Source organism: Abramis brama (assembly GCF_963993115.1).
Source record: "Abramis brama genome assembly, chromosome: 22".
In the NCBI taxonomy this organism is placed as follows: domain Eukaryota; kingdom Metazoa; phylum Chordata; class Actinopteri; order Cypriniformes; family Leuciscidae; genus Abramis; species Abramis brama.
In genome coordinates, this window is record NC_139984.1 from 21,175,366 (window position 1) to 21,234,107 (window position 58,742).

The window sequence follows — 58,742 nt, forward strand, 5'->3', positions numbered from 1 at the left end:
ATTGGGGCATGTTGTCACAAAAGATCAACGTGTTGCCAAGACTGTACGTTTGTAGAAATTGATTGTAGGCTAATAATAAACCGACCCTGTCAGAAATAGCCAATTTATTTATATAGTCCCAGTCTTCCCTGTTTCTCAGTTCAAGGAGAGACAAGCCTATGCTGTTAAATACACAGCACAGGAAAGTAAAACTTTGCACTCATTGCAATTCATTGCAATGACTTCACAACTGCATGACTGGAAACGCGCGCAAGGAGGCGTGTGCGCTACTGTCCCGGAGCGCGCGCAGGAAGGGAGGGCGATTTGTCCGGTCACAAATACTCAATGGTCCGAGCGCAACGCTTAAAAGCGGGAGCAAACACATGTTGGTCCAGAGTCAGAGCCCTCATACAGTAAAGGGATGAAATTATGCTTGAGCGCGACTATGAGGCAGGACAAACAGAGACACGCGCTGTGAACATTATTGCAGAACACGCTGCTTCGCGCGGAGCTGTCCAAGGTGGGGTAGGATGATGGGATGAAGCACCTGTTGCTATGCCAATATCTACAAACGAGAACGAGGATGTGATCAAACCATCTCAGCTTGGAATACTGAAAATTGGCTATATAAATTTGACCTGCATGTGTAAGCTCATTGAGAGCTATTTTATGCAAATTATATGGAAAGTTCTTCAGTGTTAAACACTCCATGTCTGGATGTCGGATGCATTGATGTTAAGGTCTAAATAATCAGTTTAATCTGGAAGCCATTACACTTTGGTCAATGATTCACGAGCCTAATCCCAACGAGTGCCCATTTTAATTCAACACCGTGATATGGACATGGAAAAAGTCAGTTGTGTTAACGAAATGCCACGAGGTGCTGGGAGAGACGCTCGCGCTGCAGGGTTCGCGGCTCGCTGATCTCCTGGCACACTTCACGCGCGTCAATGACGTTGACTCCTTGGTTAAGGCTGGCAAGGCTCGGCCTGCTGACTGCGTGTCTTTATTCATGGCTGGCGGTTGACGGATGCGGGCCGGGTCCCGGTTACGGCAGTCGCCCTAGGCAACGCAAGTTAACTCCAATGTCTTACAAGCAGTACGTGCCCGGTGTCTCTGAGAACAACCTGGGAGCGAGCGGAAGAGCGGAGGGCAGGATAACGAGGGATTCGGAAGGCTTCAATAAGCTCGTGTGCAACTACAACCCTGACGTTGTCTTCAAAGACGAGGAACATACCAAAGCCGATCGGTTAATGACCAAGGTAAAGGAAACCCGTGTGTAACGGTTAATATAATCAACCGCGTCATATTTTTTGCAGACTGGTTACTGTACGGTGCTTTTTGTGTCTCTCATTAACAAGTGTAAACAATGACTAAACATTCTTTTTTTAGACTTTCTTCATGGCTTTTTATGTGATAGGCCTATATATTTGTGTGTAGGCTATATTAAAACAGTAGATCTATACATTGCCTATTAAAATATCTTTAGAAAAAAATAAAAAATAAATAAATTATAGGCTATTTTAATATGTTTCCCTATAGGCTATGTTAGAATACCCTTTGAATTTTTAAAGCATTTTTACTCGATATTTATTAAAATTATTATTTACGAATAATTACGAATATGTCATTATGACATCATAGTTGTCACTTTATCTTACATTAGGTAGTCAATAAGGAAAGTTTTTAGTCAGTACTTCTTACTGTGGTTTTGTACAGTAAACAGTTTATTATAGAAATATATATATATATAATCAGCATTAAATTGTCTTTCGTATTTAAACAGAAGCGTAGGATACCAACACGCCATCCACAAATCCACAAATTGTCTTTTGTAGAATCATAATCTTGAGGACAAGGCTATAATGGCTAAATCAACTGTAAAACTGTCAACTTTGTTACTGTCAACCCTGTTAAAGGCATAGCTGTATCCTAATGTATTGCATTTTTAAAATGTATACAATTAAAAAGCACAATTAAATTTATTAATACCTAAAGGCATTCTTTGTCTCATATAATGTTTAAAATCTAATTTAAAATCAAAATGGAGAATTAAGGCACAGATTTCGTGGAATGACCCAGATGCATGTCCATTCAACTCTCTCAGCCATCCATGACATACTTCATGCACAGTTAAACAGTACTTGAAAATACAGGGGTTTTGAGATTCCTGTAATTCAGATGTGTTTCATTGTCATAGTTTTCTAGTTGCAAATTGATGCAAATAACTATTATGATACACAGTGACAGAAGGTGATTTTTTCAGAACAGGCCCTGCTAAATTAATTACCTTAAATTAAAGAAATCTTAACAAAGAATTATTTTAATGTTTAGATTTGTGCAGCTGAAACTCTGATGTTGATAGCATGTTTACCCATTTTCCCATGTTCCCTAGGCAATGTAAAAAAACAACAAAAAAACATGACAATAGGACTGTCTGGACTGCCACTGCACCATTTAATCTTTAACCAAGTTCTTCATTAGAGCCATAAAATGATCACTACACCTCTACTTCCTTATAGCCTGGGAGTGTGTGTGCGTGTGTTCTCTTGTATAAACATGAAGGTAGGTAAGGCAGATAACATTGTGAAGAACACAGACTATACACTAAATATTATTTTTAAACCTTAAATACATACAAGTCACAATATGAGACATTCAAAACTTGTTACTTTAAGGCAATATGATGCAAATTTCAGTTAAATAAGTTGTCCTAATTAGGCATGTCCTAATCTGTAATGGTATCATAGGTCGTTTGGAGATATTACTGATAAGTTTGATATCACTGATAATAAGTTTGACTAGATTGGCATCTAGTGAGTACTCTTATGAAAGTGCTTTGCGTTGGTGTATGTGTACGTATGCATGTGCCCTCTTGTTGCCCAACTCTGAAAGCTATCCTTTGTGCATCTTTTCAAGCCTCTGCGGGGTCGCCTGTGCAGAATTCTCGCCTGTTGAAGTAATGGCACCATTGGAAAAGCCTCTATTGTAGTTTCCACAATGAATCGCCTCTGTCCAACAGCATTGCGAGAAAAATCTCCCTGGTTTGTTGTCTTCCCCTCTTGATTTCTCACTCTTGCTGTCACATTCCCAAGAACACGTCTAAACATTCCATCCATCTGCCCTCTCGCTCGGACTGGTTCTTGCTTTCTTCTCGCTTGCCTTGGCTTTTCAACCCTGTTTTGCTCTCTCACCTTTTCCCATACCCTCTCAATCACGACCCTATAGGTCACGTTATATTATTTTCACAGACAAATAATACTACCTTCTCACAGATTCCCCATCACGTGAGGTGTAGAGAGACACAACATTTTGAAAATTTGTGGAGGAAGTCTAAATGCTTTAGTACAAAGTCTCAAGGTTAACACTGGGGTCGTTCAAAAGACTGTGTGAAAATGTTCCCATCGTGTGAAGAAAAAAAAAAGGGAATTGACCTTGACTTCTCTCTGTGACCATGCTGAAGTGTCCGAAGAATGCTGGAAATGAGTTAAAGTAGCTTTGTTCTTGTTAGATGTTAAGGGGGTGGAAATGGCCTTTTGCAGAGCTGAGTAAGCTGGACAAAAAAATCGCTGATGTCTACCAACACCAATTTTTGCCAAAGGATTGTGAAAATAGTTAAATGTCATGGTATTTGCATATGCTTTCAAAATTAGCACACTTTTGGTTTGAAACATTAGTAAGAAGGGAGACAGTCTGGAATGGTTCAAGTGAAAATTCACCCAAAAATGAATATTATTCCTTTCTTTTTCCGTGGAACACAAAAGAAGATATTTTGATAAATGTGGAAGAAAGAATGAATGTCATACAGGTTTAGAATGACATAGGGGTGAGTAAATGGTGAAAGACTTTTAAACTAAGAAAACTATCCCTTTACATGGAATGTTTTGTCCTTCTGTTTGTGTCACCTGTATGATGGTTTCATTACTTTTCCCACTGCATAGCGCTGTAAGGACTGCCTCAATAAACTGGCAATAGCAGTAATGAACCAATGGTTTGGGGTCCGACTGCGAGTGACCGAGGCCTGGGATGAGGACGGCCATCACCCTGATGGTTCTTTACATTATGAGGGCCGTGCTGTCGACATCACCACCTCAGACCGAGACACAGAAAAATATGGACTACTTGCCCAGTTGGCAGTTGAGGCTGGATTTGACTGGGTGCACTATGAATCCAGGTATCATGTACACTGCTCAGTCAAAGCCGGTAAGCTGCTAAATCTTTCCTTTTCAATGTTATTCCTCATTCAGATCGTGTAACTCTTAAAGGAAAATTTCACCCCAAAATTGAAATGCTGTCCTTATTTACTCACCCTCGAAACTGTATGAGGAACAAAAAAGAAGATATTTTAAAAAATGTCCATACAATGAAAGTCATTGGGGTCCAGTGTTGATTTGGACCCCATTGACTTACAGTGTATGGACAAATGATAGTGAGTAAATGATAACAGCATTTCGATTTTTGGGTGAACTATCCATTTAACTTAGTTCCACCTCTATATTTTTTTTCCAGATCACTCTGTAGCCGTGGAGAAAGGTGGCTGCTTTTCAGGATTGGGACTTGTGACAATGGCCGATGGTGTTCAAAAGCCTATTTCGAGTTTGTGGCCTGGGGAACAGGTGCTTTCCTTGTCTGGGTCAGGTGAAATTGTTCTCAGTCGGGTACTTCTCTTTCTACATCTGAATAGAGAGAGCAGAGCCACTTTCTTTATTTTTGGCACAGAAAATGGTAAACAAATGGCACTAACTCCCAATCACCTCATCTTTGCGGCTCACAATCTCGAACTGCACCACCATGAGTATGAAGCTATTTTTGCCAAAGAAGTTAGGATTGGGGACTATATACTTACTACTGGAGACAATAGAGGAATTCAGCCATCTAAAGTGGTCTCGATTTCACTGGAGGAGAGGATGGGGGTTTATGCTCCTTTGACAGAACATGGGAACTTATTTGTGGATGACGTGCTGGTATCCAGCTACGCTTCTGTTGAAGATCACAGACTCGCACACTTGGCGTTTTGGCCTGTCCGTGTCCTGTTTGGCTTTTTCCAGACAGAAATGGAAGAAAACTTACAAAGAGTGGGGGTTAAAAATAGTGCCATGATCCCTAATATCTGTTCCACAAATCAGACCATGCACAACAGTTCTTCCAGCACATGCTGCAAATTCCAAGATGCCAAAGTGGAAATGGAAAATGAACACAGTTTTTTGCCGCAAAAGGAGGTTTACTGGTATGCAAGGATTTTGCACACATTAGGACGGATATTTCTTGACCCTAGGAAGTTTTACTGATGGTCAAGACAAAGAATATGCAAACATAATATAAAACTGATTTTTGAACTGACCAAAAAAAGAAAATGCATTAGGCACTATAATTACTCACCACATAACATCCAGTTATAATTACTTTATTAATTGAGAATATGTAAATGTGTTGCCGTTATACATATACTGTATGTGAAATATTCAGTGTAACTTAAAGAAATCATATTTTTCAGATAATACTTGCCATATTGAATAATCACCATATGGACAATAACGGGATTTGAAATGTAAACTTGTATTTTTATGTTTGTTTTACAAGAAAATATTTCAGAGAGTAATAAATATTTATTTTTATACATCTGGATTCATAATATATATTTCATGTAGTTCAAATTATGGCTTGAGGCCCTTTGTTATACCAAACAGACACTGATACAATCTTTTTTTTTTTTACTTACTGTAGTTTATAGTGTTTATAGACATTATTCACACAAAACACAGAGTTGTACTGAGTACAATATCATGTCAGTTCCCAATTTGTTGAAAAATCAGCATATTACATTACATCCTGTAGTTAGTCATTTAAGTTCTAAACAGAAATGAGTTGCCAATCAAATATTGTGTTAACACTGTTTAACCATGTCTGACTAATTGAGATCAATTTCCAGTGTCTGAAATGATGGTGCTAAACAGGAATTAACAGTGCATCACACCCCCTTGTGGACACCAAAGAATACACCACTGTATCTTCTGATGTGCTTTAGTATGATTTATAAATTATCTGTTCTGAAAAACAGCTTCCTGAAATTAATAAAAATTAATGAAGTAATAAATTATTGTTTGTGATATTTTTAAGTTGTTCTCTATTACTTTTCTTGTTTTAAAAAAATGTGTGCATCAGCATTAATGGCAAAAATGACTGGGGAAGCTTCTTTTGTTTAATTTTAATAAATGCAATACAAATAATAACAAAAATCATATTGGGTGTGTAATGTGCATATATTTAAAAACTGAAACAAAATGTACAATTATAGTGCACTATGCTAATCCATTACAGCCAGACAATGTAAAAGATTTAGCATTGTAATGCTTAAGCTTTTGAGACTGTTGGTTTTTAGAAAGTGCATGTTTTTTCCTCTATTTATTTTTTCTCAGCTGTGAAGGTATAGAAGAGGATTATCTTGCTCATGGAGGGGGCAGATGGACACACACCCCCACTGGAGAGGAGCTGTACTAAACTCCATCTGGATCAGGCCAATGGCAAACTCTGTAATGTAGACCCACCCAACCATTATCTTTGGTGAACCAATCAGATTTTTAAGATAAGCTTATTCAGGCTTCATCCAAACCTTTCCTGTTCAAATTAATCCCAGTGAAAGCTGGGAAGAAGTTATTAATCTTGTCAATGGGTTAGTTTGATCAGACAATTTGTTTAATATGCCACATTATGTTCTGTAGAGATCAATATACCAGTTTGTGTTTTAAAAGACACTGTGCACAGAATATGCCTGTACTGTGCAACAGAATCTTGCAATATCAGAATTTCTGACTTAAACGTGACCTAATACAGCATGATTGAGTCATATATTAGAAAGAACATGATTGCATTGTAGTAGATGTTGGTAGTGCATTTCATAAATAGACATCGTTTCATTCTTCTCCAGTATGCAAATGAAACATTGGGTGTGTTGAGTGATGTATTTACTGCCTGTGATCCAAACTATGCCACATTGATGGCTTGTCAGTTCAAAGAACAACACATCTAAACCTGCCTGGTTTCTTCACAAGATAAATAATAGTTTATTCAACAATCCTCTGTAGATTGAAATAAGATTATATTTAATAAGAAATAGCCATGTATTACAGGCATACATAATAGAGACATTTTATTTCAAATTGTGCAGCTTATGCATTTACACAGGATCAATAAAGTCGGTCTCTTTATAAATCTATACTAGTCTAAGAATAGACATTAGTTAACCTTTGATCGGGCAATATTTTGTGGTCTCATTTACTCATTTTAAATGTTTTGGTTACAATTGATTTTCATTGAGCTAATAGTGTGCTGATTTTGAAAGCAAAGATGAACTGACATTTATTATGACCAAATGTATCTGTACTGAGAGTGCTGCCTGTGAGCATTGCGGCCAGATAATAAATGGGCCACTTAAAATGTCTACCTTTTTAAGGCAATGAATAAACAGAATGAATCATTTAATTATTTAATTGTGTACTTGTAGGCTATAGACAGCAGAGGTGGATAGTAACACAGTACATTTACTTGAGTACTGCACTTAAGTATACTTTTTGAGTATCTGTACTTTACTTGAGTATTATTTTTTCTGGAAACTTTTTACTTTAACTTACGACAAATATCGTACTTTTTACTCCACTACATTTCTGTCAAGGTCCTTGAGTAGAAAGTGGTAACGTCAGTCAGGGGATGATTTTGGTTGCAGGGGTTGGATTTTGGTTGGAAAATAAAGTCGGTTGACGTCAGAACCCGACGTCGTTTTGACGTCAACATCCAACGTCGGACAGACGTTGGATCTTGGTTGGAAAATAAAGTCGGTTTGATGTCAGAACCCGATGCCGGATTGACGTCAGAACCCGACGTCAGATTGACATTGGATTTTGGTTGGAAATGAAAGTCGGGTTTACGTCAGAACCCGACTGATGTTGGTTTCTGACGTTAACCCGATTTTCATTTTCAACCACAATACAACGTCTGTCCAACGTTGGAGATTAACGTCAATCTGACGTTGGATTCTGACATCAACCTGATTTTCATTTTCAGCGTTGGGTTTGGTCTTCTAAATGCGAATTTTGTCATTGTTTTGGAGCACACTAGCTTATAGATAACAGTAAGGCTAACATATTCATGCTAAAAGCAAAACTTTAAATAGGGCACTATTTGAGGGAACAGCCATTTGGAAGTCCGAAACCATTGTGGACGTTATTGAGTGCACTTATTCAATCTCACATTCAATCCCACTACTGGAACTGTGTTCTAGAAATACATTTGATATTGATATGAGGGTAGGTGTAGGTAGGCATAGATTCAGATGCATAAGGTACTGTAAGTATTACATACAACAATGCAACAATAAAAAAACAATGCATTGACATTTAGCCTACCTTTTACTTTTGATACTCAAGTACTTTTAAAAACAAGTACTGATAGACAGACAGACAGACAGACAGACAGACAGATAGACAGATAGATAGATAGATAGATAGATAGATAGATAGATAGATAGATAGATAGATGTGTATTCTAATAATACAATTAATAATAATAAAAACAAACAAACAAAAACAACAGTTATTAGTTATAGTCCATTACAGCATAGCATCTCTCCAGCACTACAAGAGATAAAACGGGAGAAACACTCTCTAACTAACTTAACCATGACCCAAAGTAGTGCACCCCTGTTTGTCCTCTCAAAAGTAGGGGTCGCCGTTGAACTGAGCATAGGTGTAAAAAACATTGTAATCTGCAGCCTGCACTCGCACAGGCAGAAAGCTGGTGCCGACTTCAAACTGTTACATGAAGCAAGTTTATCAAACAAGCTTGCTAGATTTCTCCAGATTGAAGATCTGGGTGTGGGGGTTAGCCAAAGCTACTCAGTCTGGATGAAAGCAGCAAACATGAGAGTCCAGCATGAACTCATTTGATTCACTGGTATTGGCCAACCAAAATCTTAATATCAGGTAGTTTTGCAAACGTTTGCTCGTCCGACAGCACTTCCCCCATCAACAACAAACTAGTAAACCCTGCCTAGCCAAAGCTAGCTTAATGAAATGAAACGGACCCCAGCGATTATTATCCGGAGGATTGTTCCGATCATGTACGAGGACGTTAGCAGCGCATTGTAGGTGAGTGTTAAAAGACGTATTTAATTTTTAAATGAATATATATACTTGCTGATTAATCACCCTAGCAATACTCGGGCCCCCCTTCTACGTCCATTTAGCGAAGTGAGTGCGAATCTGTCGGCCAAAATGAATGTGCTGCTAGCTTCATACGTAACTTACCATTGCGTTTCCTAAACTCAAGGTTAAAAACACCAGCGTTAGAAATGTTATGTTATTTTGCAGGCCGTTTAGGTTCTTTTACGATAGTTCGTTGTGGTTTTTAGTTTAGCTTGGTGCATGAGTGTTTATGTCCTTGGTAAATGGGTAAGCCATATTTTTAGCCAGCACCAGTCCATGAACGTTCCGTCATTAAGACCTTATGAACACGGAAACCACTAAATCTTAAGAGTTATTATTGTCAGTATTACAATATTGTTGCTTATTGTCAGATATACATTATCATGTTATCAATCATGTTATCAATCTAAGTCAATAAACTGCTCTACTTGTTTTTGCTGGAAAGAGCAACAGCATTTTGGAGTATTAAAGTGTCTGGCTAGCAAGAGTTAGCAGATGTGAAACTGGGTGATTTGTTTTATTTATTTATTTATTTATTTTGGCAAAAGTGAGGCTGATAATAAAATCTGATCAAAATGGGTGATTATTCGAATATATTTCGTTTTATAGCAGTGGTTGTAGTTTTATACCACATAGAGACGCTACTTGCAGCCTGTTAGCATGCACTGCTTTACAGGCAATACGTTTGGTTCCTTTTTAATATTTTCCTCGGTATAAAACAATTGAAAATGTTATAACAGAGGCAAATAGTTAAAAATGGATTTTGTTAAAGGACTGTGCTGTCTGTAGCATGTGTGAATGTGATCGTCAGTTAGCGTGTTAGGACTTAAAACTGCTTGGGAAACATGTCAACAAATTAGTGTGAAAGGATTTAGCTTGCCAGTTTATTCCGAGTTAAAGGGTCAGGGATTGTTAAAGTGGCGTTGTAACGTTAGCCTATATATTTTAGGCATCGGGTGTTTTCAAATAATTTTATTCAGCTAGACGATAATAAATAATGTCAATAAAACACCAGTGTGAATGACACCAATGTCCCATATTTTTGTAATTAGCTACGCAGTTGAAAGTTAAAATGGGGAAGCAGTGCGTACAGGATTACACAGTTCCTTATGCGAACATCTTAGTAAAAACAATTTGATCAAACTGAGGAAAGAAATTAGGGTATAAACGTTTAAAGATTTTTATTTATTTATAGAAAAACACGGTCACAGTAAGAGCAAGCTTAGATTGAGTTTCCTGAATAACCAGAATATCAACACAATGCGAAATGTATGCATTCCTCCATAAATCATATTACTTTTTACCTCTCTATAAATTTATTTAAGGATTAATATGATCTGTAATTCCAATTTGCTTTTATTATATGCAAACATTCACTTAATTAAAGGTCATGCTTAGCCTAAAAAGTGTCTTGACCGAATAATTTTGTGTTACTAGTTTAGGCTTTAGATTAGGATGTCCACCAGTCACTTTAAAAGTCTTTAAAAGTCTAACTGGTAATTTTGTGTTTTTTCCATCTGTACAGTGAAATTTCTTTAAATATTCATTCAAAGCCAGTAAACATGTCACTACAATATAAGTGATAAAATGAAACATTAAATAATAAAAACACTTTAATTTATTACCTATTATTGTTTTCTAAATAAAATGTTAAACTGTTACATTCTGCTGATTTCATCTCTTGCAAAACTGTTTACACACACACACACACACACACACACACACATACATATATATATATATATATATATATATATATATATATATATATATATACACAATTTTTATTATTTTTTTTTTTAAATGAGAGGAAACAGGCATATAAATCAAGAGATGTGCGTGCAGGAGTCCTGACAAGGACAGGACATTGTATTTCAGTTTGAGTTTCGTTTTTTCCCCTTTTTTTCCTTTTATACATGAAATCTTGAGCACATTATGGAACCTTGAAACTGAATTGCATTTCCGTTTTAACTAGCAACATGAAGTGACACCAGGCATAGATAGATAGATAGATAGATAGATAGATAGATAGATAGATAGATAGATAGATAGATAGATACAACAGGAACTGCAAGAACATGAGTGTAAGAAGAGAAAGACGTAATTACATAAATGTTTCCTCAAATACGCTGCAAATCGAGTGATTGTTGTCAGTGTGATCATATTTGAGTTTATAAACGTGCACTCTATAACAGGCGGAACAAAATAACGTTGCCCATGTTTTAGCCCGACCTCGTTTTGTGTGTCACAGGAAGCGCGCTACACGGAAGTTGTATTTTCTTTGTGTTTCTCCCTTTAGCGTCGTTTTACATAAAGAAAGTAACACGTTATCTTAGTTATGCACGAATTTGTAGAGTTTTATTGACCGCGGGTCATCACTAAGCAGAGGAGCTGTGTATACGTGTCTGTATATACCTGGTTTGATGATGGGCGAATGGATTATTTTGCATAGAGTTTGTTAACCCCGGCCAGAATGCTAGCGTGTTAGCAGCTTCTAGGCACTACTGTAAGCTGAGCAGAACGACGCAGCTGCAGGATCAGACAAATTTAACAAACCCACTAACCGTTGTTTATCTACCAGCGCTAACCAAAACGGAGAAAATGCACCGAACACGCGAATCCACCTCATGGTTTGTATTTAATCAGCTGATTTTTGTTTTCCTATATACACTAATGTTTGCGTAGTTAGGTGTGGAGTAATTTGAACTTTGCTGGATTATGTACGTTAAGTACGCGTTTGCCGAATGACTAGACATTCCCAAATGCAGTTGATCGGATGGTGTGCATTATCAAGAGAGAGGTTGACCAGTCCAACTTTTTCGTTACCGCCTTTGAGAGGCTTTAATAAAATGGCACAGTGGTTTTGTGGTTGTAGATCATTGCAAAACTTGGATTTGTACATGCATGCTGCTCTACTTTGGTGGCACGATCATTTTGTTTTTAAACCATCTAACTGTCCTCCCTGTTTCAGATCTCTGCAATAGAGATCTTCTTCAGGAGTAGGAATGGACGAGCAGAAATCAAACTGCGAAGAAAATGATTCAGAAACTGCAGGTTAGTAATCATCAGGAAAACATGCACCGGAGAAAAAAGATGATTTCTTTAGCCATAAGTGTGTCTGAAGTTCACAAGTGTCTTTTTACTGTTTTAAAGGGCATTTAAACCCTTTTATAAGTGCATGTTTATTAACTACATTATTTTTATTCACGCACAGTTTTGTGGATGCATTACTGTCGATAGCTTAACAAAGCATATAAAAAATAATCTTAAATCTTGCACCAGAATGATATCTTTAAATGGTGATCCTCTCTAGCATGTGACCTTTTCTTGAATTCCCTGTGAGGGAGCAGTGTTACCTATCTGGGATTTTTAAAGGGCACATTTATATTTGCTCCATCTTAACTTACGGCTACCGTGTTTCTCTCAGCTGATGATGGGACCCCTGCAAAGGAGAGCGTCCAAGTTGAGGGGGAACTGAGTGTCCCTGTTGCTGCAGAGGACATCTCAGGCACTACTGTGGACACTTCCTGCTCATCATTGTAAGGCCTTCTATAAATATTGCAGTTTGTGCTGCTTTGCATAAAATGTAGGTCATGCTTGAATAGCTCAGTTTATATGAAAAGGCTAATCTTCATTAAATAGAACATGAGATTATGTAGACAAAATAGTCACTCGTTTAGAGCCTTAGATCTACCAGCCAAGGTCAAATGACACACAGAATTTGAATATTAATGCATCCCATTTGATTGCACTGAGCAGTTTTGTTGAAGTAATGTATTCGGAGTTGCTGATCATCTTTTTTGTGTTGGTGTTTTTATTTTTAGGGAGACTGTCAGGGCCTGTGCTCTGTGTAACTGTGTGGAGCGTAGTCTGCATGGTCAACGGGAGCTCCGGTGTTTTGGACCCTCTTCTGATCGGCCCAGCTTGGAGCCCTCTGTCTCCTCTCTGCCAGCAGCTGGAAACGATGACCTGTCTTCCATTGGATTCTCTGAATCCACCTGTCTGGCATCTTTCTTTGATGACACAGGTATACTTAGGAAATCAAATGGTTTGAATCATAGTGATATCGCTGTCATGTTCGGATGCTGCACTGAGACACTTTAAGACACAGTAGTTTCTTCACAATTTGTAACTTTTCTCAATGTTTGAGTGAAATATCATAGTTTCTAAATATATATATAAAAAAAAAATATTTGTGACTATTTTGGACAATACAGAGCTCAACGATTAAAAATAAAATAAATTACATTCTTACGCCTTACCCCCACTATCATTCAAAAGTTTGGGGTCAGTATGATTTTTCCCTAATGTTTTTGAAAGGAGTTTCTTATGCTCACAAAGGCTACATTTCTTTGATCAAAAATGCAGTAAAACACTGATATTGTGAAATATTATTACAATTAAAATAACCGTCTTCTATTTTTACTTTTTTTTTTTAGGGATGCACCAATATGAAAATTTTGGTTGGTACCAATAATCGATAATTCTTTATATTTGAAAGCTGATAACCGATATATTGGCGATAAATCTAAATCCAATTTTAAGAGCCTGATTTCAAAAACAAAAGTCTCACCATTAAAATCCATGTCCCAAGCACACAATTATAATGTTCTCATTATAATTTTATGTAGCCTATATGACAGACTTGCACTGCACATGTTGCACTTAACTGTGTTTTCCTTATTGAAGTGATTCCAATCATATTTCAAGCAATTGAAAACCATCATGGCCAAATTTCGGGCCGATAACGGTTAACATTAAAAATGAACATATATCGGGCGATACCGATATGTTGGCTGATATATTGTGCATCCCTACTTTTTAATGTATTTTATTCCTATGATGGCAAAGCTAAATATACTGATTTTCTGATTTGGTGCACATTGCATAAGAAGCTTATCTGATTATTATCAATATTGAAGACAGTTTTGTGGAAGCAGTAATTTCCCCCCAAAAAGAACAGCATTTATTTGAAATAGAGATCTTCTGTATCATTATAAATGTCTTTAATGTCGCTTTTGATCCATTTTATGCATCCTTGCTGAATAAAACGATTAATCTCTTTTTAAAAAGCATACTGACTTTTGAACGGTAGTGTATGTTTACGTAACAGGTGTTTAAGAAATATTTTTAATTTAAATTAAATACAAATACAACAACAAATAATTAAGTGTCATATTAGTTTGAAATTATTAATTTATAGTTTAACCCATTCTAACTGATACTTCTAACATAATTTCATTATTTATAAAGTATAAAGTATTATTTATAAATAATATAATAAAAATAAATTATAAAAATGTAAATTCAAGATTATTATATAATCAAGATCAAAATTGGAATAAGAAAAAACCTCATAAACCTTGTCCATAATTTTATTTATTTATTTATTTTTTTTCAGTTGTGTTATAATTGTAAATCCTCTCTTTTGAAACAGGGAGCTGCTGGGTTCACCACTGGTGTGCCGTGTGGTCAGAGGGAGTGGAACAGACTGAGGGTGAGGTGCTGATAAACGTGGATAAGGCAGTCATCTCAGGGATACAGCGGGTAGGCTAAAAGCTTCCTTAATCAAAGCATTAAACATCATAAATATTGCTTTATGGCTGACAAATTAACTTTCCCATCTTTTACTTTGCTTTTCTATCTCTGCTTCAGCCATGTGATTATTGTAAAAGGATGGGCGCTACCATCCAATGCCGGGCCGAAGGCTGCTCACGGTTCTACCACTTCCCCTGCTCGGCTGCGAGTGGATCATTCCAGTCCATGAAGCAGCTGGCGCTCCTCTGTCCAGAGCACATAGACAAGGCAGAGGAGATTGGTACGGAATTGCAGCGGAAGAGATGCGATATCATCCGTAAATAACGTTTGCAGTTTTTGAGATGACAAACTCTTGTGTTTGTTTTGCAGCCGGAGAGGAGGCACGGTGTGCAGTGTGCGACTCTGTTGGGGACCTGTCGGGTTTGCTATACTGTACGGGCTGTGGGCAGCACTATCATGACGCCTGTCTAGAAATCAGTGCTACACCACTTCAGCGGTCAGGCTGGCAGTGTCCCGAGTGCAAAGTTTGCCAGACCTGCAGGTACGTTTAAATGCTTCTTGCATCTTTATCTAAAGTTGATGTCATAAAACTATATTTATATCAGTGTTCGCACAGACTTTGTGGTTAAGTGTATTTTTTTTAATGACGTACAGGCAACCAGGAGAGGATTCGAAGATGCTGGTTTGCGATGCTTGTGACAAGGGCTACCATACCTTCTGTCTACTGCCAGCCATGGACTCTGTGCCCCCTGATTCATGGAAGTGCAAAGTAAGCTTATACTCATGACTCACTCTTACATGCCCTTAATCTATCACCATTTAAGGTAGAAATTAGACCTGTGCAGTTTATTTACATAGTTGCTCTGCTCTTTTCTCATACCCAAAATTGGGTGGAGAAACCACTTGAATTCCCCACCAAGGTTCTCCTAAAAGTGAAAATCGCTGTCATTTAACTCGCCACCATATCGTTGAAACACAAAAGTTTATTCAGTTCAAATAAAATGTCATCTAAGCACTTTTAAGAGGCCGTTCACACAGAACAAATTTTTGTTTGTCATCCCACTGTGCTGTTTCCATAGTTTTTCTATGTAAACGTGCTAGATGGACACCTTTGACCATTGCCGTCACGTCTGGTATCCTTTGCAACGTCTTACGGTTGATACGCCTTTCTAAAAACACAGTGCTCAAGTTAAAAAGTTCAACTTAAAAACAAAAAACAAATCTCTAGTCCGTTTTTATGGCATGCAAATCTTTTTTAGTTTCACTACCCTGCGTCTCGCATTTTAGGATTGGCCTCTAAGGAGGTTCAAAATGTGTGCCATTCCTTTTATAATGTCCCTTTGAGTGATTGTGGCGTGTGATGGTGATATCAGTTTGAACAGATGTTTGGCAAATAGGAAAATGTGATTTTTGTGAGTGAAATATCACTCTATTGGTTTGGCTGACCTAATTTGCATGTCTGTTGCAGCGGTGCCGTGTGTGTATTGACTGTGGCATGCGAGGGCTGAAGCTTCCTGGCTCTGAACAGTGGTTTGAGAGCTACACAGTATGCGATGGCTGCCAGCGCAGGCGCACCTCTGTCTGCGGTGTGTGCAGTAAAGCTGTGGAGCCCTCGGCCTCCCTCCAACATCGCTGTGCCATCTGCCACAGGTTAGTTTTTTGTACCTTCTGCTATAAAGCACAGGCAGGTGAGCTGCTTCCTTGTCTAGAGCAGAGCGTTTGGTGCTGTACAAAGCAGTTTACTAAAATGGAGGTGACCTTTTAAAAATTCTCTATTGTGAAGCCATGTTTGCTATGAAGTAACAAACAAACTGACTTTCAGTTGTCTCTCTGCATATTTATAACTTGTTTGATGTCGTCCGCAGATGGGTTCACAGAGATTGTGCCTCTCTGTCAGGACCTCCTGAGGAGAAATGCATCTGTGTGCTCTGCAAAGAAATCCCAGATGAGGTTCCAATCGAGTCTGAGGTGTCATCCACAAATGTAGATGAGAAAGCGGTTTCGGAGGTGCCGATGGAATTGGGTATGTTCTTTAATACACTGTTTTTAACTATTTTAAAGGGCTCTTTAAAACGAGTATCGTGATGAGGACTAAATAGGGTCCAAGATGTACTTATGAATGGGTTTTTTTCAAACTACATTCAGATGTCAGAATTACCTGTATTCCTGTAAATCATCCATTAGGTTTTACATTTTTCTGGTTATCCTATCAATTTAATGCATCCTTGCTGTTTTAAAGTATTAATTTCTTTTAAAAAATGGTACTGACCCCAAAATATGGAACAGTAGTGTACCTGATGAATGCAAATTTTAAAATTCGGGCAAAATGGAATTTAAAATGCTTCTTTTAATTCAGTTCTGAATGCTCTATTGCAGTCAGTGTTTTCTCTGTATAGCAATGTGTATGTGGTATCATGGGTTAGTTGGTGAGACCCAGCCCTAGTTTCTGTTCTCTGTGTATTATTGACTGATATTAGATGTGGATATTGAGCTGATGTTTCATTTTAGGGACAGAGCTTGAGGTGGTTGGAATGGCAGAAGTGAAAGGAAGCATTATAGAGGAGGAACTACGGCCAGAAGGTGCTGAGGGCTCCACAGAGACTAATGTGCACAGTGAGGTCTCTACAGAGCAGCAGGCGTCTTTAGCTACGGTTTCAGGTAAATTTCGAAACCCACCATAGTTCAGGTTTTTACTTGCAAACACTTACACTGGCCCTGCCACAAAAATAGGCAATATGCTTATTTTTTTTATGTAATCTGATGGGTCATTTTATTTTAATGGCAGCATAGTTCAATGTTTATATTTTTGATGGGGAATGTAATTTATAAACTACACATATTTTATACATTTTTTTAAATTAATGTTTTCAATTAAGTTTTATTTGCAAACAAGCTGCAAATATTAGGTTTTTATTTGCAATAATAGCTGCAATATGAAACTACAACACTATGATTTTTTCGTTGTTGTTGCAAAATTACTTTTTTTTTTTTTTTTTTTAATCCTTCCAAAACTATCACAAAACATTCCTTGCAGTTCCCACAAATCCTCCGTGCTACAGACTATTAGGTACTTAAGAGATTTTTTTGATGTTTGTATTTCTTAAGCTTGTTGTCTTCTATAGATATGGATGAAAAACAAAAAGAGGAGGAGAGTACCAGTGAAACAGTGGTTACAGAGGCAGTTGAGGAAAAATCAAAGGACACTCAGGACCCTCCTATGAAGGATAGCCCAGACAGCCCTGTCCCTGACACTATAGAGGAAGCCCAACCTGATGTATCCCAGATTCCTATAGAAAGGCAGGAGTCGCAAGGGCAAGACAAGCCTCCTCAAACAGAGACAGAGGTGGACATTACAGTGGATTCCACTGAAACAAAGCCTCCGTCAAGCCTGTGTTCTCAATCTTCTCAAATCACACTCCCTGTTTTGGAAGAAGCAGAGCCAGTTGCGATGGACTTGGAGGACATGGGATCTGAGACGCGGCAAGGGTCAATAGACAGGACTCCTCCACATGCTCCTCAGACAGAAATGCCCCTTGCATCTGACACCGATGACAGAATGGGCCAGTCTGAGGAAGAGGAGGATGAGCAGGGGTTGGAGGAATCCTTAGATGAGTCTCTCCTCAAAGATGAGAGTCAGGGAGAAGATGATCAATCCAGGAAAGAGATGCAAGAAGATATGAAGCCCGAGCTGGTCCTCGATGAGACATCAAACATTAGCCATGGTGACGAGAGCAGCAGCGGTTTCCTTGGCTCGCCGGCTGAGGCAGACTCTCAGATGCTGTCCATGGAACTCAGCCTGGTGCCAGCTGGTAGGACCCGTTCTGATTCGCTTCTCACCGAAACAGAGGACTCGTTGCCATTTGATCCGCTGAAGCCCGATGGGGAGAAAGTGAAGCGTAGGGGTTCTCCTGGACGCTCACGGGTAAAGCAGGTGGATGTCAGTCTCTAAACTTTTTCTGCATGAAATTTAATTCTGATGGATTTTGGTTCTCCAATAGTCCAAGAGCAGTTAAGTTAAGTTTGATGCTCATAAATGTATTTCCTGACCCTTCAGGGCAGAGGCAGTGGTTTCCCAGGGAAACGGCGGCCACGAGGTGGCGGTGGCGGCGGCGGCAGCGGTGGTGGCAGAGGGCGTGGGCGGTCACGTCTCAAAGCAATGGCCTCCTGTATTGACGCCTTTATAGTAAGCTCTTCACTTCATCTGCAATCCCTTCGTTTTTTCTTTTACTAGTGTTTTAAGGCATTTTAATGTAAACCTATGTTGTTCATTAGAATTGTACATTAACATTTTAGTGCCATGGTTAAAATGAAGTATTTTGTTTTAGCAATATGAATTATTCTAAAACCATTACAACCAGAGTTACTAAATAATCTATTAAAAATATTTTTTATTAATGGAAATAGAAATACAAAATAAAATATAAATATTAAACTAAAAACTAAAGATTTTTGCCATGGCAATTATCTGAAATGAGTTTAAATAATGAAATGCTAAAGTTACTAAAGCTGAAATAACTTTATTTAAGCTTATAATTAAAAATGAAAATGACAAAAGCTCATAGCAAAATTATTATAACTTAAGCGAAAATTTAAAAAACTGAAAGCTAATTCAAAATGTTTATAGTAATAAATAGTTAGTTAGTTAGTTGGCATTAAAACACAATCATAGAATTTTGATTTAGCCTTATAGCCTTTTTTTTTTGTAACAGTTTAATAGTGCTCAGGTTATGTCAGAATTCCCATAAATAGGAGATGTTGACTTGTGAAAGGTACACCGTAAACCTTTGAAACAGCCTTTACCTCTTGTGCTAAACAATTTTTTTTTATTAAATGCATCTATGATATTTACAGCTAAGCATGACTGCAGACACTGGACTTAGCAAAGAAGAAGATGAGGAGGAAGATGACACCATGCAAAATACTGTGGTACTTTTCTCCAACACTGATAAGTTTGTCCTGCAGCAGGTACGACTAACTTTCATTATTCATTATTGTTATTATTATTCTTTCAAATTCCTATAAAATTCAGCGTCATAAGTGACTATAATTTGTCTCTTTTTGTGTGTAACAGGACATGTGTGTAGTGTGTGGTAGTTTTGGACAAGGTGTGGAGGGCCAGCTTTTAGCCTGTGCTCAGTGTGCACAGTGTTATCATCCATACTGTGTGAACAGCAAGGTAAGCTTTTGAACTCTATTCTGTATGGTGACCCTCTTTATGCACAGATCCTCATTATTTCTTTATTTGGATTTCTCCTCTATAGATCACCAAGATGATGCTAAGAAAAGGCTGGCGTTGTCTTGAGTGCATTGTGTGTGAGGTGTGTGGGAAGGCTTCAGATCCTGCCCGATTGCTGCTTTGTGACGACTGTGATGTCAGCTATCACACTTATTGCTTGGACCCACCCTTACAGACTGTGCCTAAGGGAGGCTGGAAGTGCAAATGGTGTGTCATTGCCTCCGTACAGTGATTACATGTCAGTTGGGAGCCCAAAGAGAAAATGTGGTAACCGAACCATTGATCTACCCCCCTTCAGGTGTGTGTGCTGTATGCAGTGTGGTGCTAGTTCCCCTGGGTTCCACTGTGAGTGGCAAAATAACTACAATCACTGCGGCCCTTGCGCCAGCCTGGTAACATGTCCTGTGTGTCGTGAGAACTTCATGGAGGAGGAGCTGCTTCTGCAGTGTCAGCACTGTGACAGGTCAGTCTGGAACTGGATCATATTATATTAATAAAGGTCAATCCTAGCTCCCATTCTCCATCTTCATTAGTTGGTCTCTGTTTAACAGTTCTGTCTAATAGGTTATTAGATAGAAATGTTAAAGAAAGTATACGGTATATGAAAAAGTATTATAGCGTTTGCATTAATATCATTGGTAATAGAAAGGCAAATGCTATAATACTCAATCGGCATATATATTTAACAATTTCTTTATTTGTGAAAAATACTGTAATAGATTTGCAGAATCAATAGGTTACCATCTAAAGTATGTCTTTATTTTACAAATTTTAAAATTCCTTTTCAAATGATTTATTTCTAATTGATTAAATATATTGGCCATCCTGCTCTTGGCATAGGCCATCAAAAAAACAATATCGGTTGACCACTCAAAAACTGTGTCATGGTTTCCAACAAAATATTAAATAGCACAACTGTTTTCAACATTGATGATAATAATAAATGTTTTCGAGCACCAAATCAGCTTATAAGATTGATTACTGTAGAAGCATGTGACACAGCTTTGGCATCACAGGAATAAATTACATTTGAAAATGTATTCAAATAGAAAAGCTACTTTAAAGGAAATAATAGTTCACAATATTTCTTTTTTTTGTAAAAGCCTTAGTGAGCATAAGAGACTTTTTTTTGTCTTTCGTAGATGGGTTCATGCTGTATGTGAGAGTCTTTACACTGAGGATGAGGTTGAACAAGCATCTGATGAAGGCTTTGCCTGTACAGCCTGCACTCCATATGTCCCCAGGCCTATTGGTGAGTTTCGTGATAGATTTGATTAGAAGTTAATTTCATTAGTGGGTTGATTAGAAGTTCTATTTCACAAAATAATAGCCTTTATCTATCTCTCTTAGTGGAGTCTCCTATGATGTCGGTTTTCAAAATGAAAGATCCAGGTATGTGTATGTTTGATAATTAGTTGTCAGGCTTTCATCTATTTGCTATTTTTATCTGACTTTATCTCTGTTACTCCATCCGCTTGCTTCAGAGCCACAGTTTTATCGTCTGGAGGGTGTCTGGCTAACAGAGACTGGCATGTCTTTATTGCGAAGCATCTCCATGTCACCCCTGCACAAGCGCAGGCAGCGCCGGTCCCGACTGGGCACCATGTGTATTGATGAGCTGAAAGAAGGTGATGCAGATGTTGATGAGGGGAAAGGTCAGTTTATTACAAAGTTGAATTATTTTTATACTGTATGTGACCAATTCTTTTTGTCTTCGTTGCAAATGAACGCTGGTACAATATTTATGAATACTTAAAGAACTCTTCAGGCTGTTTTCCTGTGATTATGAATGCAAATAATATAACTCTATATATATATGTATATAGGAGGTGCAGAAGCGATGGAATGTGAGCCCAAGCTGGAAGCACCTGGGAGCCCAGACCGGGATGGAGTGGACAGAGAAACTGGGACAGATGGGGGTATAGAGGGCATGGCTGACTGTGAAACTCTCAAAGGAGGAGTAGAAGAGACTGATGACGGGAAGAAGAGAAAGCGGAAACCATACAGACCAGGTCACTGAGCCGTTTTGTTTCCTAATAGCGGTATCAGTGTTCTGTGCTTTGAAAGAAAGTGGTAGTAAAGTGATTTTTCACTTTTAGGGATTGGAGGCTTCATGGTCCGGCAAAGAAAGTGTCACACACGAATGAGGAGGAGTCTGTCTGCCTCTGGTGATGCTGTTCCTGAAGGTCAAGCAGCTGAAGCGAAACTTGAGGAAGGCAAGTGTGTCCAAATTGGCCTTCACACTGCCACAGCAAACACCAGCATCTAATGATTGTTGAGTTTTGTTATATCAGTGTTGAGTCTTGGAATGTTTTAAGCATACTGGTATAGTTTTCAAAAAAACTATGCTGTAGTCTGATGTAATCACATAATACTAATGTCCCTGCCAACTACTACAAAAAAAGTCTGTGGGTGCAACTCCCTTGACTGTCAGGGGCTGTCAGTTATTATTGACCACAAAAAATGTCTTTCAGTTCCTTTTTATGAAATATATTCTAAATGCCTTGCATCAAAACACTCAGGAAATCTGAACAGTGAAGTACAAATCTGCAAATAAAATTTTATGGTCATAATCTTGCATGTTACAGTCATGTTTAACAGTCAGATTTTATTCATGTTAGGACCTCATCCTGACATACCTCTCGATGTCCCAGAGGCAAAGACTGCAGAGGGAGAGGGTGAGCAAGCCAAGAAGCGCAGGGGTAGAAAGAAGAGCAAGTTGGAGGACATGTTTCCTGCATACCTACAGGAAGCTTTCTTTGGCAAGACATTGCTCGATCAGAGTAAGAGAGCTTTTCTTGCTCCTCCAACCCAAAGACATACGCAGGGCATTCAGAGACCTCCTCTCCCTGGGAATGGGGCCAGAAATACAGCCTCTGAACCAGGTAAGACATTACGTCAATGTTAGTGTTTGAGAGTAATAAAGCTAGATGTGGCACAGATTTAAACAGTTGTTTCATTTTGTTCTTACAGTTGAAGCCACAGTCAGGCTGACTGGTCTTCCCATGGAACTAAAGCAAGAGGGTGAGGGATCCAAGCCTCCAGGTGATCGATCAGGTAGGATTTTCAAAGCTGTGGTAGTTTGATATTTTAGCATTTTGATTGTTTTCAGAACATAATATTTAACTTGCACAACATTTTGTAGCAGTAGTGCCAGGAGTAATTGGGCAACTTTCCAACACGGAACAGAGCTCAGGTGATGCACAAGGGTCTGACATACAGAAGAATGAAGGTAAATACTTTCGTCAACAAAAAAGTGAGGGGTACCTGTTGCCATGAAAAGTTGTATTACTCAAAAGACCACCCTTTTCACCCACCAGATCTCCCTCGGGGACTAGAAAGTCAGGATTCTGAGCAGTTCTTCCGCAAAGTACTTGGACCTACTGAAGGGAGCTCTGTGAGTGGGCCCCTGCAGCCTAGCATTAAGCCTGTTCAGGAGAGTGATCCAAATCTAAGTGGTTTCCCTCAAAGAAACCTCCTTCCAGGTAAGGGCAGAATTTTATATATTAAATTATTTGTTATATGTAATTTACTTAAACTTTTTTCACTCAAGATGTGTTATATAAGTTAGATTTGTTATACTTGTGTACACTTAAAAATGCACCATGATTTAACTACAGGTGCTTCCTTATCTGGCGCACTCCCCTCAACTGGTATCATGGACTCTTTTTCAGGTCTCTCCCAGTCCCCCTTTTTCGACATACGGTAAGCTTTTTTCTTTGCCCTTCTCCCCTTTGTCCCCTTATGAATTTGACCTTCTTTATATTACTTTATTTTTCTCATCTCCAGTGATCGAGGGGGTCTTTTCAGTCCAGACCAGGATGAGGAAAGTCCATGGGCAACACCATCCACTCCAGCCACCCCTTCCACTCCTCCAACTCCTACTGAACAGGAAGGTGATGGCCTCTCCTACAATCAGCGCAGTCTGCAGCGTTGGGAGAAGGATGAGGAATTGGGAAATCTATCTACCATCTCTCCTGTATTATATGCTAACATGAACTTCCCTAGTCTCAAACAGGACTACCCTGGTTAGTATTGAACTGCCTTTTGAATGTTAAAGTGTTGTAGAAGGTGTACCTGCTAATTCCACTTTAACTTAGTAATAGTTTTACTCCTAAAAATTTGGAGGGCTTACATGACTAAAGATTTGTTAGGTCTGCTTCATAATTTCCTTTCTTTCCATAGACTGGGCAAGTCGCTGCAAACAAATAATGAAGATTTGGAGGAAAGTATCAGCTGCAGACAAGGTTCCTTATCTGGTAGGTGCTAGTTTGAACCTATAGTGTAACTTAATTTCAAAGTACTGTCTTTGTCCTCTAACAGTTTTCATTTGTTTACCACTTGTCCCTTATCCATTCAGCAAAAGGCCAAAGATAATAGGGCTGCTCAGAGAATAAACAAGGCACAGAAGGTAAGTGACAATCTCTACAAATGCACTGTATATCATTTGATGTGTTTGCATTGTAATTGTAAATTTGTTTCTTTATTCTTCTCAACAGCAGGCTGAGAGTCAAGTATGTCGGCCTATCAAAACTGAGCCTGGCCGTATTAAAGGCGAGCGCCCTAATCTGCACCTTCAAATTCCTCCACCCTCAGGCTCTGTTTCCACTCCCTCCCAGCCGAGCTCTGCTGAGAGTCCTTACCCCCATGCCCCAGACTCTGCATCTTCAGCCTTTTTTCCTGATGGACCCCTCAAGACTCCTTGCTCAGCTGATTTGCAGACAGACCCATTTTCTAAACTTCCCTCTCAGTCTCCGCACCTTCAATCTCAGCCATCCACCCCATACTCGCAGCCTTCTTCCAGCCCCTTGCCAGTCTCTTCCTCAGGATATCCTATGCCTGGCTCACAGGGTGCTACTCAGGGACGGCCAGCCAGTTTCGGCTCCCTTGACATGCAACCAGGGACTCCTCGCAGGGCCCAGCAGGTTGACCCATTTTTTAGATCACAACAGCAGATCCCCAAACCTCAGCAGCCCTCTCAGGAGGCCTTAGGTCCACCTGAGAGTCCTCGACCTAGGCCTGGTGGGCCTGGAGATTCTCAGATGTTCTCACCACCTCATACAACCCATTGTGGCGACCCTTACCGTGGCCAGCATGGAGCTGCCCGACAAGATCATACTTCATCTCCTTCTCAATCTGCAATAGCTTCTTCACCTGCTGGGGTGGGCCCAAATAGGGCAGAAATGAATGCCCCATCTCCACGTTCTTCCTTTGGCAGACAAGACCTTAGCTCTGGTTCTCCTGCTAGTTTGGACTCTGGAGATGGGTTATTCAAAGCCCCCATGACACCTCGTATGCATCAGGGGGATGCAGGTGGCTTGTCTGTTTCACAACCTCCGGGTGCCTCTCCTAATCATCATCCTCCTGAGAGCTACCGCCAATCTCCCTCCACGTTCTCTGACCCTTACACCCAGCCTCTCACACCGCGACCTCAATCGGGTGATGGCTCCTCTCCTCTACCCCAAAGGCTTCCTACGCCTCAGCAAGAAACGTATTCAAGATTGCCTTCCAGTCCTCAGTCGCAAGGCAGTTCTCAGTCACCTCTCACACCAGGAGCCATTTCCAATGAAATGCTTTCTGTGCAGTCGCCAGCCACTCCACGCTTCCAGTCACCTGACCCTTACTCCCGCCCACCTTCACGACCTCAGTCCAGAGATCCCTTTGCCTCACTGCATAAACCTCCTCGCCCATCTTCTGTAGCACCAGAAGGTAACTCCCCATTTAGAGGCTCACCTCATCCTAGCCAGCAACCTCCCTGCTCACCCTCAGTAGCAGATCCACTTTCTGGAAAACCCTCTGCTTTCAGCTGCAGTCCTGGTGTAGGGCTTCAAATGGGCCAGCAACAAATAGTTGGCCAGCAGCAGATGATGACTTCTCAGCAAGCTCAGGTCCATCTCCAGCAGCCACAATCCCAGAAGCAACCAATGGGTGCTGATTTTAACTCAAGAATAGCACTTCAACCTGGAAACCAAGAAACAACTGTTCGGCCAACAGATGCTCCACATTTACCCAACATGCCAGGGACGCAGGATATGTCAGACCTGTCAGCTGGACAGGATCCAGCTCTCATGAGCCTTAGTCCATCCGAGTTAGAAAAGCACAGACAGGTAAAGTAGACACCAATTAGATGTGCACATTTAATAAGAGTTTTGGGTAGAATTGTTTTAATTTAATTACATTTTTTTTGTTTTCTGTACCACAGAGGCAGCGATTAAGAGACTTTTTGATAAGACAAAAAATGCAGAGAAACTCACTTCGCCAAGAGAAGGAAGCACCTGTGGTGAGTAATCCTGCTCAGAATTGGCCAAGCGGGGAAATGCCGGCCTTTCAGCAAGACAAAAGCCAGCGAGCACCACCTCCTTACCCTCAGGTATTGACATTGAATTAATATTGAATGTTTTTTATTGAATCTGATGTAATGGTAATTAGAGATGCTCCGATGTATTGGCTAACAATCGGTATCAGCCAATAAAATCTATTATTTTCACTATCGGCCGATTGTTTAAAAACAGCCGATGATCAGTGCCGATTGTATCCTGTCAATCATAAGGGTGCGGTAAAACATGACCGACTGCAACTCGCATTGTGTGTGAAGAAAATCTCTTGTTGAGTTAGGGCAAGTTAATGCGACTAACACATTAACAGCTAAAAACAGCTACATAAAAGCAGGCTTTTGACCCTATGAATCACCTGTAGTTCAAGCAAGGGTTGCCAGATCTGCAGTTTTTCCCTATTCTAAACATTATTTGCGCATCTCTTATCCAATAATCGCAAATATCTCTGTGCTTTGTTACTTCTAAAAAGAAACAAGGTGTCATCTTTCAAATTCTGTCCATTTTATCACGAAATTCAAACAATAAATGGCGTTTTGACGCTCTTAAATATGATTTAACAGACCGCTGTAGTGCCTCAGTTCAAGCAACAGCGCAGAGCGTGAGTCTTTTCTTCCACTTTAATACAAATTATATCTAGAACAACATGCATGTATATCAGAAAAGAAGTTGAAAGATACAGTACAACCGTATCATGTCTCATTTAATCACTCAATCAGTGTTTCAACCGTGGAAAGTTGTCAATAAAACAGCTTGTGAACAATATAACTTAATGTTGCATTTACCTCAGGAAAGTCATCCGTTTGGTAGTTAGCTTTAAAAAAAAAATGTATAATGAAATGAAATAAAATGAATAATCGGCAATCGGTATCGGCTGAGAAATGTCATATCGGTGCTTCTCTAATGGTAATCTATGGCTGCATGATTTGATTTTTATTTTTTTATTTTTTTTTATTTTAAATGCTCCAGTTTGCTGTGCTTGTTTGTAGGGATGCTTAATTTGGCCCAAAACAATGTTACTAAAAAATATGAAATATTGCAAAATATATAATGGCTATATGGCATAGTGCATTTATTTCGATTGATTGTACAGACAAAAGTGTTTTGTTAGTTGGCATAACATCACCTTACATCCATCAGGACAGAGCTGTGGTTGCTCAGGCAGCCCTTAGCAGCAGGATGCCTCTGCCAATGGGAGCAATGGATGAAAAGCTTTGCCGCCCACCTCCTCCTGGGACACCAGCAACTATGGAGCCCAGTGCATTAAGGTACGAGCTGAAAAATACAACTGGTTCCGATTACTCTGTGATTTTACACAGTCCTTGTAAACGTTACTTTCACAATTAACATTTTTTAATCTGTGCTTTTTATGTAGGCAAGCTGGGCCCAATATTTCTCAGGGGATGTATCCTCGTCCATTATTTCCTGCACAGTGGCAAAACCAAGGTGCTCCGCGGAGGTTCCCGCAACCATCTATGATCGAAGCCGTTCCCAGGCAGCACCTTAATACTCCCATCAACAATTCTCTCAACATGCAGTCCATGCAGAATATCCCTAATCCTTTGACAGGGGTCACAGGCACTGGCGCAGAAGCTGTACAAAGCCATGTGTCGGGAGCACCACCTCAGTTTATAGAGTTGAGGCATAATTCCCAGAGGATGCCACTCGGTCCTCAGTTTATGCAAAGGGCACCTTTACCCAGACAACGCATGTTTCTTCCACAGCAGGAAATGAATGCTGCTTTTCTTCAGCAGAACTTACCCCCATCTCTCAATGCTTCAGCAGAGGGGATGCGTGATCCTAGACTTGGGTTACAGCAGGGTGGTATGGACTTATTAATGCAGCAACAAAGCAATGTACCCCCTCCTCAGTCTCAGCTACAGCCGCAACAGGTGCCAACTACTACACCTAAAACGCCCATTTCTCACACTACTACTCAACAGCTTCAACCTCAAACAAGTACAATAAGAGGTCAACAGACTGTTGTGAATCCAGTTGACCTACCTGAGTCTGACCTAGAGGATGCCTTTGCTTCCAAAGGGCTGGGTGATACAGTGGCAGAAACCGGAGTGGAGGATGATGATCTTGCTACTCTTGACCTTGATCCTGATAAAGGTGATGATGATTTGGGAAACCTCGACAATCTTGAGACCAATGATCCTCATTTGGATGATCTGCTCAACAGTGATGAATTTGATTTGCTGGCATACACTGACCCTGAGCTTGATCAGGGTGATCCCAAAGATGTTTTTTCTGACCAGTTGCGACTTGTGGAAGCAGAGGGGGAAGGACCAGGGTCTTCTGCTAATGTAGAAATCAAGGTTGAAGAGAAACCAAGAGTCGATTTAGCTTGTCAGGTCACGCACACAACTGCCACTCAACCACCTTTAAAGACTGAGAGTTCATCTGCTACCAATACTCCAAAAGTAGAGTCCTCTGATGCCATTAGACTGGCCTCTGTAAAACTTGAAGGGAAGGGATTGGTTGAACAACCACAGTCAGGACAAGCTTCGGTTAAAGATGACCTCAGTGAAACTGTGTCGGTTTTGCTCAGTGGATCAAAAGCCTCTAATCAACCAGAGACTGCAACTGCTTCTTTGAACACCGTCCGTTTAGGTGGTATACCTTTTCCTCTTCCCAGCCAAGCAGATACACTGTCCTTTCCACCAACTGCACCACATCCAGACCTGGGTAATGATCCACTTGGCTTGCCAGATTCTGGTCACCACTCTACAGCAGAAGATCTAGACAAAGTAGAAAGCTCTCTGGAAGCTAGTGAACTACCTTTATTAATACAAGATCTTTTGGAGCATGAAAAGAAGGAGCTTCAGAAACAACAACAGCAGCAGCATTTAAGTGCTCTACAGGGAGGGATTGGTAGTCAACTTCACAGCATTCAGAATCAGCAACAGCCTCCTCAGGGGCCAAATCAAATTATGATGCCACAGCACCACCATCCATCCCAGGGCATTGTGCCTCAAGCAGGTATGGTGCCTAGGCCACCTCATGTGTTACCACAACAGCAGCAGAGGTTAATTGGTGCTGCAGTTCCTTCACCTCCCCATGCAGCAATGGGACAGCAGCAAGGCATTTTACGAGGTGGACAGCCTGGCAGAATTCATCCTGGTATTACTCCTCAGCAACAGACGGCACCACCTCCACATATCGTTAAACAGCAGAACTTGGCCAGCAACTTTTTCCCAGATAAAGGTATGTTGAATTGAGTTTCATCAACTGTTTATTCCTATTTTATTATCCAAAAAATTAATTTGATATTGTAAATATTATTTATTCTCAGAGCTGGATAAATTCATGACAGATGACATAATGGATCCTATTGCGAAGGCTAAAATGGTTGCGCTGAAAGGAATTAAGAGGGTGTTGGCTCAAGATCCAATAGGTGTACCACCTGGAATGAATAGGTACCTTTTTGTCTTTATTAACACAAATTGTTGATCAAGTTCTACTGTTATGGATGTAAATTTGAAAGTGAAAATATGAAATGTTACTTTTTAGAGAGAGTACCATTTGTATAACAATATGTTTAATATAATATGTTTAGGCAAGTTTTTCCTGTTTAAATCAGGAAATTGTTATTGTGATGCAATACACTTTGAAGTGCACAATTATATAATAGTCATATAAAGTAGAAAGATTGGCTCTCCAGTTTTTTTGTATAATTTGAATAATTTGGTGTACACCTCATGTCGATGATACATTATGCAATTACCTTAAATCAGTTATCGGTCTTTAGTACAGTAATATAAATGGATAATTTAGTAGGGGTTTTGTTCCTTTTCTAAAAAATTTGCTGGTTGATATTTCCATGGAATTGCCCATTTCAGTTCTGTTTTGGATATAATTTAAATTTTATTCAACTTTAGGCAGCAAGTATCTCTTTTGGCTCAGAGGTTAACTTCAGCCCCTGGAAATGAGGATTCCCAGGCTCAGCTTGCACCTGGATCTTCCAAGGTAGGTTTGTTTTAATTTTTTAGTTCACATTTTGTGTGAATTTAAAATCGCATCTTAAACTTAATCCTTCTATTTCAGGACGGAGAAGGCAGCAACCAGGTTCAAACAAGACCGAATCCTCCACAGTTTGGCATCATTAGTATGTTGTGCATTTCTATTTTTGCAACAAACCACCCCTTATACTACTTTTATTACCCTTTCCCTTATTTATTATTATTATTATTATTATTATTATTACTTTCCCTATGTAAACACAAATTTAATGTCATGATTTTGGCAATGCAGAAAACAATCAGACATTAAAATGGACATTCTGAATTTACTCATTTGACAATTTCAGAATCTAGATAACATGGAAATCTGGCTATTTTTGTTGCATTGCACAATTTGTAGCAAACTATATTTTCCACAAAGTATATAGGCAGACATTGTGCATACAGGTTATAGACAGTTCGGTTTATTTCATGCTTTTAATGTTGATGTTAACACTCATAACAGATGATGCTGAGCAGCACCAATATGAAGAATGGCTTGTGCACACACAGCAGTTGCTGCAAATGCAGTTGAAGTTCTTAGAAGAGCAAATTGGAGCACATCGCAAATCCCGTAAAGCTCTGTGTGCCAAGCAGCGCACTGCAAAGAAAGCTGGGCGTGAATTTGCAGAAGCAGATGCTGAAAAGCTCAAACTGGTCACTGAGGAACAGAGTAAGATCCAGAAACAATTGGACCAGGTCTGCAAAATATCTTTTTACAAACGAATGAGAGATTTTGTTGTCTTTAAAGTCATTCAGCTAATAACATTGAAATGTGCTTTTCTAGGTACGTAAGCAGCAGAAGGAGCACACCAATCTTATTGCAGAGTACCGGAGTAAGCAACAGCAGCATCAGCAAGGGTCCTCCATGCTAGCTCCAGGGCCCTCTACACAGGCGCCCCACATGCTTTCCAAGATGCCTGGACAAATGATGATTGGCCAACAAGGAGGACCAATTATTGGTCAACCACCTGGAGGGATGCCTCAAGCAGGGATGCCTCAAGGAGGTATGCCAATTAGAATGCCACAAATGCAGCCCTTTAGTGGAGCCCAGCCTCCCACTCTCCCACTTGCAGCTGGCACTGTGCAACCAGTTCCACCTCCTGGTTTTTTTCCACAAGGCCCTGGAGCACAAGGACCAGATCCAAGAGTTCTACAGGAGCAGCGACAGTTACAGCATAGAATGCAAATGGTCCAAAAAATGCAGCAGCAACAACAACAACAGTTGATGATGGGCCAGCAGCCTATGTCACATCAACCTCAGCAGCCCGGTGTAATTAACCAGCAGCCTGGAGCCATAGGCAACCAGCCAGCCCAAGTTTTGATGGGCAACATGGGGCAGCAGCAACCAAACTTACAACAAGGATTAATTAATAACCAACAAAATCGTCAGGGGTTAATGCAGACTCCTCCAGGAATGATTGGACAGACGCAACATAATGTCATGGGCCAGCAAATGACCCAAACTGCAAATATGTTGGGAGGCCAACCACAGGGTATGGGTGGTAATCAACAAATTGTTCAGCAGCTTCAGAGACCTCAAGGTTTGATGGATCAGCATGTTGCCAGGGGGCCACCAGCCCAGCTCACACCTCAACAGCAGAGTGTAATGGCTCAGCGCATGCTCCTGTCACAGCAGCAGCAGAATGCTGCGAAAAACCTTGCTCAACTTCAGCAGCAACAAATCTCACAATTGAAACAACAGACACAGGCTGGTCCCTCTGAGCCACAAAGAGCTTTAGAAACTCCACCATCAGGGAGTACCCAAGGAGTTGCCGAGACTTTGCAACAAGGTGTCCAGGATCTTCAGAATCCTGCCCATAAAGATGGAGGACTACTTAGTCCGAAAACACCCCCCCAACAGGGTGGACCTCCTACACCACTTCAGATGCAACAACAGGGATCTAGTGGAGAGCAGCATTGTGTTGTTGGACAGCCACAGCAGCCACATGCTTTTCTGGCTCAACAACCGACAGCACAGCCTCAACCAAACCAGAACATTGGAGTTGCTGAACAACATGGTTTTGTAGGCAACCAACAGGCTGGAACACATCTTAAAGTACAACCACAGCAACAACAGATGCAACTTGGTCTTCAGACCCAGAACACCATACAAATAAAACAGGAAGATCAGCAAATGTGCTTTATGGCCCAACAGCAAGCTGGTCAGGTTGCTGCACAACAACCACAAGATGTGCTTGTCCAAAATAGTGGTCAGACGCAAACTACAATGACTGGCATTGCAAATCAACAGCAGCAAGCTTTATTGACTCAACAGATGGGCATTCCTAGAGGCCAGCAGATGATGATGACTCCAAGGCCTGGTGCTTCTGCAGGGCAAATGCGTGCCCCTATAAACATTCAGGCCTTCATTGCGCAGAATCCCCAACTGCGTCACCTGACTCCTAGCCAACAGTTGCAGCAAATTCAGGCAATGATTACCCAGCGACAGCTACAACAAGGCCAGATGCTAAGAATGCAGGGCCAGGTGCAGGGACAAATGCGTCCCCAGGTCCCACAGGGGCCACCAGTTGGTCCACGGCATCCAGGTCTTGAAATCCAACAACAGCAGCATCGCTTTGGAATGGCTGGCAAACACGGTCCAGTTGGCCCTCAACAGCAATCGGGAGCAATGGGACAACCATCTGGTATGGCTACACAGTTTCATCAAGGTGTTGCGGGGGCTATGCAACAGCCTTCTCAAGGACCCATGCCTCAATACATCAATAGTGCCCAGCAGCAGATGTTACAACAGCAACAACTGCATCATCAGATGATGAGAGGTCAAGTTCCCAGGTCAGTACTGGGTCAGGTTCGTGCCACAGCACCTGGACATATGGCTAGACCAATGTCTCCTCGCCAATTAGTGGGTCAGGGTTCTCCTGGAAGCCCACTTTCTAATCAGCAAAGGATTATGAGAATGTCTCAGACTCCACCTGGACCCCAGCATCTACAGCAACAACAGTCCCATGTGGCGACAGCACTGAGCCCCTTTCGAGCCTCTCCCTCTCATGCAGGTTCTCCTGCAGGGTCCACTGTTCCAGAACCTGGTTCAAGCCCAGCATCTGTAAATAAACCTGAGACAGGCAACCTGTCACTCTCCAGTCACTTGTCATCACCTTCTAGACCCGATGGTATTGTAGGAAAGGGTAGTCCCTTTAGCCAGACAGGGGGATCAATCGCTTCACCTCTGAGATCTCCAACTACAAAGACTCAGAGTCCCAATACTGAAGCTCTTTCTGCTCCTTTTCCACTCAATGGTCCATCTCCTCAGTCAGCACCCAACCTACACCAAACACCAACCGCTGCTCAAGTATCTGAGGGTCATATGTCTCAGCCAACTCCAGTACCCAATGAAATGTGCAAGATAATGCTGCAAAACATCAAACAGGAACCACGTGAAGTCCAATGTGACACAGGAGATAGTGTAGAGGCCCATTCTGATGGTATAAAGAGAGAAATTTCTGGAGAAACCATCAGTGCCACTGCTATTTCGAACTCTGCTCTGGGCTCTAGAAATCAAGTAGGAGATCTTGGATCCCAAATTCAAAGGACAGAGACTGGCCAACAGTTATTACAGAAACTCCTTCGAACCAAAAACTTACAACTGGCATCTCAGAGGCCCTCAGATGGTATTCATAATGAGATAAATGGGCACATCAATAGCAAGCTAGCAATGCTTGAGCAAAAGCTTCAAGGAACTCCACGTAACATGGAGGTAGGCCAAGGAAGTCCTTTTATTATGCATATGTATTATGAAATTGAGCATCTCATTCTTATCTGATTCTATTTTTAGGATCTGCAGTCACTCACAAAGAGAACTCCAATAGTCAAGGCCAAACGTACAACAAAAGCTGGAGAGCGTGGGCCAAACTCTAGAAAGAAAACCAAGAAAGATGAAGTTGGAAAAACTGAGGCAATAATGAAGCAGCTGAAACAAGTATGTGGCATTGGCTTTTTGAATCTTTGCTTTCTGTTTTAAGAGTAATGCATGGCTATGAACAATTTGGATTAATATTATGAAGTTAAATCATTACTCACTTATGGTTAACTTACAGGGACTTTCTCTTCTTCCTTTGATGGAGCCCTCCATTACTGCTAGTCTGGATTTGTTTGCTCCCTTTGGCAGCAGCCCAGCCAATGCCAAGACCCAGTTGAAAGGCTCATTTGGAAGTGCTATACTAGACAATATTCCAGACTACTATTCCCAGCTTCTTACAAAGGTACACTATAGTTTGGCATTTTCAGTTTAACCATGTACCTTACAAAAGACTTTCTAGATTGGCTCTGTGTGTATTCCTCATTCTAGAAATTCCAAAGACTGTTCACTGTTGTATGCAAGTTCTTAAGATGCAGCCAGATTTCAACAACTGCAACACTTTTCCATTCTTTTCTCCCATATTTCACTTAATTACAGTAAAATTCCATATTTTAAAATGTTCTTTGCTGCTTTTTCCTTTTAGAACAACCTCAGCAATCCTCCAACACCACCATCATCACTTCCCCCAACTCCACCACCTTCGGTGCAGCACAAACTTCTAAATGGAGTGACACCTGTAGAGGAACTAGCAGAAGGTCAAAAAGGGACAGAGGCGTCAGAAGATACCATGGGTAAGACATTACATTGATTCAGATTTATTAGTGAGCCGTTATGACTTTAGTGACTCCTAACATTTTAATCTTTCCTTGTACTTGAAGGTTCTGTTCCAGAGGAAGTAAAGAGTGTAGACATACTAGCAGCTCTCCCCACTCCACCTCACAACCAAAACGAAGATATACGGTAAATTGCCAACATTTATTGAAAAACTAATCTTAAGCTTGTGCATATGTCAGCGCACTAATGGATTCTCTCAACTCAGGATGGAGAGCGATGATGACAGTGATGCTCCAGATAGCATTGTGCCTGCATCCTCACCTGAAAGCCAACTAGGTGATGAGACAACACGCTTCCCCCATCTATTGGATCCCAAAGAGGAGGAGGATGAGAGGGCCATCTCTCCTGTTATCCCCATTATTCCTCGTTCTGCTATCCCCAGTATGTGGCACTGTTTGGAAATTATTTTAATTTGTTTACTTGGATCTTTCATGATGGACTGATCTTACCTATATACAGATTTCTCAGAGACAAAACCATTTGAGTCAGTGGATGGAAAAGTTGAAGCCTCATCCAGCCAGTGGGACAAAACTAAAAGCAATGAAGTATCTGTAACCTTCATGCTTTCATCAGCTGCCGCAAAGGTATTTAATTCTCTAAATGTCTTAACCCAACCTTAACCTCAAAGGCATTGGATAATTTTGCGTGACATGGTTTAAGTACTGTTTTCTTTTTAACAGAATCTCAACACAGTGATGTTGGCTGTTGCCCAACTGCTGCACATACGTATGCCAAGTTCTTACGAGGTGGCTTTTCCCCAGAGTCCTGGTAGAGCAGGTGTTGGACCTGGGAAAGTACCTGACTCCTCCAACCCAGGTAATGCAGTCAATCTGTCTTTCAAAATTATTCTCAAAGTATCGGCTAAATGATTAGCTTCTTGTTTTTGGTTTCTCTAAAGCTGTTTAATGTTTTGTTTTTTTCAGCTATGAAGACAGACCCTTCTGCAAGCAATGATGCAGAGTGGCTTAGGCAGTTTGATGTTTCCCTCCCAGGATGTACTCTGAGGAAACAAGTCGATATTCTAGCTCTTATCAAACAGGTGAGTTTCCTGAGAATTTCTCTTTTTTTGTTTTCTAAATGCCTTCTTTCTTTTGAGAGGTACCTTACATATCTAATTTCTTCTGAAATGTTTACTCTTTTGCAGGAATGCCAAGATCAAGAAGATAGACCTGCTCAGCACTGTTACATGACAAATGTTTCAGACCTGGATGTGCGCCACCTGCCTGTTATTCCTGTTGAGGTATCTCCCCCTCCATCACCATCCCCACCTCCACCACCACCATCTTCTGCTGTAGTTGAGCCAGAAAACATCACTCAACCTGAGCCCAAACCTGAACCGGATGCACCTGTTCAGACTACATCATCCCCTTCCGCAAGCCTGAGTGATCCTGTCAAAACCGACCCTATAGTTAAACTGGAGGCTCACAGCTCCCCTGTTACCGTGGAGTCTGAATCTCAGGAGCCAGTGGTTCTCCCCTTAGCTGCTCCATCAGAAGAACAACCTTCTGCTCCAGCCATTTCTCCTCCTCTAGACTCCCCCACAATAGAGATGTCCCTCAAACCTATCAAACACCGTAGTAGGACTCTTTCTGACGAAGAAGAAGAACGACCTAAGGTCAAAAAATGGAAGGGTCTGCGCTGGAAGCGTCTCCAGATAGTCATCACTATTCGCAAGGGTGGGTCTAAGAAAGAGAACAGCCGTGAAGTTTCTGAGCTCATGGAGCGCCTCCGCATTACCCTAAAACCAGACAAGCTGCCCAGAGACAAGCGCAAGTGCTGTTTCTGCCACGAGGAAGGAGATGGTGCCACAGATGGTCCTGCACGTCTGCTTAACATCGATGTCGATCTGTGGGTGCATCTTAACTGTGCTCTGTGGTCCACTGAGGTGTATGAGACCCAGGGCGGTGCGCTTATTAATGTGGAGGTTGCTCTTCGGCGTGGACTGCGCACCCGCTGTGCTTACTGTCAGAAGACGGGTGCTACTAACAGCTGCAACCGTTTGCGCTGCCCGAATGTTTATCATTTTGCCTGTGCCATTCGGGCGCGTTGCATGTTTTTCAAAGACAAAACTATGCTCTGCACCCAGCACAAGCTTAAAGGCCCCAGTGAAGAGGAGCTCAGCAGTTTTGCTGTTTTTCGACGTGTCTACATTGAGCGAGATGAGGTGAAGCAGATTGCAAGCATCCTGCAACGTGGTGACCGCATTCACATGTTCCGTGTTGGCGGGCTCATCTTCCATGCTGTGGGCCAGCTCTTGCCCTCTCAGATGGCTGTGTTTCACTCACCCACTGCTATATTTCCAGTGGGCTACGAGGCCACACGAATTTACTGGAGCACTCGCGTGCCAAACCGCAGATGTCGCTATCGTTGTCGCATCAGTGAGCAGGATGGCAGGCCTCTGTTTGAAGCGCGTGTCCTAGAGCACGGGTATGAAGACCTGCACTTCCGAGACGCCACACCAGATGGTATGTAAATCTAAGTTTATTTTCTGAAATGACTGTAAATGTAATCCTGATGGAATGATTTATCTTGCCGCATCATGCTAATGTCCTGCCACTGCTCTTCAGGCATCTGGTCCAAGATTGTGCAGCAGGTTGCCAAGCTGCGTGATGAAGCAGCCATGCTGAAACTCTTCACAGAGCATGTCAAGGGAGAAGAGATGTATGGACTTACTGTCCATGCAGTAATGCGAATCACTGAATCGGTGAGAAATTAATAAGTATGGTTGGGAACCGAGAACTGGTATTTATTTGGAACCGCTAACAAAAATGAACATCATTCAGTTAATAAAACTGTAAAAAAATAAAAACCTAAACCATATGATTCATTTTTGTTAACTATTCTTGCTCTGTTTTCTTCTGTTGATCAAATCAGCGACAACACATGTAGTTAAAGATCAACAATGTTTTGTCAGTAATATGTAAAAAAAGAAATTAAACCACATTTTTATCATAGTTTTTTAGTATATAGTTATGGTCAATTATTGGATTACATTAATGCTGCCTCTAAAAAAATTATTTATCTTTTATCTTTTGTTGAAAATATCTAATTTGTCTAATTGCATTTCTTTTTTCCAAATATTTATTCATTAAGTCATAAAAAAATGAACTGGAATCATTGAGGAACTGGAACCAGGATGTTAAATTCCTGTGATTCCCATCCCTATTAAAAGCATTTTTCTTCAATATCTTGATTATAATTATTAACAATATAATACAATTTTCGCTGCTCAAAATTTGTCCTGCAGCTTCCTGGAGTGGAAAACTGCCAGAATTATACGTTCCGATATGGCCGCCATCCTCTCATGGAGCTTCCCCTCATGATAAATCCTACAGGCTGTGCACGATCTGAACCCAAAATTCTCACCCACTGCAAACGGTAATGAACAAAAGAAATTAAAAAATTAAAAAAGACTAGCTTTCTCATGTGTCAATTGATTTAAGACTCGAAGTATGGAAAGTGATTGTAAGAATCTAATGTAATTTTATCCTGCTTCTCAGGCCTCATACTCTGAACAGCACGAGTATGTCCAAAGCCTATCAGAGCACATTTACAGGGGAAATTAACACCCCGTACAGCAAGCAGTTTGTTCATTCCAAATCTTCTCAATACCGTCGACTGAAGACAGAGTGGAAAAACAATGTGTACCTGGCCCGTTCTCGCATTCAAGGACTGGGTCTCTACGCTGCTAAAGACCTTGAAAAACACACCATGGTCATAGAGTACATTGGCACCATCATTCGCAACGAGGTTGCAAATCGCAGAGAGAAGATTTACGAGGAGCAGGTTTGTAGATGTCAAGCTTCTGCTATATATTCTCTCTATTTTTCATTTTTTTAACCTCTTTGGTTTCTTCAATCAGAACCGTGGGATCTACATGTTTCGCATAAATAACGAGCATGTGATTGATGCCACCTTAACTGGCGGTCCTGCCCGGTAAGATCAAACTTTCTGTGATGTTCTTGCAATACAAATGTTTGGTTTGAGTCTTAGTTTATGATTTCTTTGTCTCCCTAGTTATGTCAATCATTCTTGTGCACCCAACTGTGTCGCGGAAGTTGTGACATTTGATAAAGAGGACAAGATCATCATCATTTCTAGTCGCAGGATCCCGAAGGGTGAAGAGGTAGGTTCGAGTTACATTTTTCATTTGGCAGTGCTCTCAGTGCTGTTCCCCAGTATAATCCTTTGTATTCTCCTCTCTCAATCTGTTTTAGCTGACGTATGACTATCAGTTTGACTTCGAGGATGATCAGCACAAGATCCCCTGCCATTGTGGAGCCTGGAATTGCAGAAAGTGGATGAACTAACAGGGACAGAGGAAGAGTCCGACCCGTCTTTGCTCCCTGGTGCCAGAACACTCCTGCGCCAAAGCCTGTTATATTCTTACTATCCAGTTAATAAGCTGCTCTGAATCGAGTAAGAAAAGTTCACTCTCAGTCACCTGAAAGACAAGACTTTGTTATTCACAACAAGAGCCAAAGCTTTGAAGAGTAAACTTTTGAAGACACAACCTTTTACAGATGAGCTTGAAGGTATTGGACCTGCTTGAATCTTTCATGTTGATTAAAAAATTCACCTCTGCCAAAAGCACTTCCACTGTTTCCTCCTACAATAAGAATAAGCTGACTCTGGCTACAACTGATCCCTTCGACATCTACCAAAACGACTGAAGCTATAGCATATCAATACACTTAGACTAGAACTCAGTGAAGATGTTTGATTAAAGCCATGTAAGTTCTCAAAAATGAACTAGTACAATTTAGCTTGGACCTATCCTTCCCGCTACCATCCTTTCCATCACCCCAGACGAACGCTCTCCCATCAAATCATCAATGAAAATCGTGGACCTTGGCAAGACAATCCTGGAGTGGCTCTGCTTAGAACTGTGATGAGATGTAACGTTGAGATACTATTGACCTGTGGCTCGAGAGGCACGAGATGTTTTATTATATTGATTTAAAAGGTGGGTTTATTTCACCCAGTCTACCTCATTGAGTTTGTGGGACGTCACTGCTTTGTATTAAACTGTTAAGTGCTACTGTGGAAAGGGGAAGGCAGGAATGTGTCCATGGCAATTGCCTTCTTGGGTAAGCAGGGAAACTTAAGCAGCAGGTTTGCTCCTATCTATATTTTGCTTTCGGATGATTACAATAGTGAGCCAGTGCAACTCTTTTTGATTTGATTACACAAATGAGATACAGTATATGACTTACAATATGATGATGCATTACTTAGAGCAATCAAAACTCAAACGGGTGTCTCGCAGGCCACCTTTTTCCGATTGTAGATATCATGTAGCTGCGTCAGCGCGTGCAGATCATGTTTTTAGTGTATAAACGCTCATCAGGATCCTCCCGCATTTTTAACGATGGAGCAAATAATGAGAAAGGGCCACAGTGCAGATCCACGTTGATGCAATTTGAAAGATTATAGGGCAAATAAAACTAGTGATGCAAGACTGCCACTGCATTTGACATGTTTTCCCATCTTGAATCCTTACATCCTGCCTTCATTAGATCTCCATTCGGATCTCATCACTCCAACCAGGACCCTTAGGTGTAAGCCTCTTCCCTTCTGTGATAGTGGACTGTTGTAAACTTACTGTAGTGAGTCTTTCTCTGCCTGCTGACGGCCGGTTGTATCTAATCTATGTATCGTGGTTTGATAGTGGTAGCACAGTCTACAGGCTTGATGCAGTGACGGAGGAAGACTTAAAAAGGGCATTTCTATTTTCTTTTATATTAAAGTAATTTAAAAGTTAAAAACAGTTGAATTTCAAAGAAGGGAGTTGAACAAAGTCTCCACAAAGCCCATGCTACTTTGTTCCTTTCTCCCCTTACATATGACCTCACGTAAGAATAAATGCAAAATGTATAAACTGTAAATAATAGGGGTCTAAACTCTTTATCCAGCCCCTTTTTAATCAAATTCAAAATTGTAGAGAAATAAAAATCATGAAAAAAGCAACCACTGGATATCATTTTATCAGAAAACTTAATGTGTATATATCTATAAATATATGTAAAATGGCAAACTAAGTAATATCTTTATGTATATGAACCAGAGTGTTTTTGCATTTAACTTTTTTTTTCTTTTTTCTATCTGTTTTTTTTTTTTTTTCCTACAAGACCATATACATATTAAAGGTGTGATGTTTCTCTTGTCCTCACCAATGAAATTTGCAAGAGTGGTTGCGGTGAATGAGACAAACATTTAAGATGGGATTCATGCAAAGTTCTTTATTGAAATAGATTGTTTTGTTTTGGAAAGAAACAGCAGTAAAATGGTGCATAGCATTTGTGTATTTATGTAATATTGTTCACGTATATTTCTTTTATTTATGCTACTGCTTGTGAATTACTGATCCCTGTCCTTGAATCAGTGACAGTTTAATTAGTATATTCAGTAAATGGAAAATCTTGAAGCTCCCAAGATGATACTGTTTTTGATTCGTGTCCTATTGTTCCCAACCCCCCCCCCGCCCGCCCCTCCCGGTAGAAGTGAATGTTTTATATGACTTCTGAAAAGGCTGCATAGTCGTAGAAAGGTATGACTTCATTAATCGAAAATATCTCCATTAATTACATGTGAATTGCACTCAGCATTTTTTTATTTATACATCCTCCGAACTAGCATTGGTTCTTTTAAGGGTAGTCTGTTATTAAAGACGCTCACTGGATTTTAGCCTGAGTAACTCTTGCCCCCCCTTTGTTCTTTTGAAATCTCTTAATTTAAGCTATATACACATGTTGTAATTAAATAAATAAATAGATCCTGATTTTGGTTTTCAACCTGATCTACTTTTTAAAAAAGATGCTGCAACTGTACAGCAGAGCTACTTTTAGGGATGATGAATAAAATGGTAATTTTTATTGTATGTGGCATGTTTTGTATGGATATAATTTTGAATTGTACATATTTTTTGACGTCAGAGGTTGCATCTCTTTATATACAGCTGTCCCCTTCCCTCCCAGCCCTCCATTTATTTCTTTGTCTCTGCTTTATTTCTTGTAAAGAAAAATAAAATGCATTTTAAATATAAATGTTGTCAAATTTGAAGCTTTATAAACCCCTTTTGCGTAGCATCTTTTATAGGCTATTATATATTCTAAATTAAGTTATTGGAAAGAGTCAATGAAACAGAAATAAGAAAAAGGATTTATTACTGTATACCATTTATGTACATTATATTAACTAACCCACAAGTGGATTTGTTTTTAACATGTTTAAAATACACATGGAATCTCAGGATCAAGAACTCATATGCATCTGACTGAAAGCATCGTCTACCAAGTCTGAACTCTTATTATCAAGACTAAAATGGACAAACATGTCAGGGATTTAGACTAAACTGTCTCTACAAAGCAGCAGTAACTACCGTCTGAAACGTGTCGTTCAGAATCATCCAAATACCTTTCCTCAAGTCTTAAGCACAAGTTAAAGTAGATGTTTTACAAACAACTGCAAAATCCAAGTTGTGCGAAAAAGCAAGCACAATATAAATAGTGGAACGATTAGCCTTTACATTTCCAAGGACAGAATTCCCAGTGTATGTAGAGCACCATGGTATAACAAAATTCAATCATAATTATAGGCGTTCTCAATGCCACCCAACTCAACTGAATCATGCTACTGTCATCAAACATATTCCAGCTACTTCCAGAGCAGATTCATAAAATATGACCTTGAAAGTATAAAATGCATAGGTCAAACAGAAATGGACTGTAATAGAGCCTGCAATAGATTTCAAATGTTACACATAATACAAGATCCTTGTTCTCATCCAGCCATTCTACAACATTTCAGACCATTAATGCCAAATCTAGTCTAGTCATTTTTCGCACCTACTATTATACATATCCCATAGATTCCAGTTAACCATTCAGAACATCTGCAGGTTTTTGACTGTGATCAAGACATTGGTGCAAGTTAATAAAGGATGGAGAAAGTAGTGAAGTTGGCTTTCTAAGGATGTGCTAGTGATACAATGTCGCCATGTCCAACATTTGGTCTTGGCAAACCCCAAGCAAATATGTAAATATGAGAAGGAAATGTTTAGTTGTACTTTTAAATTAAACTGAATGACAACTCTTCAATGCAAGGCAAAGCAGAGCAATATAAATGTTATAATGCAGGCAAATAGAGAGATGCATTATTTTACTTCAATACTTTACATGTGTTTTCTGAAGTGGTACTAACTACTAAATCCCCAAAAGGACACTGACTGCAAACAAATAACAACAGTGCAGTTTAACATGCCAACATCCCGGAATAATAGGAATACAACATACTAAACGATCCCATTAAAATAACGGTTGGATTTTAACGTACAAGTGGTAATGACTTTCCTCATGACAAAAATCGCTTTTTCTCAAAATGCGGTCGGATAGCAGTACTAAACATGTGCAATCATTCTACAATGCATTCAGCAATCACAACACTGATTTTATGAACCCAGTTAAATAAAACAAAAAACATGCACACACACACTCTCCCTGTGAAAATTTAAAAGCATTTGAACCCAAAACCACATTTTTAACAAACGCAGCCCGAAGAAAGATAAATAAGCAGGCTGATTTTTACATGAGTAAATGATCTGCACTCCTTCATTTCTTCCACAGGAACAAAGAACTGCAATGCCACTTGGTCACACTGTCGCGGTGTGTCCACTTTGCTACACTTAGCTTTGTACATGAATTGCTAGTCATAACAGGAGGAGACAGTGTTATCCACGTTTTTTTCACATTCTCACAACAGCAGTAGAGCACTATATATAATCGTAGATTGACGCTGAAATATGACATATGATGTATTAGTGAATGAGGTTGAAAAAAATCTAATCTAAACACATTCTTTCAAAAAGTCCGTTTTGGACAAAAGTGGTGAAATAAAAACAATGATAAAATCAAAATGCCTGTCATAGTTCAATTGTCATTCCTGCCAAAAAAATCATAAAAATAATTCAACAACAGTAGGTCCATGGAGGGAGGCTGCGCTGATATCAGCGGTTGGAGGCTCATCCATGATTGGGAACGTTGATGTTGGAGAAATGGAAAAGGGCTGGGATGGACTCTGACTCAGTAGTTTCGTCTTAGATGGTGAGGTAGGCCTCGTCACAACTTTAGAAGGTTCAAAAAAGGGCTAAAACTGGCAGGCTGCATTTGGCGCAAGTCTTTATTTGCTTCGTCATCTCTGCGGGGATCTGCAGTGTCCCACGTGTTTCAGATCTTAACGTCTTCTTGGACGCTGAGTTGCGAGAGAGTCTTCTTTATCCGCAGAGCCGTAAGCCGCGCCGCTCCGTTGGCATACCAACACTCCCGCATGATCTTTCCCATCACTCTCAGCGCCTGTGGAGAGAAAACAAATCAAAATGAGTTTTTCAGGCTCTCTCACAAGTACGCCTGCGAATCACAGCTGAATTTAATTAAAAGGCTGTATTTTTACATGGAACAGTCTCAAGATGGCACGTGTGAAGCATATTGCACTCAAAAATGGCTTTTCAAATTGGCAAGCATGTTTGTGGTGAATGCTGCACCATTATTTGAGTGTTTGTTTCTTATTATGGTCTACTATTATCATCATTTACTAAAAGTCAATTATTGATGACAAACTGTGGTTGGTCAATTACTGCAAATGCCAATTAGATGACCTTTTATATAAGTGGGATTGTCTTGGGCACAATCAGCTAAAAAGAGTTTTATACCTCGTAGCTCTGCCACCAGTTGGGCACATTGGGCCGTAGTCTCTGGTCACAAACCACCTTCCTCATTTCTTCTATGGAGGGATCAGAGGGCACCAGATCATAGTAGGGAAGCTGGTAATCTTCATGGATGCCTGAGATGGTCAAAATGTGAGCTTGTTTAGTGTTGAATGGCTTAATGCATATATATCTATATTATTTAGCGTTACTGATCATGTGTAACAAAATATATCAGAATTCCCAGTCCCAAGGGGAAAAAAACATTGCATTTAAACTGCAATATGATACATTTTTAAATCTCTAAATAGAAAATACAGTGCCTTACACACCCGAATCATTCGTAGATGCATTGGATAAAAGTCCAATATAAACTCAAGAAAAAAAATGCAGGCCTATAAATCCCACACATGCTTTAATACGAAAGTTTATTAGTAATGTTTCAGTCAATCGACCTTCCAAATATTTAATCTCTAACTGAGATTAATCTTCAGATTTTCATCTCTAAAGTTGCTAATATCAATAAGCAAGCTGTTATGCCAGTAGGAATGTTTATGTTTTTGCTCTCTTATGCTCAACCAAGGATGCATTTATTTGATCCAAAATATACAAATACAGAAACATTGTGAAATATTATTAAAATCTGAAATAACGTTTCTATTTGAATGTATTTTAAAATGTAATTTATTCAAGCCATTACTCCAGTCTTCAGTGTCTCACGATCCTTCAGAAATCCATCTAATGCTGATTTGTGACTCAAATAAACATTTTATTAGCAATGTTTAAAACTGTCGTGTTGCCTAATATTTTTGTGGCAACCGTGATACTTTTATCTTCAGGATTTATTGATGAATAGAAAGTCCAAGAGAACAGCATTTATTTGAAACGGAAATCTTTTGTAATATTATAAATGTCCTTTTGATTCATTTAATGCGTCCTTGCTGAATAGAAGTATTAAAATCTAACTGACCCCAAACTTTCATATGGCAGTTTCTAAACACTTTTCACTCACAAATTGAATCATTAAAAATATGTCATTGAAAAACCCATAATGACAGACCACTATTCAGGCACTGAAGTGAGACACGACCCCCAGAGCTCTATTGCACCTACAGCCTGTGAAAGCACTGATTTAAATTACATTTGTTAAGATGCTGTGGGTGGATGATTACTCAGGCTCTTTGCAAGCTTCTTTTTCCTCACCTCCAGCGTTACACCGTCGTGCAATCTCCCAGTATACCAGTCCAAAGCGTAGATATCAGCACACTTGAAAGAATCAAAATGCTTTCATGTTGATCGTTTCATCTAAAACCTCTGGGGCCATATATCTAAAAGGCAAAATAAATTCACATCAAGTAATGCAGACTTCATGGTTAAATTTACATATAAGCAGCTGTTAACAGAATTTAGTAAGAGTGCCTGGTGCTAGATGTACCTTTTAGTGCCAACCCTCTGATTGGGGGCGATGTCTATAGTATCAGTGATGGACTCGTGCCGTACAGCGAGCCCCAGATCTGCTATGGCACAAGTACCATTCTTTTTCACCAGGATGTTTTTAGATTTCAGGTCACGATGTGCAATGCCTGGTTTCCCTGTGGGAGGAGACCATCTTGGTTTAGTTCGGTTTTGTGAGTACAGGATTTGAGAGATATTACAGCTCATATAACCGATGCATCAAATGTATTCATTCATAATTACCCTGCGTTCCCAAGATCTCCATGTGCAGATGTGCCAAGCCACTGGCTGCTGAGAGTGATAACTTAATCATCCCCTCGATAGTGACGGAGTAGTGGTTGAGATAGTCAAATAATGAGCCATGTTCATGGTAGTCTGACACCAGCCACAACTGTGTCCATGTGCCATTGTCTAAGAAACGAAAAGTCAAAAGCAAAGAGATTTAAGGGTTGGAACAAACCACTCTCTTAAATGTTTGATCAATTTGAGAGAGAGAGAGAGAGAGAGAGAGAGAGAGAGAGAGAGAGAGAGAGAGAGAGAGAGAGAGAGAGGAGAGAGAGAGAGAGAGAGAGAGAGAGAGAAGAAGAGAGAGAGAGAGAGAGAGAGAGAGAGAGAGAGGAGAGAGAGAGAGAGAGAGAGAGAGAGAGAGAGAGAGAGAGAGAGAGAGAGAGAGATAGATAGATAGATAGATAGATAGATAGATAGATGGATAGATGGATAGATGGATAGATGGATAGATGATAGAATAGAGAGATTGAATCTTACCTTTATTATCGGCAGCAATGAAGCCTAAGATGTTCTCATGACGGAGCATGATGGTCTGGTAAATCTCGGCCTCGCGGAACCAGGAGCGTTCCTCTCTGGATGAGAAGATCTTCACAGCCACATCCCCTCCTCTCCATCTCCCCCTCCATACTTCCCAAAGCGACCTTTACCTATGATCTCCTGCAATACAATTGTCCTGGCCACTGTCCTCTGAACAAACAAGGGTAGACCTGCAATGAGAAAACACATTAGCACATGAACAAAACGCTTGTCAGATATGCTGGAGAAGGATAAAGATGCAGCTTACCGGATCCTGAACCAGAGGTGGACAGATCGAAGATGAGATCCTGTAAGGTCTTGTCTTTGGCCAAGTACAGATGATCACAGGACGGATCCTCAACGTCGAGTCGCTGCCGGTGGTTATAGTTCCGTTGGTGGTACTGGAAAACGAGCACTCCAACGATAAGCAGCAAGCAAAAGAGGAAGACCGGGCCTGCTATCACTGCCACCAGCTCCACTGGACCCCAACTTCCCCCTTTACCTTCAGGAATCCCTGAAAGAGATGAGGAAATGCACATTACAGGCTGGACCTGTAGGGATGAACTGATATTAAGATTCTGTTCGATACTGAAATTAATTATTTTCATGTTGTAAATTAACTGCAACAGTAAGTGTTAGAGATGAAGGTAATGTAGATGTAAGAATAAGGGGAAAATGCACACACAATTACATATCCTATATTGAGCAGCATAAAAACTTTAATTTTGGCAGTTAACTGAAAGAGTACATACATAGCAAACCGGTAATATTGTGAAATATTAATAAAATAACTTTTCTATTCGAGTATATTTTGAAATATAATTTATTCCTCTGATGGCAAAGCTGAATTTTCAGCAGCCATTACTCCAGTGTCACATGATCCTTCAGAAATCATTCAAATATGTGGATTAATATTTTTGTAGAAACCATGATGAATTTTTTCAGGATGAATAGAACTTTTAAAAGAACGGCATTTATTTGAAATAAAAATCTTTTGTAATATTATACAGTCACTTTTGATCAATTGAATGCGTTCTTGCTGAATAAAAAGAAAAATCTTACTGAGCCCAAACTGTAGAACAGTAGTATATTTTAGCCTGTACTCCTACCATTGGGAATCTGGAGGTTGATGCTGTTGCAGAAGTCTGTATAGCAGCAGTGCGTGTTGAGAAAGCCTTTGGCACTCAGGCAGTAGACGGGCTGTCCAGGTGGAACCAGGCTGACCCTAGGGAGGCAGATCCGTACTTGCCGCTCCTCCTGACCGTTGATGTGGGACGTAGAGGTCATGCAGGCCCCATCAGTCTCGCACACATATCCGGTGTTCTCACATGCCGTGCAATTACACTTAAGAGCTAGAGAGGAAGAGAGAGATTAAAGATTAAAATATGACTAACTGCAATATGTGTTCATTGTAATGTCAGGTCATAAATGAGGATGCATTCAATTCTTCCTTCAGCGGATGCTTTAAGTGAACTGTGCTAACTCAAAATATCCTCCAGAGGGCAAGCAAGACCAATTTGAGGAAAGGAAAACACTGAGTAAGGGAAGTCAGGCAAAAGCACTGCATGCAGAGTTCAGTTCGCAACTAAACTAAATAACATGAAACTGAATCCGCCACTGCAGATGAGCCCAAACAGACTGTGTACAGCAGAAGCTGGCATGGGATGGCCTGATTTGGACCCCCCACTGCAGCTCCTTTATATCAGCAGAACATATTCACAGACTGTTTTGCTTTATTGAACAGTCATAGAAACAAATAATGAGCAAGATGAGAGTTTATAAGTTAAAGTTTATTAGATTTGTTGTATTTTGAATCCAATCTTTCTTTGTAAAAGGCATTAAGTTAATCATACTCTGATTTCAAAGTTAAGGATTCATTAGTTCGAATATAAATTGAACCAAACACTATAATAACATCTTAGTTGAGAATTCAATATACTTTATTTTAGACAAAACATCCCATGTTTCGGTCGTGATGGTACATTTTCGGTAGTGACAGTAATGTTTTGGTAGCGACCACATTACATTACAGAATTTTAACTCACATACTAAAACACTACTAAAACAAACTAAGATACTAATGATTTGCATAAGTGTACAAAATATTTGTTTATTTCCCCCAAATATATGATTATGTGTTCCCTTTTGTCATTACCAAAACAATGAATGATGACATGTTTCGGTAGTGGCTAAAGATGCTAATCAGCACATGGTTAACTAGCACAGTTCTCAACAGTTGTACACACACAAAAACTACATTTTATCAAAAAAACAAAAACAAAAAAAAAACATGTCACAACCAAAACTTCACCACGTTTCGGTAGTGACTGTTTCGGTAGTGACAATTTTAGATACTTTTGAGCCTAGTTCAAAGATGATAACCAGCACATGGTTAGCTAGCACAGTTCTGAACAGTTGTACACACATAAAAACTACATTTTATGGAATAACACCCGAAAAAGATTGCTTAATTGCAGAAAAAATGTGTTTGGTAGTGACATTCCTTAAAGTTACACACAGATTTTTTAACACATTTCCCTCAACATGATGATACCTATCTACAATGAAAGAGAGGCTATGAGAGAGAGGGACACAGGAATATTTCCTGATCAAAAATGTAGGGGTGTGGTTCAAATCAGTCTCAGCCAATGGACTAAAACACACTGTTTCGGGTACGGTAGTGACATGAAAATGCGGGACACAATAAATGTTTTTTTTTACTTCACTTTTTAAAAGAAATCAGAAAGATATTTTGGAGATATAATGGAAAAAAAAAAACATTTCAATATTTTCTCAAGCTGAAATTTAGGGGTTAGGGTTCGGGACAGCCACCTCCCAATTGAAAGTACCCAATAAATGATGATTTTTAATATATATTAAGCTTACTTATATTTTAAATATTATTGTGGGATTCAATAGATAATAGAAGGATCTTAGCAAACATCTAAAATCTGAATACTTTTTAAATGCACACACACACACACACACACACACCTCAAGTCTCTAGATATGGCTCGGGTGCTTCCTTCAATGTCTATAGCATTGGTTTCTCAACAAGGGGTCTTAAAATGTTTTTTTTTATTTTATATTATATTGTAAATTAAAATACAAAAAAAAAAAAAAAAAAAAACTGACATCACATTTTGGAGTTAATTTGTATTACAACAGAAATAGCTTAGATAGGGAATTCAAATATTGTCTTGGACAACCATTGGTCTATTCAATTTTATCATAGGATTGCTTAGAAAAATATAAACACTTCTTTGACATATAGACTACTCTTTTCACTAAAATATCTAAAAATCAAAACTGTTCATCATCCATCGACAAGGCTGTTAGATTTTGATATTGACACTTTTGTTCATCAACCAGCTCGACAAGTTTAAGAGCCGATGCTGGAAAAATCAAAATATCATCCAATTGATTAAAATGTTACTAACTAGAGACATGTTTACATCCAATAATTTTAATCAATCGGAAAGAATCCAATCCGATTCCAGATTCTTACACATTACAGGACGTGATATCACCAGATGCGACCAAGGGCTACCTGTTTTATCTCGTCATAAGAGCTACGTTGCCCATTACAGTTCAGTACAGGCATCAGAAACGCCACCTATTTGCAACAGAGGAATTCCTGACGCTGTTTTGACTCCTTTACACATTTTCTCAGTTGGTCATAATGCCATCATATGTACGCACATATAACGAGCACATTTAGCCCAGCACACAGGCAGCATTGTTCTGAATGTTCGGTAAGTTACGTCACAAAAAACAAATTTTTTTTTTTAATCTTTAGGTTGGGTTGGGTCTTAAAAATGACAGTGTGAAGGAATGGGACTAAATGTATAATTTTCTTCTTTTTTTGTTGGTCTGGACCAAAAGAACCAAACTACAAATGTGAACACACCCAAAGACTACTATGGTACCTATGTACCTTTTTGTTTTCATTAGCAACAACATGATCTTAAAAGCCTGCGGGCATAAAGACATAATTTATCTTCAGGGGCATTCAAATCGTCACCGTGACAGAGGACCATATCGCCTTTTGTAACCATTTTAGATCTGTCATCACTATTAGTTATATTTGTGTCTCTTCAGCAAGTCAGACAAACTAAGACAGGATATGATGACTGCTGGAACACAGACTGCCGAGGGTGACCGAGGTCATGACACGAGGGGTGGCATTCACACTCCACCGGCGCCCCTGATTTTATCCGAGCCGCATACAATGGCAGGCCACTTAAGACAAATTGCAGTGGTTTTAAAATAACAGGACTTCAGAAGCTTGACGCCTGATCACAACAGGGCTCAACGAGGGACAAACAGCACTTTAAATCCCAGGCTTTTCTGGGCGTCCCTGTCAAGAATGTTCTATTCTAATCCTCTCATTTCAATGCTTTTCTTTCACCTTTCCCTCACGTTCAGGCCTCTATTTGTACCTTGTGCTCCTACCGTCACTCATCTCACTCAAGAAACACTTAATTAATCTGACTCACTACACTTCCCACTTCCTCCCACAGTTTTTCACACACAGGTTTTATTGCACAACTCATGACATGCAAGTGGCTGAACCACACCCTTCTGAACAAGTGTCAACTTTGCTTTTTTACCATGTGTATGTGTGTGGGGAGGGGCGTATGTGTCAAGTGTCAGAGCAAAAGAGGGAGTGCGAGAGTGTGTTTGTGTACTCTTTATAAATCTTCTAAAGGCTGTGATCTAACAGACACTGAAGCGCACTGCCAGTAACCGTTAGTGGAGCGGATCCAAGTCAACTGAAGTTCACATGCACAAGGAATTTCCTGCAGATTACACAGAGGTAACCAGGCCCTGATAACGGGAGAAAAACAACCCGGTGCCATAATAACCCTCTAATGGAGCACACACGATATCATTAAATCATGGGGCAGCAAATAGAATGACTGTAATTGCCTCATAGTGTCTTGCTAAAGGGTTCTGAGAAAACGCAGTGTAGTTATCACTTTAATCACAATCAGGATAACTATACTTACAGCTGAAGGGTGTCTTTTTATGTTAAAAAATATCCCAAGTTATGCTCAATCAACAGCACCAGAGGCAAAATGTTGATTAGGAGTAAAGTCAGAAGACATAAATAATATGAGCATTAACATGATTTTATTGTGGAAAAAAAAAAAAACACTAACCTTTTCTGTGTAATGTTCTGTGTAATAAACATATAATCACCCTAAACACAAGTTTTAACAGAAGACTTAATGTGAAGTGCTTTTAAATAATTAAAAGCTTCTCATTTCTGCTTTGAAATTCTCTTAAAAACAGCCCCATTCACTTCAATTGAAAGAGCTTCACCATAATGTAGATTTTTTTGTCGTAAACATTGTGCCATAAATCTAATATGCAAAGATAACTATAAGTAACCATTTGTAGGGCCATCTGTTTTTTTCGACCGATGGAAGATGATATTTTCTCTTCATGTTGTTAAGGGTCATGATGATACACATCAACAATAACTTTGTCGACAACTACACTAAATAATGTAATATGACACTATATGACAATCTATGTGCAAATTCATTTACTTTAAGAATAATTTCACTGAACAATGTAATGCTTGTTGTTAAATATACAATTTAAATGTACCTTGTAATTTTAAAACAAAAAGTCTTAACTCGATCTTCCAGTGAAATGACAGAATTCTATCTGGTGATGTATGCTGGACTTTAATTAGTCAGCTTAAACCCCGCCCCTCAAGAAATGACTGAAAAATCCAATAAAAATGATGTATAGCCCCCACCCTACATTTTTTATTTTGCTTTTACACTCGGATATACAGAAGAAAATATCTGTCGCTATTTCCATTTCATCACAAGAAAATTTTTCAAGTAGAAGTACCTTACACAACAACCAAATTGATCAACTTTTGAAATCTGACACCTAGGGAGGCCTGTTTCCACCTTACAGTAAAAAATAAGACTGTCACATTGTGAGATATAGTGTCATATTATGGCAAGCCGTTTTAGCTTAAATTGTACCCAGCATTACTAAATTTGAGAGCTCTACAATTCAATTCTTACTAGTAAGAATTACATTTACAGAGCTCTCTAATTCAATTCTTACTAGTAACAATTCCAATTAGAGAGCTCTCTAATTAAATTCTTACTAGTAAGAATGCAATTACAGAGCTCTCTAATTGAATTTTTACTAGTAAAAAAACAAATTAAAGATATGTATAATTGCAGAGCTCTGTAATTGAATTAAAGAGCTCTGCAATTGCATTCTTACTAGTAACAACTGAATTGTAGAGCTCTCTAATTGGAATTCTTACTAGTAACAATTCAATTGTAGAGCTCTGTAATTAAATGAATGGAAGTCAATGGAGACATGACTAGTAAAAATTCATTTGTAGAGCTCTCTAATTGGAATTGTTACTAGTAAGAATTGAATTAGAGAGCTCTGTAATTGTAATTCTTACTAGAAATAATTGAATTAGAGAGCTCTCTAATTGTAATTTTTACTAGTAATAATTGAATAAGAGAGCTCTCTAATTGTAATTGCTACTAGTAAGAATTTAATTGTAGAGCTCTCTAATTGAATTCTTACTAGTAAAAATGCAATTACGACGAGTAACGCTGGGTACAATTTAAGCTAAAACGGCTTGCCATAGTCATAATCATGAGAATTAAACCTTTTTTAACTGCATTTCTTGTTATTGCAACTTCAAATCTCACATTTGTGACTAACTTACTAAACTAATAAGCAACATCATTACCAAATACCAAATCACTTTCCACTCAAATTCCTGCAATATGGTCTGCAAAACTTAAAAAAGACCGATCAAACTTTACGCAAAGCCAGTTGACAGAACGGTGTGAGTCCAAACCTGCGGAAAGGGAGCTCGAGCGGTTCAAGCCAAGCGAGGTCTTGTATGTGCATAATTGGTAGCCTTACACTGGCTCTTTGTGTGGAGATTAAGGGGACATGAGGAGGGATTGGGCGGGCTGTGTCTGGACAAAGGATGGGAGTGGGCTGTGCGGTGGAGGATGGGGCAGTTACTGTTAGAGTGGCTGGGGGGTAGGGGACTCCCCTGACATGCTTTTAAGAGCTGCTGTTGAAACAGATACGCCAGGACAGAACACAGAGAGGTAACAGAGGGCGACTTACAGAACCCCCAGCTGTGATGGGATTTCGGCCGAGAGACTAGCTACAACAGACCTTAAAACCCTAGTCTAGACTTGGCTTAACCCAACAGAAAGAGGGGAATTCAGTAAAGGACAACATCAAAACCTCACTGCCAGTGTGAAGTTCCTATCATTCCATTCTTGTTTAGACAGGAAATGAAAACCATTGCGGCAAGACGTGAATGAAATCGTTGCCATTAACAGTGTGCTTGGTTGATCAGAGCCTGCGGCTCATGGAAAGTCTTTAGTCAACGGTGAAGCCACAAACAACTTCACATTACTGGTACTGTGACTAAATCCTTCACTATGGAACAAAAAATTCACAACCTCTCCTTCAAGAGTACCGACTTTCCACGTTGGGGTCAAAGCAAGGATTAAGAGCTCACAGGGTTTGTGGTTTAAACACTCAGACGCAAATATTGCCCCCCACGACACAAGCAGTCCTCTCGTATCTATTACAAATGGACGGCCAGAGCGGTGCTTGTCTCTCGATGGAGGCATTATCTCTTGCTTCACCTCCTCTGGATAATGAAAGCCCATCATCCTCCTCTTCTAGCAGGATGCCAGGGGCTACTGAGAGCGGGCAGACTGAGAGAGTGCAGTTACCCAAGATGCATAGAGCTGAAATGAGATCCATTGAGCACCCAGACAGGGAGCTGATTAAGACATGCCGACGCCACCAGACAGAGCGCGCACACACACTCACACACAGACATGCACAGCGAACTACACTCACAAAATCAATGCAGTGAAAGGAAGGGGAGCTTCTTTAGAACCCTCATGGTCAAATTACTCATCTGGTCCAGAGGAACGAATGTCTCTTTCCCCACCGAAAACATTCAGGGTTTTTTCTCTTTCAACGGGCAGCAGCCTCAAACCATTTCATGCAACAAAATAATACAGTTCTTCTGACAAATATTATAAGGAGTGAAAAGTATAGTAAAATATGGTGCTTTTTTTTTTTTTTGGAACTTGACAGACGTGGTCAGAAACTGTTGAGCTACATAATGACTCTTCCAAAAAAAAAGTCTACTATTCTGTTTGATGGAAAAATTAATGCTATACAGGTTTAAAATGACATGAGGGCGAGTAAACAATGACACAATTATTCCTTTAAGCTTATAATACAAATGACCCTTATTTTTAAGAAAAATATGAAAGATAATATTTTTTAGTACTAAGGGGGGAAAAAAGTCAATTAAATCTACTATTTCTAAAGATGCACTGTAATGTAGGTCACACAAAGGTCTATCTCTCTATGTAATCGGCACTGCCCGCCGGCCATTCGGGTCATTAGCAAGGTCATTAATGAAGTGGAGACCAGCTTCAGTCCGCTGTGACCGTGGACTCAACCCCACCAGCCGGCTTCCCCAGACACACACTCGCACGCGCACACACTCCCCATGAACCCACATATCTTTCTTTGCTACACTTTCCGTACTCTGATCTTATATACAAGCACACACATGCAAAATATGGCTCGATGTGCTCCCTTTCATTTCCATAACAGCACTCTCCTGTGATACGGGCTTCAAACGTCTGCTCCTTCCTGCCTGCACATCACAAGTTCAGGGCCTTTGTGATTCAGAACATCCATTATATTTTTCTGCATTAACAAACACTTAAAATTGCGAAAGTACTTTTGTTATAGAGAATTAACTCACTTTTTCCACTGTGGCACTGCAGTTATGAGGAGTGGGAACACATTAATGATCATTTCTTGTAAGCAAGTGAGTCACTCGATGTAATGCAAGTTTGAATGACTTAATTCACCATTCCTGGAACGTTTTTCACCAAACGTAAATGTGGAGGAGCTGGGACTTGGAGCAGGTTTAAAACTTAAGGTTGGTCTGTGTGAAGGGAAAAGAAAAATGTGGGAGAGAATGAAAGATGATTAAAGCGACGCACCCTGCCTCACGGCTGTCTGCCTAGCTCACAGTGCCCATATCACATTGCTGTTGTTTTCTCACACAGGCCTGCGAGAAGCGTCACACGGACATCTAGAAGCTCGAAGACTTGCGACAAGCCAGTTTATCAAAAACAAACAAAAAACAGCATGCTAACTGAGAAACTAGGCAGTCATACTACAAGTCCAGAGCCTTAGAGCCCCCTGGTTTCAACAGCACTACGGTGGAATAATTACCATAACACGGCTGGAGTCTCCGATCTGTTTCATTTCCACTAGTTTGTGTCCAACTACCGGCAGCTGTGCAAACCCATCACTGGCAGCCCGAAGGCGCCTCTCGCGCTACAATCCGCTCAGTGTAGAGTCTGACATTGAGGCGACCCTGTCAGACGTACTACAGGTGGGATCTGTTTGTTTAGCATTTCCTATCAAGTCCCATTGGAGCATTTGGCAGCATTTTGTGCAACACAACCGTTTGCGAACAGTGGGAGCGATGCTTCTTGGAAAAAGATGAGTCACCAATTAGAGATCACAGATTGCTTAACTTTTTTTTAATTTGTAGATGAAAATGGCCCCTGCTGTGATGCATTTCATTACACAGTCTTCCTTGATATGTCTGGAGCACAGCAAGCCACAACAAGACATGTTTTCAACTCTTTAAAATGCATTAGTATTCTAGTTATGATCACCATACAAAAAAAAAAGGTGGCTAAGTATTCATACCATTTTGTTGGCTTCTCAGTATAATATGAAGAGCATCACACTGATTCACACAGTTTTGTCCTTCCAGAAAATCTCACCAGTGCATAGTTATCGTGCTGTGCCATGCAACCACAGACATGTTTATTTGTGCTGTGGATGTAACCACCATCAGTTTGGCCATACAAAAGGAAGGCAGACTCCCTTGACAGGCCACTGAATAGGGCTCATTGCCCACATTTCCATTACAAAGGACCAGACTCCAAATCTGACTTCAGTCTGAACTTGCTGAACGACTAGCTTCCCATCGTACTCTACGACAGAACTGTACTTGCCAGGGGTTATAAAGCACAAATTTAGTTTTCTAGAACCATTACAACTTGTGAATACATTAAGAAATTAATATCCAAATTGTCAATATTTTAGGCCTTATGGCTTGGTAGTCATGGGGTCAATGACGACTGTTTCACCAGTTGAAATATACAGTGCTGATTATTGTTAAGAATCCACCAGACTGTTTTGTAAACAGGGTATACCACAGCAAACGATGTACTAACAACATTTATGATATAATCTAACACATAACTACAAACAAGGTCCGTCATTTTTAAACAAATCACTGGAATTCATGTAGAGCTACATGTCACAACTAGCAATGGGAAGTCAGATTCATTTCTGTGAATCGGTCATTTTGAACATTCCTCTGAACTGAAAAGTTCCCTTTGTAATTGAAACTGTATAAAATTAAACCCATAGAAACGTCAATCATCTAGCCTACACCACATGACAGTAATAATAAAATAAAAAAAAGGTTTTTACCAACTCAATTTAATTTAAAAATGGGGGGGATTTGGATCCGAATCAAGATTCCAAATCAAAATCCGAATCAAGAGCACGATTCATTTACGAATAGAATGAGAACGCTCGTCACAACGTGCAACCAACCAGGGAAGGTTGGCGTTGCAAGTAGGCCTATAATAAATGTAAGTTTTGCAACATCTGACGTCAGTTCTCTGAAGTCCTGTGAAATAGTGGAGGTTTGGCCATAAGCTACATGCCACAATTCACCTCACCTAAATTCGCCTTTGTGCATAATACTTTAGTATTATAACGTAAGGTAAATATGCATTTAATTTGTAATGGACAGCAGGCCATCTAAACAGAGGTTGTGTCAGTGTGTGTAGCGCATATTATATTATATTATATTATACTATATTACACACACACAGAGAGAGAGAGAGAGAGAGAGAGAGAGAGAGAGAGAGAGAGAGAGAGAGAGAGAGAGAGAGAGAGAGAGAGAGAGACGCCTATTTAGACCAATATACGAGTGTATTTGGTTTAATCAACAAGGGACAGCAAAACATACTCGCGTGGTTATATCTTACACGAATCTCTTAAATGATAAATACAATTACAAGTCATGCGCTTTAGAAAATATAAAACTAGTTCATTATAAGGAATGATTTAGGCTACAGATGACTGGTTTACAGCGCCATGATGAGCGCCAGGCTGCCCCGTCCAGCACAGCACAGCCTGGCCACACTCTCTCCACACACCAGCAGCCTATCAAATAAATAAAAACACACAGAGAGGTGACACACACACAAACACCCGACTCACCATCGCCGACCGCTATTAATCCACACAGGGCGAGCAGCGCTACAGCAGTTCGTCGTGGAAGCATGACTGCAAGATTCCCATCTCTTAGCATTAATGCATTCGTTTTGCGTGATATTGACAAGCGAGCGAGACTTCCAACACAACCACAAACCAACCGACCGACCAACCAACCAACCATACACCGCCTGCCAGGCTTGGCTAGACAATAGTGGGTTAAAGGGGTGTGCCTAGTTTTAAAGGGGAGGGCTACACGCCTGGGCTTCTTTGTTGTGGTGAAATGTCTCTTTACAAGGACTCATTTGTGAATTGGCCTGATGGTTAAGGCCACCAGTTAAGGTCTCATCAGGATTGTTTTTGATTGATTCCATGTCGTATTTTATGTTCAAGACATTTAAGTTGTGGCTTTAACATGGATGAAATTTAGGCAAATATTGATTTTTTTTAAAGGTTCTGTGATAAAA

At 39.9% G+C, this 58,742-nt stretch overlaps 3 protein-coding genes across 4 annotated transcripts; 2 read left to right on the plus strand and 1 right to left on the minus strand.

The window, feature by feature from the left end:
• The first annotated feature begins 323 nt into the window (after positions 1 to 323).
• Positions 324 to 5,596, plus strand: dhh (desert hedgehog signaling molecule). Its single transcript, XM_084099186.1, has 3 exons — positions 324 to 1,241; positions 3,921 to 4,182; positions 4,489 to 5,596. Exons 1-3 carry the CDS (start codon positions 930 to 932, stop codon positions 5,265 to 5,267), a joined length of 1,353 nt encoding a protein of 450 aa, XP_083955312.1. The 5' UTR covers positions 324 to 929; the 3' UTR covers positions 5,268 to 5,596.
• A 3,223-nt stretch (positions 5,597 to 8,819) lies between these two features.
• Positions 8,820 to 41,986, plus strand: kmt2d (lysine (K)-specific methyltransferase 2D). Of its 2 annotated transcripts, none has more exons than XM_084099798.1 (54): positions 8,820 to 9,119; positions 12,148 to 12,230; positions 12,604 to 12,715; positions 13,001 to 13,203; positions 14,614 to 14,723; positions 14,832 to 14,994; positions 15,084 to 15,255; positions 15,369 to 15,483; positions 16,183 to 16,364; positions 16,580 to 16,737; positions 17,223 to 17,372; positions 17,837 to 18,651; positions 18,769 to 18,897; positions 19,566 to 19,679; positions 19,786 to 19,890; positions 19,976 to 20,157; positions 20,249 to 20,413; positions 21,093 to 21,202; positions 21,301 to 21,342; positions 21,435 to 21,605; positions 21,777 to 21,962; positions 22,050 to 22,166; positions 22,572 to 22,835; positions 22,924 to 23,007; positions 23,096 to 23,182; positions 23,271 to 23,435; positions 23,571 to 23,655; positions 23,740 to 23,978; positions 24,136 to 24,209; positions 24,311 to 24,361; positions 24,450 to 26,057; positions 26,153 to 26,320; positions 27,423 to 27,550; positions 27,658 to 29,492; positions 29,581 to 29,704; positions 30,167 to 30,254; positions 30,333 to 30,393; positions 30,753 to 30,985; positions 31,074 to 34,004; positions 34,083 to 34,226; positions 34,345 to 34,509; positions 34,750 to 34,897; positions 34,985 to 35,066; positions 35,146 to 35,321; positions 35,400 to 35,524; positions 35,621 to 35,756; positions 35,864 to 35,979; positions 36,085 to 37,405; positions 37,508 to 37,644; positions 38,188 to 38,318; positions 38,441 to 38,726; positions 38,803 to 38,876; positions 38,958 to 39,066; positions 39,158 to 41,986. In XM_084099798.1, the coding sequence occupies exons 2-54, from the start codon at positions 12,182 to 12,184 to the stop codon at positions 39,248 to 39,250; spliced, it is 15,018 nt and encodes a 5,005-aa protein (XP_083955924.1). In that variant the 5' UTR covers positions 8,820 to 9,119; positions 12,148 to 12,181; the 3' UTR covers positions 39,251 to 41,986. The 2 variants fall into 2 exon arrangements, with proteins under 2 accessions (XP_083955924.1, XP_083955925.1); XM_084099799.1 differs by having other exon boundaries at positions 17,837 to 18,645; positions 39,158 to 41,721.
• Positions 41,987 to 42,089: 103 nt separating this feature from the next.
• Positions 42,090 to 58,475, minus strand: acvr1ba (activin A receptor type 1Ba). The gene is given in 12 exon segments (XM_084099800.1): positions 42,090 to 44,290; positions 44,647 to 44,777; positions 45,844 to 45,888; positions 45,891 to 45,927; positions 45,929 to 45,968; positions 46,076 to 46,232; positions 46,339 to 46,506; positions 46,861 to 47,013; positions 47,016 to 47,090; positions 47,168 to 47,413; positions 48,009 to 48,251; positions 58,282 to 58,475. Coding segments are annotated over 12 exon segments (1,599 nt in total). The 5' UTR covers positions 58,460 to 58,475; the 3' UTR covers positions 42,090 to 44,164.
• Positions 58,476 to 58,742: the final 267 nt, after the last annotated feature.

What these genes read in the sequence shown, in the direction of transcription:
- dhh (XM_084099186.1), top strand. Translation starts at nt 930, where the DNA reads ATGACGTTGACTCCTTGGTTAAGGCTGGCAAGGCTCGGCCTGCTGACT. An exon ending in CCGATCGGTTAATGACCAAG is followed by an intron (nt 1,242 to 3,920) that starts GTAAAGGAAACC and finishes CCCACTGCATAG; the next exon opens with CGCTGTAAGGACTGCCTCAA. An exon ending in ACACTGCTCAGTCAAAGCCG is followed by an intron (nt 4,183 to 4,488) that starts GTAAGCTGCTAA and finishes TTTTTTTTCCAG; the next exon opens with ATCACTCTGTAGCCGTGGAG.
- kmt2d (XM_084099798.1), top strand. Translation starts at nt 12,182, where the DNA reads ATGGACGAGCAGAAATCAAACTGCGAAGAAAATGATTCAGAAACTGCA. An exon ending in TGAAGCGAAACTTGAGGAAG is followed by an intron (nt 22,167 to 22,571) that starts GCAAGTGTGTCC and finishes TATTCATGTTAG; the next exon opens with GACCTCATCCTGACATACCT. An exon ending in CAACTTTTTCCCAGATAAAG is followed by an intron (nt 29,493 to 29,580) that starts GTATGTTGAATT and finishes ATTTATTCTCAG; the next exon opens with AGCTGGATAAATTCATGACA.